At 40.1% G+C, this 72,089-nt stretch overlaps 4 protein-coding genes across 5 annotated transcripts; all 4 read left to right on the top strand.

Moving 5' to 3' along the window:
• Positions 1-14,866: 14,866 nt before the first annotated feature.
• On the top strand, positions 14,867-18,240 carry LOC122046114 (eukaryotic peptide chain release factor subunit 1-3). The gene is made up of 2 exons (XM_042606649.1): positions 14,867-14,994; positions 16,562-18,240. Exon 2 carries the CDS (start codon positions 16,597-16,599, stop codon positions 17,908-17,910), a length of 1,314 nt encoding a protein of 437 aa, XP_042462583.1. The 5' UTR covers positions 14,867-14,994; positions 16,562-16,596; the 3' UTR covers positions 17,911-18,240.
• A 379-nt stretch (positions 18,241-18,619) lies between these two features.
• Positions 18,620-19,776, top strand: LOC122046127. The gene has a single exon (XM_042606670.1). The coding sequence runs from the start codon at positions 18,752-18,754 to the stop codon at positions 19,619-19,621; it is 870 nt and encodes a 289-aa protein (XP_042462604.1). The 5' UTR covers positions 18,620-18,751; the 3' UTR covers positions 19,622-19,776.
• Positions 19,777-22,651: 2,875 nt separating this feature from the next.
• On the top strand, positions 22,652-27,499 carry LOC122046100 (putative SWI/SNF-related matrix-associated actin-dependent regulator of chromatin subfamily A member 3-like 1). Of its 2 annotated transcripts, XM_042606632.1 has the most exons (4): positions 22,652-24,145; positions 24,601-24,907; positions 25,795-26,645; positions 27,241-27,499. In XM_042606632.1, the coding sequence occupies exons 1-3, from the start codon at positions 22,688-22,690 to the stop codon at positions 26,604-26,606; spliced, it is 2,577 nt and encodes an 858-aa protein (XP_042462566.1). In that variant the 5' UTR covers positions 22,652-22,687; the 3' UTR covers positions 26,607-26,645; positions 27,241-27,499. The 2 variants fall into 2 exon arrangements, with proteins under 2 accessions (XP_042462566.1, XP_042462565.1); XM_042606631.1 differs by lacking the exon at positions 27,241-27,499 and having other exon boundaries at positions 22,654-24,145; positions 25,795-26,814.
• Positions 27,500-50,722: 23,223 nt separating this feature from the next.
• Positions 50,723-53,793, top strand: LOC122046113 (probable mediator of RNA polymerase II transcription subunit 26b). The gene is made up of 10 exons (XM_042606647.1): positions 50,723-50,875; positions 50,954-51,493; positions 51,653-51,721; positions 51,825-51,907; positions 52,278-52,330; positions 52,401-52,516; positions 52,629-52,656; positions 52,754-53,169; positions 53,261-53,351; positions 53,436-53,793. Exons 2-10 carry the CDS (start codon positions 51,086-51,088, stop codon positions 53,555-53,557), a joined length of 1,386 nt encoding a protein of 461 aa, XP_042462581.1. The 5' UTR covers positions 50,723-50,875; positions 50,954-51,085; the 3' UTR covers positions 53,558-53,793.
• The last annotated feature ends 18,296 nt before the right edge of the window (positions 53,794-72,089 follow it).

Below are 72,089 nucleotides of genomic sequence, written 5' to 3' on the forward strand. Positions count from 1 at the left end.
TATTATGAGCATGTTAGTCTCCCTGTGTTTAAGATATCGAATGTCCACTAATTAAGTGAGCTACTGACAACTCATTTAATTAATATCTAAGTCCAAGAGTAGTACCACTCAACCTTATCGTCATGTCGGACTAAGTCCACCTGCAGGGTTTAACATGAAAATCCTTATGAGCTCCTCTTGGGGACATTATCAACCTAGTATCTCTAGGACACAGTTTCCTTCTATAATCAACAACACACACTATAAGTGATATCATTTCCCAACTTATCGGGCTTATTGATTCATCGAACTAAATCTCACCCATTGATAAATTAAAAAAATAAATATCAAATATATATGCTTGTTATTATATTAGGATTAAGAGCACACACTTCCATAATAACTGAGGTTTTTGTTCCTTTATAAAGTCAGTATAAAAGAAACGACCTCAAATGGTCCTACTCAATACACTCTAAGTGTACTAGTGTAATTATACAGTCAAGATAAACTGATACCTAATTACACTACGACCTTCTAATGATTTGTTCCTTTCCATTTTGGTTGTGAGCTACTGTTTATAATTTATAAGGTACTGATAACATTATCTTCTGCATATGACACCACATGCTATGTTATCTACAATATAAATTAATTGAACAACTACAAACAAATGTAGATAATTTGACCAAATGTGATTCTTTATTCAAAACAAATGTTTACAAAAGCTTAGGCTTTCAGTATACATTCCAACAATTACCAATCCATGCAGTAGCTATAATATGAAGTTAGATAAAGGAGCTGGGTTTTGCAATTGCTGATGAGTTGTTTACTCATTTCCTTTTGAGTAAAAGGAACTCGGTTGATGATTGTTGCACATCTTCAGAGTGCTACAACATGCAGTTAAATAATATCCTACTTCATTGTTGATGATTGTCGCAACCTTTTAGTATTCTTTTCTTGCTCCAGATATAAAGAAATGCATGATTAACATGAAGTGCTTCAAGATTATTTCCATAATTAATCGAAATATTTATTCAGAGTGCTATGCTTTATTTGAAATATTTATTCACATGCTTTTGAATCAATTTTACATGTGGTATATTTAGATTTGCCATTACTTTATCATTATCTTGAAATTATCTTGCAGTTACCTTTACAAATACTTGAAGAAAGAAAATAGAGCTGAGTATGTCTCATTTGTGGATCCTGGTCACATACCAACATGTGGTGTGAGTGAAGAAGGCAGTAAATTATCACAACATATTGGACTCTGGGTAAGATTTTAATTATTAATCAATTCCAACTACATACTAGTCAATGTTATTTTTTTATTTGTGCAGATACCATTGGATCCTGACTATAATTAATGAAGATAAGAATATGATATATTTATTGGACTCTTTGAGTGATAGGAACCGAGATCATGCTTGGCAAACTATTGTGACCAAGTAGGTAGTAGATTATGTTGATTGTGAATATATACATTAAATTCATTATAGGTTGATAAAATAACTTTCTATTTTTTACAATGTAGTGAGGTCAAGTTATACAATGCATCAAGGGGAATTTCAAAAGGACATGGTTTTAAACAATTGACAGTATGTATTGTGACTATGTATTTAGACATCAATTAATAATTCTTGTTATTTGGATTATGACTTATTGATGACATTTTCAATTTGATTAGGGTAATCTAAAATAAAAAGGTGGTGTTGAATGTGAATATTGTGTAATGCGGTACATGAAAGAGATAGTCTTGGATGAATATCCCCAATTGGAGATGAAGGTGAATTTCTTCTTTATAAAATATCTTCTTTATGAAATATTGAAACATTTTACATTGACTCCCAAACTTCTGTTTATGTTTCAGTTTGCAACATCAAAAAATAAACAGTATTACAATCAATCTCAGTATGATGAAGTCAGAAGTGAATGGAGCGAATTCGTCTACTTCTATATAGGTGCTTAAGTGTAGGCTGTGATATAAATTTTGGATTGTATTTAGAGATTTATAGATACAAAAACTTTTGGATTATGGTTAAACATGTCTTTTATGAACACACTTTTGGATTGTATTTGATACATATTTATGATATATTTGTTCAATTTTGATTGTGAAAAATATTGTGTTGGAGTAACATATTATCATATACTCTTTTGGTCAATTAAAATTGTATAGTAGTAAAATATTGTCAATTACTTCGACGGTATAAATAAATGATGGAGTAATACAACACAAAAGACTACAATAAATTTAAATAATGGTGTAGTTAAAGAAACTATTTACTTCACTACTGAACAAATTTGGGAAGTAGTTCGTATAAATTATTTCGCTGCATTTGAATTTATTTGTTGTAGTAAAATATGCTCTATTACTTCTATACTATGATAAAGTAATACAATAATAAATACTTCGACTAAGTCAAATTATATGGAAGTAAAATAAAATATTTACTGCACCAAAATTCAAAAAATGTGAAGTTGTATATATATTTTACTTCGTCAAACAGCGTAACATATGAAGTAATATATCCTCAATTACTTCGGTATGTTTACTGGTCTTGATGAAGTAATAAAGGTTTTTTACTTCGAAAACGGTTCGATTTTGAACCTATTTTGAACCGGTGATAGACTTCGGTAACGTGTGGTGAAGTAAAAAATTTATCCTTTTACTTCACGTGCGTCTACTTCGGTAATTAACTACCTATTACTTCGGATAATATCCGAAGTCTATTACTGATTTTCACATAGTGTCCACACCTATCCCGGAATCGGCTCCTGTCAAACCTCCTATTATTCAAGTCTACTGAGGCATCACCCTCTAGATTTATGTCTGCACCTACGACTTCGTCGTTAGATCTAGTCTCTAGCGATGATCTTCCTATTGCCTTACGCAAAGGTAAACGATAGTGTACTTATCCTATCACTTCTTTTATTTCTTATAACGGCTTGCCATCTTCCTCTTGTTCTTTTATTGCTTCACTTGATTCTGTCTCTATTCCTAAGAATGTGCGTGAGACCATATCTAATCCTTGTTGGAAAGAAGCAATGATAGAGGAGATGAATGCTTTAGAAGACAATGACTCTAATACCATGTTGAAACTAATAAATCAAAGAATTATTCTCGATTATATTTCTTTTCTTCATCTATTAGTTTCAATAAGGTTTAAGATGTTGAATGTCCCTCGAGACGGTTTAGTAACTAGTGTACGAGGAGGTATTGTCAACTTAGGTCTGAGATTCGAATTTTGGGATAGTAAAGGTAAATGTCTCCCTTATACGCTAGTCACTATTCCAAGGGTTAGTAGTCATCTATAATTTACCTCCTGTGTGTTGACTTTGGAACCAGTTGATGGGGGTGCTAAGGGTGAGCGCAATCACCTTTTTCCAACTTAAACTTGGTAGCACAAGTTCCCAGGGTGTAGCATAGACAGTAAGCACATAACATCTCTGCGTATTGGTCAGGAATCAATTCTCAAGAACTGACGACTTAAAGTTTACCCCACCATGCACATAATACCTATGTACATATATATACCTCCTTTCATATCTGTGAGACAAATGCTAAGGGATTGTTAAGGCAGTGGATTTGTTTTGAACTCGGTAGCACAAATTTGAATAGAAAATTAAAGGTTCTGTAGGTCGAATTTCTACTTCTAGAGAGTTGCATTGAGATCAAAAGAGTTATGATTGAAACTAGAACAAGTAATGCAAGAAGAAATTAACGTAGATTGTGAATGTCAAACTCCAGACTTTCTTCGTTGACATGAACAGAAAATGTCACGCCCTGGAATATAGTTCTAGGTACCCCATTCGATAACAATATAATAAAAAAATCCTAAGAACCATATAAATAGAATAATCAAAAAAAATTATCAATTATATATATATATATATATATATATATATATATATATATATATATCGTATTTTTCATATATAACAAAACTATATAAGTCACATGACATATGAAACAAAACATAAATACAACGAAATAAAAGTAAAATAAACTAGGAATCAGCACGTCGAGATCTTTGAACAACTCTATATAAAATTGAGACAAACTATAATATCAAAAATATCCCTATGCCTGCAAAAGTATAGATTAAAGAATATAGATAGTGAGACAAATGACTAAGTGGGTGATGTGGGAGATCCAAAGGGGGCGTCACATGGCGTCAAGAAGTCAATATAATGGATGATGTGGTAGTCAGAGTCAAGGTCAATGCATAATAAATATAACCTCTATAATTCTAAAACCCTCTTTGACTCAGGAAAATATAGTTCTGGCACTATTTATTTATTTATTTATTTATTTATTTATTTATGTCTCATTGAATTGATGTCGCCTATATTAAATGTCTATTATTAGTCCATAAAAAAAGGGTAATTGTTAAATGTTTTTTTATTTTTTATTAGTCTATGAGTACATTAGAAAGGGGAACAATCAGAAGGAGTAAAACGGTAGTCTCCCTCATTTGATGTGATTTCATTAATTATGTAAGTATTGTAACTTCATTAAATAATAGAAGAAGAAAAAATAAGGATCCTCTATAATAGATGCAACATCATTAAATAGAGAAAGACGAAGAGTCCACCAAAAAGGTATAAAAGGATAGTGCTAAGGGAAAGGAAGGGGGGATCACCCTATGGTTCTTCTTCCTATATCAACTTTCAACTTGTCTCTTGCAACAATCTTTTCAATAGTGGTCAACCTTTCTACTAGTACACCAACGAGTCAACCTCGAGGATCTTGGAGCAGGATTAAATTGCCATCATCTGTGGGCTAGGGAGGAAAGACTTACCGAGCAATTTCTCTAGGTCAGCCACATTAGAGCTTAAGCGAGCCAGTAGAGAAGACCTTCTATCTAGATAATGGTGGTGCAATTGAAACACATACCAATCAGTATCTCTAAAGCCCATAAATATTTTAGATTCTTTTTATATTTCTCAAGCGGTGGTCGATCAGGAAGTTCTCCTCGCTAGCTGGTCAAGAAAGTAAAGAGAGTTAGAGATTTTAGATAAAAGAATTTATTTTTCCAACCTGTATATAATGGTGGGTTGTCGTCCAGGAACTTGCACCCCGCTTGAGAGATAAAGTGGAAGACTCCTAATTATACCCTTTTTGGATAAAAAAAGTAATGAAAAAATAGGGATTAGAGAAATGTCATATAGTTAGAAAATCACAGCAACTCCACACAAGATCCTAATGGCATTTGGCGCCAATTGGTACAGCGAGATGCCAAAGTATGTACAAGCGTCCCTAAAAAATTAGGGAATCGAGAAGCGGAGTCCACTTGGTATTCAGATTATATAATTAGTGGAAATATCATAACCTAGCCTAAGTTCCCCTCTCAGCTCTCCAGTTAGGGACAAATGGGTAGATTCATACCATGGAGCGAAGGTCATTCGAAAAGTCACAGATGTTTAATGAAATCTAAGCAACAAAAGTTAGAAAATCAAGAGAGGAAGGGAAGGACTTACATGGAGAATTAAAGACAAAAATAGGAAGACGGAGTGGAAAGAATCGTTGAAGTCACCGCCGAAGACTAGTGTATAGAAAAATAACAAGGGAGGAGAGAATATCCTAAAAACCTAATATCCCTTCAATTCTTCAACGATAATTGTAGGATTGAGGATACAAAGGTGGGTGGGATTAATTTTGGCTCCTCTAATTGGGCACAACTATCAAGGAACCTTGCCAAATCATTATGCTCATTTGCAAATCAAACCTCAATCTATCGTATCCCCTGATGTAATCTTAATCAAGTGCACAACACTTGTAAAGCTATTGACCCAATGAGGTTTTGACGTCACAAATCAATTACAAGTATGTCATATTTCATTAATAAGCGCCATGCCTCATAAATGCACAATCTCTCGATATGTGCTTCAATAAATACAGAAGATTTTCTCTTTCTCTCAGTGTGGTGGGGTTAATTAGGTTTTTTTGACTAAGTTAATGTCTCCAGTCAATTAGACTGACACCTCTTTCGACTGAACTAGAAGGGGAGGCTTGTGATGTGACGGTCCAAAGAGGGTGCCATGTGACATTAAGAAGTCAACATAAGGGATGATGTGGTAGTCAGAGTCAAGGTCAACGCATAGTAGATATAACCCATGTTCTAACCGATCGACTATATGCCCTCCTGATCGGGCGTTAATCAAGTCAATCAGGCATAAAGATGACAGGACAAGGTATATTCTTGGGGCGCAAGTATAACTAATCTCCTATCCTATTTTAACATTTCATTCAACTGAGTCACTGATCAGGGAAAATGTCATTATGACACTATTTATTTATTTATGTCTCAGTGAATTGATGTCATCTACATTAAATATCTATTATTAGTCCACAAGTACATGAGAAAGGGAAACAGTTTCTAGAGCAAAATGATAGTCTCCCTAATTTAATGTGGTTTCATTAATTATGTAAGTATTATAGCTTCATTAAATACATGGGAGAAGAAAAAATAAAGATCCTCTATAATAAATGTAACATCATTAAATAGGGGAAGACGAAAGGTCCACCAAAAAGTATAAAAGGATAGCGCTAAATTAAAGGAGGGGGGAATATCCTACGGTTCTTCTTCCTAAATCAATTTTCGACTTGTCTCTAGCAGCAATCTTTTCAACAGTAGTCAACTTTCTTGCTAGCATACCAACGAGTCAACCTCAAGGATCTTAGAATAGGATTAGTGGGTAATCAAGAAAGATGTACATGAATTTAATCTTATTTAAGAAATCATGGAGTAGTAACTAAAGTCAATATCACTAGAGTGCAATAATGACCCCCAGGGTGTAGCACAGACAGTGGATGCATGACAACTCTGGCATAATGACCAGGGGTCAATCCCCCAGGGTGATGACATATATGGTCGATCCCACCATACGCACAACACTTGTGTACTTGCATGAATCTCTCTCCATATCCGTGGAACCGACTCTAGGGGGTCGTTAAGATAGTAGATCTACCTTTATTAAAATGTAATAACGTCATACTTATAGACTAAAAGCCTCCTCAGAATATAATATTGTCGCATACGTCATTCCAATTTTGTCGCGAATTGGGCATCAAACAATGAAGTACCAAACCCCTCTTACGCTAATGTAGCATAGGAATGACACGGGTCGTCCGCCAACGAAAGTAACGATAGGATGGTAAACTTAGGATCGTATGTGTATTTCTATTTTTTGGGGTTTTCAATATAGAAATGAGGTTTTGGATTTTAATTCTAAATCTAAGAAATGAAAAGCAGAATAAGTAAAAAATTACTCTAATGCGGAATGAAATCTAACTAAGTGTCCACAATTAATCAACAACGCATTGTCACTCTACGCTATGGGTTAATCATCAACACGATTAAACTAAGAAATGAAATAGCAAAGCATTTAAATAAAACCTATTCTAATAAATGAAAGACAATGCAAGTAAAGAAAACTATGTCTACCCTAACTAACCATTGAAGATTTCCTACATCGCATTGTCACACTACGATACAAGATTATCTATCAATGGGCATAACATGAAGTAAACATTAACGAAACTAAGAATGTAATGAAGCCTAAAGCATGTGATGAAAGCCTAAACTAATCTATCCAAATTGCATTCAATTAAAACTAGAACTTAACGAAATTGAAAGAACAAGACAAAAAACAGGAATTAAACAAAATAAAATGCATCAAATTGAACCTAACTACTGATTGAAGCATTTCATTGAACACATTATGGGCGTGAAGCTAATTAAGCATAGTAAGTACAATTCAAACATGGAAAATCATATTCAATACAAGCATTCAATGAAATAACTTCAACACAAACAAGTAAACATGAGCAATAAGCAGAATTAAACTAACTAAACCAAACACAATCCACACTTCTTATTCGAATACCAATGACTATCTCCGCTGTCACACGGAGACCCAACTCTGAATCCCGAAAATCAGTGGACAGCAGCACACAGCTGGATTGCTACAAACTTCGACAACGGTGAAGCCAATCTTCCAACGAAGAACCCCTCTGTTGGATCTTGGCTGGAAATGAAGATGGAGGTGCTGCCAATAAGTGATCTGCCATCCCCCTGCCTCTGGAATCTGTCGCCTGAACCCCAGCCGGAAGAAACTGTCGGAAGGTGGAGGTCTCACCGAAGAAACCCTCTCCGGCGAGGTGAAGATCGTCGCTGCCAAAGGTTGCTGCTCTTCTAAGAATGCTATTGTCGCTTGCCGTTGGAATCCAGAAGAGGAAGGGTGGTTGTGGATGGCCGACCGACTACAAGGGCAGAGAAGAGACGCCGCCGGCCGGTGGTGAGGAAGAAGAAGGCGAGGTGGCCGGCTCTGGTGTCGCGTGCCCTAGCATGCTGCTGGAGGAGATGAAAACGGGAACAGAGAGGAAGAGATGTCGGGCTACTGTAGCGCCGCGTGAGGTGTAAAGGGAGGAAACTTCTCTCATGCGATCTGAGCCGTCCAATTAAATGAAGAGTTGATCTTGACCATTTGATTAAAGTGATGAAGATCTTTATCTGGGTCGTTCATTTTGATGAAGCAGATGAATGAAGATCTGCCACTAGATCTTGAGATAAACGGTCAGGATCTTTTTAAATCTGGATGGAGGGCTGGATCACTTGATCTGATTGAAGGAGCAGGATCTCTCTAGATCAGGATCAACAGTCCATATTGATTCAACTTGATTTCCTCCATTTGACCTCCAAATCAAGCCCAATTCGTTCCGGCTCGACCTTAATCCATGGCTCTTTGAATTTCCTACAAAACCAAAATAAAAACATGCGATTAAGTTCTATAATTGTAGAAAATTTACATTTAAGTCCAAAATAAATCCTACTCGCAAATCATGATACAAACACAATATTAAGTATGGGAGAAGATATAAAATGCTAAGTATAAGAGCCATAATAATACACAAAATACCCATTATTAATGGTCGATCACACCATACACTCAACGCTTGTGTACCTGCATGAACCTCCCTCCATATCCGTGCGATCGACTCTAAGGGGGTCGTTAAGATAGCAGATCTATACCTTTATTAAAGTGTAATAACGTCATACTTATAGACTAAAAGCCTCCTCAGATTATAATATTGTCGCATACGTCATCTGATGTATAAGCTAGCAGCTTTTACTGGTGGAAGATATAATAAATACTAACTAAGGACTACATCACGCCACCACACCTCGGGTGTACTGTCAAGTGCTTTGGATCGTCGACCACCACAATAATACACATGTGGTTGATCTAGTACTCTAGTATAAAACTCTGGTATAAAATTAGATTCATAGTTTTCACTTTTTAGTATTCTTTATTTACTATCTTTATTATTTCACTTAAGAATTCCATTTTATCCATTGATACGGTGCATGATAGTGGGGTCGGACAGCAGACGTGGTCGGAAGTCAAGCCCTTGGGGTGGTCAGAAGTCAAGCCCGCATGACGGTCAGAAGTCAAGCTCATGTGGCGGTCAGAAGTCAGGCCTACGTGGTGGTCAAGAGTCTAGCCTACATGGAGATCAAGAATCCGGCCTACGTGGAGATCAAAGGGTCAGGTTACAAGATGGTCCTGGTCAGGCACAAGTGGCAGTCCGAGGTTAGACCTACGCGTCGAGTAGGAACTCGGAAGCAAGGATACATGTCATGCGACACAGGATACCTGGACCAAAGCGTACATGTCGGGATGTGCAAACCAAGGATATAGGTCAAGACTTATAGCCTTGCAGCACAGAACACAGGCACCGAAACGTGCAGGTTGGGATGAGCAAGCTAATGATGCAGGTCAGGACTTCTGGCACATAACACAAGGACCAAAGTGTGCAGGTCGGGATGTGTCAGCCAATGATACAGATCAGGACTGCTGGCATAGGACACATGGACTAAGGTGTACAGGTTGGGACAAACAAGATCGGGCTAATACATACAGGTCAGGATAGACGGAATCGGGCTATAGCATACAGGTCTGAACAGACTGAATCGACCTAAGGCGTACAGGTCGGGACAGACGGAATCGGGCTAAAGTGTACGAGTCGGGATAGACGAAATCAGAGGGTGGCGTACAGGTCGGGACGCAGGATAAGCGGAGCCAAACCAAGGCATACAGGTCACGATACAAGGTAAGGCAGGTCAGGAGTTCACAAGACAGGATACTCAGAATAGGGCTGGATGTACAGATCTGGATTTGTGAAGCGGCAAATGCAAGTTAGGAAATATAGGTCTACACCCCACAGAGCAAGGCCGACAAGCATAGGGACCCAGTCCAGGGTGAACAGATCGGGGCAAACATACACTGTTGGTTGCTACTCGGAAAACCTAGAGGTTCCACTGTACAAAAATTTGTACAAAGGTCTGAACCTTTTCCTAGCTACCATGTGTTCTTTTAAATTAAATTTTGGATCGCTTGCGGAACTTAACACGTTTGATCCAAAACTTAATCTATTTGTTCTTTTAGGTTTTGACTTGGATCTCCTGCGGAACTTAACACGTTCAACCTAAGTCACCTTAAGTTATTAATTCCATTAAATATTAATTTTCATAATTGGTTCCCAGTACTGACGTGGTGAGGCACATGACCTTCTTGGATATGGGAGCAACCACCACCGACTAGACAAAACTTTTTATGGAAAGCTAATATTTAATTTCCTAAAATAACTTTAGGTTAACCGAAAAGAACAATCAAATCACAAGGAAAATAAAAACAAAAGAACACTATATCGAAAACAAATTCGAAACTCTAGAATCGTATACCTCTTGTATTTAGTATTATTTCCAAAAATAACTAGTATGATGCGGAAAGAAAAAATACTAGTTATACCTTTTTAGAAAAACCTCTTGATCTTCTACCGTATTCCTCTTCTAACCTCGGACGTTGTGTGGGCAACGATCTTCCGAGATGAGAAACCACCAAAACACCTTCTCCTTTCTTCAAATTTCGGCCAAGCACAAAGCTTCCAAAAGATGAAGATCTTTTCCACCAACCAAGCTCCAAGGGATGTAGGCTTTCTCTCCTTCTTCCTCAAGCTAGATCCGGCCACCAATTAAAACTCCATAAGCATGAAGAGGTTCGGCCACAAAGAGAAGAAGAAGAGAAGAAGGAAGGGCCGACCACACCACCAAGGAAAAGAGGAAGAAAAATAGAATAGAGTCGTTCACTTTGAAGCCTCCTCTACCCCCTCTTTTATAATCCTTGGTCTTGGCAAATAAGGAAAATTTAATAAAAATTTCCTTAATTCTTTTTCCATTGAAAAGAAAAATTATTTAATTAAAAATAATTTCCTTTTTCAAATACAATGGCCGGCCACCTCAAGCCCCAAATCAAGGAAAATTTTAATTAAAACAAGAATTAAAACTTTCTAATTTGTTTCCGGAAATTTATAAAAATTTCTCCAATAATTTAATCCCTTCATGATTGGTTTATAAAAAGGAAATTTAATAAATTAAAATATTTCTTTTAAACATGTGGATAAAAAGAAAGTTATCTCTAAAAATTAAAATATCTTTTAATCTACAAATAAGGAAAGATATCAAGTCTTTTCTTAATCTTTTGTAGAAACTAATAAAAGAGAATTATTAATTTTTAAACTTTCTTTTAAATCATGAACATGGTTAAAAAGGAAAGTTTTCTTAAAATTTAAAATCCTCGTTTAATCAACAAATAAGGAAAGATTTCAAATTTTAAACTCTCTTTTAAACATGTAGATGATTTACAAATAAGGAAAGTTTTTACCAAAAATTAAAACCATCCTTTTAAACTACAAATAAGGAAAGAGATTAATCTCTTCTCTTAATCTTTTGTAGAAAGCTATAAAAGGAAATTTTTAATTTTTAAACTCTCTTTTAAAATCATGATATCCACATAAGAAATAATTTTAATAAAAATCCTTTTTAATATTCTAGTGGACGACCACCTACATGACTCATCCACTTGATCTTGGCCGGCCCTAGCTTGCGTTCCAAGCTAGCTTGGCCGGCCCCATTGGATGGGTAAAAAGGTGGGTATGTGGTGGATATAAATCTCTATATACTAGAGGCTACGATAGGGACCGAGAGGAGGAATTGATTTTTGTCTCCCGATGAAATTAAGCATACCGTGTTCGCCCCGAACACACAACTTAATTTCATCAATAATAATTCATTCTACTAAAGAACTATTATTGAACTACCGCACCAATCCCAAATTACATTTTGGGCTCCTTCTTATTATGAGTGTGTTAGTCTCCCTGTGTTTAAGATAACAAATGTCCACTAATTAAGTAAGTTACTGACAACTCACTTAATTAATATCTAGCTCAAATAGTAGTACCACTCAACTTCATCATCATGTCGGACTAAGTCCACCTGCAGGGTTTAACATGACAATCCTTATGAGCTCCTCTTGGGGACATTCTCAACCTAGATTACTAGGACACAGTTTCCTTCTATAATCAACAACACACACTATAAGTGATATCATTTCCCAACTTATCGGGCTTATTGATTCATCGAACTAAATCTCACCCATTGATAAATTAAAGAAATAAATATCAAATATATGTGCTTGTTATTATATTAGGATTAAGAGCACACACTTCCATAATAACTGAGGTCTTTGTTCCTTCATAAAGTCAGTATAAAAGGAACGACCTCAAATGGTCCTACTCAATACACTCTAAGTGTACTAGTGTAATTATATAGTTAAGATAAACTAATACCTAATTACACTACGACTTTCCAATGGTTTGTTCATTTCCATCTTGGTCGTGAGCTACTGTTTATAATTTATAAGGAACCAATAACATGATCTTCTGTGTGTGACACCACACACCATGTTATTTACAATATAAATTAATTGAGCAACTACATTTATCATAAATGTAGATATTTGACCAATGTGATTCTTATTTCTAGATAAATATTTATACCAAAAGCTAGGCTTTTAGTATACACTCTAACATACACTACACGACAAACAAGCTAGGGAATCGTAACAATCTGTCAGGGAATAATCATTGTCTGTCAGAGAATATGCTAATGGTCTGGTGCTCACCACCCGCTGATTCCTTCCTAGACCTATAGGAGGGCACCACGTGTCATTCACTGCCAGACAAAGTCTGACATCCGACATTTCCTGATATCCGTCAGACTCCAGAAGTACCCCTTGCAGTATAAAAAGGGAAGTTTTGTCCCTTACGCAAGTACGCTCACTCGTCATTTCATTCTCGTCTTTTACTTTTCGTCCTTTTCACTATGCTTCTGGGGAAAAAGTACCTAACTTGAGCGTCGGAAGGCCTGACTCGGAGACTTTTTTCTTGGTTCTTGATCTCTAACGTGAGGCGGCTTGTCTGAGTGTGTGTAGGGCCTTCACGTCATCATTTGCATCATCGCCCCTCGTCATCTACGCGTGTAAGCCCTTCCGGCAGGTGCCAGATCGACCCGGCTTCGTAATGACTTTCCGTCAACACCAACGACAGCGCGACCTGCCTCCATCCGACTCAGCTTCCGGACGGGATCATCCATTTATCATAATTGTTCTCTTTTCATATTATGATTAATTAAGTTAACCTTTTCACATGAAGTCAGTTAATTTAACATCATAGGGTTTACAAATATAAAGACTACAAATATCAACATTATGAAATATCAAAGAGAATAGAAGATCAAACAACATTAAAGAGCTAGGTTAGAACATTCATTTCATTTTTAAAGCACTATTTTTCATCTTCATCCCCATACGAAACCCACATATGGATATGAAAATAACATTAATTATTTACTCTTCAATAATTTTATTATTTTAAACCCTCATTATACTATTTTAAATATCATTTAAATATCTTTTTAAAAGAGTTATATAAGAGTATATAGATTATCAATTATTTTATTTATTCATGCACAAAGTAATATTTACAAAGTTAAAGAATCGAAGTTAACCATTTTCTATACAGATTTTTTTTTTTTATGTCAACAGATAATATAATAATAACTCAAATACTCAAATGATAATAAAATTTATGACATACAATCTAAGCATTCCTATGACCTTTCCAATCCAGATAGTTTCCTAACTACACATCACTTAAAAAACAACCCAAAATACACCTTACGACTTCCTTTAAAGCTTACCCCTTTTGCTGGAAAAATCAAAAATGGGACAAAGCACGAAAAGGGGTTGATGTTGGCTCAATCTTGTGCTGTAAATGGGGAAGAGAACTGCTGTTGATGTTTTGTTGGAACCCAAGAGCAAACGAAAGGAATGATAAGAAAAATGCTGAAACCATGAAAGAAAAGGAAGGAAACCCCGGCAGAGGCTCCGGCGGCTGTGATTTGCTGGAAAACAACAAAAGAAGGGGAAAAAGGTTGCTACCCTTGTTGCCGGAAGAGGACAGCAGTAGTGGCAGCAACAACAGCTGCTGCGTTTCTCTTGGGTGTTGGTGAAGAGAAAGGAGGAGAAGAAGGGCTCGTGCTTGTGAAGAAGAGGGGGTTGCTGCAATTTTTTTTTCCTGCCGTTGGAGAGGAGAAGAAAAGAGAAGAATGGGGAAGAAGAAGAAAGAAAAAGCAAAGAGAGAGGTGAGGTGGGGGAATGGGCGTGAGCATGAAGAAATTGCCGTGGCAGTAGTTTTTTTCTCTCGTACTTAACAGAAAAGATGAGATTTTGTCGTAGAATTGAGGATGCAGCAAAGAAGACAAGGAAGAAACACTTGAGGCCGCCACCTTTTCAGGGCCCTTCGCCGGGAATCGATCCTTTGTCAAAAACTCTTCCAGCCTACGAAGAAGTCGGATTCCGCGACGGTGATGCAATTGCAGGAGTTGACGTCGCCGGCGACATGCTTGAGCTGATTCAGGCGGAGGAGAGAATCCAGGAATGGAATTACCTTTTCCAAAATGTTCCGATCTTTTTCGTCGGGATGAAAAGTCCAATTCAATGAACGATAAGGGTATAAGTGTAAAAGTCGGACCTTTTTCTCGCCTTCGACCCAAAAGGAAACCCTTTTTGATAGCAGCGTTCCTTGTGCCGCCGCAGCGCCGCTCAAAGGTGATTCCTGCTCCGCCACTCATTCCTCCGTCTAAGATTTCTCTTTATTTGACATAAACTTCGATGATTCCTTCTCCTCATGCGACGCTGTGAAACTCATGTTTTTTGATCGTAAAATGGATTGTTCTTATCTCCCGGAGTGCTGTGTGTCAGATCTGTTACGCTTTGAAGTTCTTTGTCGAATACATGGTTCAATCTTTGAAGCTGGATTATGCTCCTTAACAAATTCGATAGAGATCTCATCCGCCAAAGTTTTGCCTTTTAGCTCCTTTTACTATATGTTCTTCAATTGCTGGATAAGATCCATGTAGCTGCCCCCTTTAACAGTTCGAATATGGCTAATTGTTGTTATAATATTCTTCGATTCACTTCGATAACAAGTAAAATGATGTTTCTTTGCAAAAAAGTATACAGTTTCTGTTCATTGTAATGGAAGGAAATGACTTAGCTTTTTCACATTTACTGGCATGATGTGCTTGCTATATTGCAACTTTATGTAGTATCTTTCTGGAGACCATCATCAAGCGGTGTTTGTACCGACTGATGTTTTGTTGGATGTCCTCTTATCGTCTAACTATATAATCAACTGATCGTTGCTGAACATCATCAAGTGGTGTTCATACCGACTGATGTTTTCTTGGATGTCTTCTTATCACACCAAATCTTCAATTCTAGTTGATTCAACTTGTCTAACTATATAATCAACTGATCGTTGGAGAACATGGTTGCACCCTTTGTTATCTACCATAGCTACATATAGTAGTGTTTCTTCAATTTTATTTCTACAATTCCTCATGTGCATCTTTGCATTCTCATTCTTATCACAGTAATTTTTCTTTCGGCATGTTCATAATTGTGCAAAATTCTAATTCAAAAAGTTTGTTATAAAACTTGCTTTTAGCGTAAGAGAGACAACAATTGTGCAAGATTCCAAGAGTTTCTACAGTTTCACTATCCATTTTTTATTCTATGAATGGTATTATCATCAATACGGATACTGAAACTCCAATTGTGTTTGGAATAATTTGATTTAATTTTTTATTGTGAGTCAACATGAAGCATAACATAGCCGGATATAACAAGATTTTACACATTACTTGATTTATCAATGATGAAGTTGTCGAAACATTAGGAAGGTCTTTGCTTTAAAGTTGTCGGTTGGCAGGCGTCTTTATGTTAGTCATTGCTAGCATAAGTTGTGCTGTGTGTGTTTGGTTGAAAGATAATGTTGGAAAACTAGAAAATGAGATGAATTATAGAGATGCTGCCTTGTGAAAAAGTTTTGGTACTATGTTTTTTATCCAAGCAGTAATTCCACTTTTGCCTTTCTTGCTCACTAGCTGATTTGAATGAAATTCCTCAAGAAATATGATTCTTTAGATCTGAGTCTCCTTCCTAGCAAACTCGAAAGTGTTTATCATATTTGACTTCATATTTAGTACCATACGACTTGCTGTCATGTTTTCTAAACTCAGATTTCGAACCAAAGCAGCTTATTTATCGTGCTCTGAATTAGTTCCATAAGTAATTTTTACTAGTTTCTCATTGCATTTTGGTTCTTACACAGGTGATCAGTGTGTAGATTCTTGAAATTTAGTAGACATGGCAGATGATCAGGAAACCGATAAGAACATTCAGATCTGGAAGATCAAGAAACTAATCAAGGCATTGGAATCTGCCAGAGGTAACGGCACAAGCATGATCTCTCTCATAATGCCTCCACGTGATCAAATTGCTCGAGTCACCAAGATGCTGGCTGATGAATATGGTACTGCTTCAAATATTAAAAGTAGAGTCAATCGACAGTCCGTGCTGGCGGCCATTACATCGGCTCAGCAGAGGCTGAAATTGTACAGCAAGGTTCCTCCCAAGGGTCTGGTTTTGTATACCGGTACCATTGTCACCGATGACGGAAAGGAAAAGAAGGTGACGATTGATTTTGAGCCTTTTAAACCCATTAACGTCTCGCTCTACCTTTGTGATAACAAGTTCCATACCGAAGCTTTGAATGAACTCCTGGAATCAGATGACAAATTTGGTTTCATAGTTATGGATGGTAATGGAACTCTGTTCGGTACCTTGAGTGGAAATACACGAGAGGTGCTTCACAAATTCACTGTTGACCTTCCGAAAAAGCATGGCCGCGGAGGGCAATCAGCACTTCGGTTTGCTAGGCTCCGTATGGAAAAGCGTCACAACTATGTGCGAAAAACAGCAGAACTCGCCACCCAGTTCTTCATAAACCCAGCTACGAGTCAGCCAAATGTGGCTGGACTGATCTTGGCCGGTTCAGCTGACTTCAAAACCGAGTTAAGCCAATCAGACATGTTCGATCAACGTCTTCAAGTTAAAATCCTCAATGTAGTCGATGTTTCTTATGGAGGAGAAAACGGTTTCAACCAGGCCATTGAGTTGTCAGCAGAGATTCTGTCGAATGTTAAATTCATACAGGAAAAGAAGTTGATAGGGAAGTATTTCGAAGAAATAAGTCAGGACACTGGGAAATATGTTTTCGGTGTGGACGACACTTTAAAGGCTCTTGAAATGGGAGCTGTGGAGACCTTGATCGTGTGGGAAAATTTGGATATCAATCGATACTCGCTAAAGAACAGTGCTACCGGCGAAATTATAATAAAGCACTTGAACAAGGATCAAGAAGCCGACCAAAGCAACTTCCGCGACCTGGCTAGCAACGCGGAACTAGAGGTCCAGGAGAAAATGTCGCTTCTAGAGTGGTTCGCCAACGAATACAAGCGTTTCGGTTGCACATTGGAGTTCGTCACCAACAAATCGCAAGAGGGCTCGCAGTTCTGCAGGGGCTTCGGTGGCATAGGTGGCATCCTGCGCTATCAGCTGGACATGAGGTCCCTCGACGAGTTGTCGGATGACGGAGAGGTGTATGAGGACTCCGACTAGCAATCAACAATACCAAGCTGGAGCTGGCCAAGGAAAAGAGAGACCTCGTCCAAATCCTATGAAGCTCATGGTGCATACACGCAAACACTGCTTGTGCATTTCTCGATTGGTAGACCGGTGGTGGTTCAAGTTCAGAGAGAGTGGAATTTCGGAGCGGGAAGCTTAATTCTGGTGTAGCTAAAATCAAACTTGTCTTGATTTTTAGGACTCCCCGCAGTTTTTATCTGTAACTCTGTTTCGGTTTCGATACAAAGTTTGTATCTGCTGCGTCTGCTTGAACTATTTCGATGATGGTTGTAATTTAATCATAATAGAAGCTGTTTTTGGTTACCATCTCTAGTCATGGTATTGTTTGATCCTCCTAAGCAATGAGACATTACGGGTTCATCAGCTTTCACGGATATAATCGAGTTGGTACTTAGATGGTACATTGCTACCTCATGGGTTCATCGGTTCTTTAGTTGATTGAGCCGAGTTGATCTTTATGGATCAAGTTTAGGCATTCTTTGAGTATTTGACGTAGCAAGTGAATAATCTTTATTTTATTTTAGTTTTCATAACTTGTTTTCTCTCTCGTTTTTTAATTATAATTAGAAAAAATTAACTAACAATTTGTATTCTGATTAATTTATTTCTATTATAATTAATTTTTTTCCGAAAAAAGGTTTAGTTAATATAACGAAGTCGCCGCATTCAAACCCTCGTTCCTTCCTTGATTCGTAATCCTCCGTGAAGCTGCCTGCCTACTTTCGCCGTCCTTCGCCCTATAAATACTCCGCCGAGAAGCCTCGTCGGAAACGCTTTCGTCAAGTTAGGGCTTCGTAATTCCGTCGATCGGTCGATGGGCGATCGGAGCAGCGGCGAAGGATGGCCCGCCGACGCGTGGCGGCCGCCTCGCCCCCACCGGCGGTCGGCCGACGGGCACCCGGTCCCGCTCTGGGAGAGGCGGTTCTGTAGCGAGGCGTGCGGCATCCCGTGGGAGCGGCTGTGCGCGATCCAGCGGTGGATAACCGGCGACACGCAGGAGCGCGTGATGCGGTGGGACGACTCCGCCGCGGCGGAGGCCCTCCGTGACTCCAAGGCCAGGTACTGCGCCCGCTACCACGGGCGCCCCTGCGGCATCCCCCTCCCTGACCCGGACATGTACATCGACGAGGTCGACCACGACGCCATCGTCGATCCGGAGCTGATCGCCGACCTGGAGAAGCCGCCACCGCAGTACAGCGAACCGGATGACGCCGCCGCTCCATTGACTACGGGCGATAGGGTTCTTCTTGAAGACATCCGGCCGACCGGGTGGGACGAGGTGCCCGAGCCTAATCCCTTGAACTGCGGTAGAGTTGTCGACGCATGGGATCACTCGACCGGGTGGAACGAAGTGCCCGAGCCAAATCGTTTGAACCGTGATGGATCTGCCGATGCGTGGAATCAAGGTGATCCCTGGAGTAGTGGTGGCGGAAGGTCCGATTTTGTTGCTGAAGACAACAGGAGAAATGCTCAATGGGGAACCTGGGAAAACAAGAACAGGATTTCTGATCATGGTAGACGAAATGGAAGAAAAAGGGATGGAGGGGGTCGCTGGGGGCCAAGACACATCAGACCCAAATACCAAACCAGCCATTACCAATCGAACAATGAGCCTTGGGGAAATTGCAGAGGAGGTGGAAGGAATTGGACAGGAAAGCAACGGTATCAGGAGCACTATCCATGAAACATATGTTCTTGATTATAGGTGATACAGTGCTGCTGTTTTTGTTTGAAACAGTAGATACATTGGCAGAGTTTTTTTTTTTTTCTTTCACTGTTGTAATGTCTTGCTTTCTTAGTCTTGTTTGAGTCCAATAATAGGCTAATACTCTTATGGAACTTCCAAGTACAATGGTAACTAATGGTGCTTCATTAATAATATGTTTGCACATCAAAGAACTAGCGAGCTGAGGTTAAGAATCTTTGTTTAAATTATTTTTCAAATGCACATTCCCTTCCTCTAACCATGAAATGGTTTGATCTGGATTTAATATATCACTGCTACTTATTTCTTAGTCAATGATTTAGTGGAGGTGGAAGGAAATGAACCGGGAAGCAACAATATCAAGAGCACTATCCATGAAACATATGTTCTTGCTTATAGGTGATATAGTGCCATTGTTTTTGTTTAAAATAGTAGATATGTTGGTAAGAGTGTCTTTTTTTTCTTTCATTGTTGTAGTGTCTTGCTTTCTTAGTCTTGTTTAAGTCCAATTATAGGCTGATACTTTTATGGAACTTCCAAGTACAATGGTAACTAATGGTGCTTCATTAGTAATATGTTTGCACATCAGAGACTTAGTGATCTGAGGTTTAGAATCTTGTTTAAACTATTTTTCAAATGCACATCCTTCCTCTAACTATGAAATGGTTTGATCTGGTTAATATATCACTCCTATTTATTTCTTTGACAATGATTCAGAGGAGGTGGAAGGAATTAGACAGGAAGCAACTGTGAGCACTATCCATGAAATATATGTTCTTGCTTAAAGGTGATACAGTGCTGGTGTTTTTGTTTAAAATAGTAAATAAGTTGATAGAGTTTTTTTCACTGTTGGAGTTTCTTGCTTTCTTAGTCTTGTTTAAGTCCAATTATAGGCTAATATTTTTTTGGAATTTCCTAGTACAATGGCCATTGGTGGTGCTTCATTAGCAATATGTTTGTACATCAGTGAACTAGTGAGCTGAGGTTTAGAATCTTGTTTGAACTATTTTTCAAATGCACACCCCTTCCTCTAACCATGAAATGGCTTGATCTGGATTTAATATATCACTCCTGCTTATTTCTTAGACAATGATTCAGAGGAGGTGGAAGGAATTGGACAGGAAGCAACGGTGAGCACTATCCATGAAACATATGTTCTTGCTTATAGGTGATACAGTGCTGTTGTTCTCGGAAACAACCTCTTGCAAAAAAAAAAAAAAAACAAGATAAGACTGCGTACAATAGATCTTTCACCGAGACCCTGCATTAGTAGGAGCTTCGTGCACCGGATTGCCCTTTAATAGTAGATAAGTTGATAGAGTTTTTTTTCTCACTGTTGTAGGGTCTTGCTTTCTTAGTCTTGTTTAAGTCCAATAATAGGCTAATAGTCTTATGGAACTTCAAGTACAATGGTAACGAGTGGTGCTTCATTAATAATATGTTTGCACATCAGAGAACTAGTGAGCTGAGGTTAAGAATCTTTGTTTGAACTATTTTTCAAATGCACATTCCTTTCCTCTAACCATGAAATAGTTTGATCTTGATTTAATATATCACTCCTGTTTATTTCTTAGACAATGATTCAGAGGAGGTGGAAGCAATGGTGAACACTATGCATGAAACATATGTTCTTGCTTAAAGCTGATAATACAGTGCTTTTGTTTTTGTTTAAAATAGTAGATACGTTGATATTTTTTTTTTTCCCTTCTTTCAGTGTCTTGCTTCTTAGTCTTGTTTAAGTCTGGTTATAGGTTAATACTGTTAGGGAACTTCCAAGTACAATGGTAACAGATGGTGCTTCATTAATAATATGTTTGCACATCAGAGAACTAGTGAGCTGATGTTTAGGATCTTGTTTAATCCATTTTTCAAATGCACATCCCTTTAACCATGAAATAGTTTGATCTGCATTTAATATACCACTCCTCCTTATTTCTTAGACAATGATTCAATAGATGACTGCCAATTGATGATTGAGAACCATGTACCCAAGTGCTCTGCTTATCTTAAAAAGCAAAAAACAGAATTTATGCATTGCGATTACCTCTGTTGATATTTCCTGGAGGAACGGTTTGCTCTTTTTGGTTTATCTAGTCTTCAATTTATGCATTTAATATTCCCTGTACCTCAAATTATCCAGATTGGAAAAGTAGTGATTCAATCATCCTTTTTCATGTTCAGGATAATTTTAGCTATAGAGAAATGCATCAGCATCTGCATGACTAGATATATATGTGATTTGCATCTAAGTTAGTGTCGCTAACAATTGCTTTCGATTTCATCGACTCTCTACTCTATGTCGTCGCTATTTCATTTTCCCTTTTAGCTTCTTTTCCTTGTGGCAATGATTTTTTTTCCTATCCCTTGGAGCAACTAGACTGCAACTCACATAGATGTCTGGAACCCTGTGACTATCCTTGATGGCACTGTGCAGTATCAGCTTCATCTTGCTCTGAAGTCTGAAATTTGAAACCCCATAGCACTGCTATCTTTGGCGGTCTTGCAATGGGTCCTTCTACATGCCTATGACATAATAGCAACAACGACGACACAACGAAGATGTTTCGGAGAGAGAAAAAAAGACTATCAACTTGTGTATCTATTGTTAACCGATACAAAGACTATATTAATGGCATGCTATGGAATAACTTGACCATTAACCAACTTAGTTTTGTAAATTTTGTTACTTTTCTCAGTTCTCATATCCATTGAGGAAGAACCAGTGTTGCAAGTGTGTTTCTAATATGCATCATTACAAATTTATTCAGTATTATTGTGATTTATTATATTATTGTTAATGTGTAGTCTCTGCTTAATCATGCCATTTTTTTTTTGTTATTACATGTTTCTGATTCTCATGCAGGCTGAAAAATAAAATAAAATAAAAATGTAAATAAATTTTGAGGATAAAATTGTTATACGTATTTTCTCAGGGGTGAAGTAGATATTTTGATCGAGCGCACCGCTGTGGCGCTCGCACGTGCTTTGCACGGCTTTGTGCGGCTTTTAAAACTCTCTCGAAACCCCCGCTGACTCTCCCGGCCGATGGCCTCCATGGACGAGCTCGAGCCCCCGAGCGGCACCTCCGATTTAGAGTCGCAAGAGCTTCTCTCCGATGCGGTTCTCGTCGGCTTCGTCCTCGCTGACATCGTCGGCCTCCGCCACTACTCCGGCGTCATCAGAGGCCGGGAGATGGTCGGCCTCGTCCGCGAGCCCCTCAACCCTTACGATCCTAATGCTATCAAGGTCCTCAACACTCGCACTGTCCAGGTTGGCCACATCCGGCGTGGCTCCGCCGCCGCCCTCGCGCCGCTCATCGACTCGCACCTCGTCACCGTAGAGGCCATTGTGCCAAAACCCCCTTCCAAGAATCGGAATCCCTACCGCCTCCCCTGCCAAATCCACCTCTTTGCCCGCCCCGACGCGATTCCGATTGTCCGCGCCGCCGTCTCCGAGGGAGGGCTTGAGCTCATCGAGTACGGCGACCATCAGTTCGGTCTTTCGGAGGCCGTCATCATACAGGAAGAGAGTTCTAAGAAGTCCAAGTCAGGGAAGGGCAGCAAGAGCGTCGACGAGATCTTTGCCCTAGTTAGAAAGGTCGATGAGGGGAAATTTGCTCCTTTGGAGCCTCCTAAAGACATTATTTTGTCAGAGCTGTTCGAGCACCAGAAAGAAGGGTTAGGGTGGTTGGTTGGGAGGGAGAATTCGTCTGACCTGCCTCCATTTTGGGAAGCACGGAATGGAACTTTTGTGAATGTGTTGACGAATCACGAGACCTCAGAGAGGCCAGAGACGCTGAAAGGTGGGATCTTCGCCGACGATATGGGTTTAGGAAAGACTCTTACTCTACTTTCTTTGATTGCCATCGACAAGTGTGGTGGCTTTCCCAGTTCCTCCTCATCAAGTCTTCAGGAAGAACATGAAAGGCTAAGATCTTCGAGTAGTAGAAAGTCTGGGAAGAAAACTACTGCTCCACGGAAAAGACGCAAACTTGATGGTGGAAGTGTCACACAGACTGAAGATGCCTTGCGACCTAAAACGACATTGGTTGTTTGTCCTCCTTCTGTTTTCACATCATGGATAACTCAATTGGAAGAACACACCATGCCTGGGAGCTTGAAAGTGTATTTGTATCATGGAGATCGCACACAGGATCCCGCGGTGCTTTTGCAACATGACATTGTTATGACAACCTATGCCACTTTGTCTGCTGAGTTCAATGATTCTAACTCTCCTATGAAGGAAATTGAGTGGTACAGAGTTATTCTTGATGAAGCTCACTTGATTAAAAATTCTGCGGCTAAGCAAACAAAGGCAGTCATTGCTCTGAAATCTGAGAGAAGGTGGGCAGTGACAGGGACACCTATTCAGAATAGTTCTTTTGATTTGTTTTCGCTTATGGCTTTCTTGAAATTTCAACCATTTGCAATCAAGAGCTACTGGCAGAACTTGATTGAACGCCCACTTTATCAAAGGAAAAAGAGCGGGATAGCTCGCCTACAGGTAACTGATTTCTGATTTCAGCAAATTCTGTATGTGTGTTTTTCTCTATTCACGATTAAATAGCACAGAGAAGAACCTTAGTTCGTTCTAACCGACTTCCAAAACGTGACTAGCTAAAGCATTGGAACCTCAGTTCATCATGATGCCACAATCATATATACTGATGAAAAAAGAAGCATGACTTGAGATTGATTTATTTTGTAGGATGTGGGGGAAAATTCCTGCTCAAAATAGATGCATTCTATAATAGGAAATTGACGAAAATTGTATGACTAGCATACATGGTTTTTGTATCTCATAGCTGCTTTCAAAGTAACCTTAAATTAATTTAGGACAGTTTACCTAGCTTTTTTGTCCATTTTTAAAACCATATGATAATTGTATCTCAGAAAATTAGACTGGATTAACTAAGTTGCTGTTTCAGTTATCAAGCTTTTTCTCTCTGAGTCTGCCAGGCCTTGATAGGAACAATATCCTTGCGGAGGACAAAATATGCAGAAGATGGAAGTGGTGGTGTGGTTGGGCTTCCACGCAAAACTATTGTAACCTGTTATGTAAACCTATCTGCCGAGGAACTAGAATTTTATGACCATATTGAATCTGAAGCTCAAAACACTCTCAGAGAGTACCTTGATACAGACACTTTACTGCGTAATTATTCGACTGTGCTTCATATATTACTAAGACTAAGGCAGATTTGCAACGACATGGAGTTGTGTCCTTCAGACATCCAATCTTTCCTTCCACCCAGTGCCCTTGAAGGTAACGTGTGATCTTTAATCGCAAGTTTGATATTGCTTTCATATTTGAAAATTGCATTAATAGAAAACATGACTGAAAATCACTTTTGTTTAGGTCCTATTTGAAGTGTATTGAGGCTGCAAAGTGTTTTTATGGACAAGACCTAGTTTCTTGATAGGCCTTTGTCTAAAATTATATATGGTTTTCCTAATTTGTGTCAAAAATTGTGTTCTTAAAATAAATTAGCAGACATTAAAATTTGTTAACTGTATTATATCATGACTCTTTGACGAGCAATGACCATGTTTGTTTAACTACGATAACAAACAAACATAGCACATCAGTTAACTTTGGCACTCAAAGATTTTATAGTGATTCATTGTATTAACAGTTTCCATAAATTAGTAAGAAAGTTTCATTCTTAGTTATGCAATTAGATTTACGACCTATTTATTGTTTTTTTTATTTATTGTTTTTTTTTTAACGGATTGAAGCCACAAACTTGAGAACAGGAGAACGCTTTAAAATTTGAGGGAGATTGTAATTTAATATTTGTTTACCATTGTTTGTGAATTTCACTGGTTGGAAGCAAACAAAGTTGTCTTACCTTGCTGTATTTCTTTTTTTTTTTTACTTGTAAAGTTTCCATTCATCTATTTGTTCCCTTTATATATTGGTCTCATTTTAGTCAAGTTTTGACAAATCATCGCAGGTTCATTAATGAACATCATAGATTGAAACATCAACAAGCAAAAAAGCTATTTGTATTTGTGAACTTAGACATTGATAATAAACTAGTTTCCTTATTCTACTGGCTTCAATATCTTCTCTTTCAGTTTTTCCATGTGACCATTTCTCCATTTTTTTTTTTATCATATCTAACTCAAGAGATGTTAATTCTCTTGCAGATGTTTCTCAGAACCCAGAGTTGCTTAAGAAATTAGCATCCTTGGTTGATGAAGGAGATGATTTCGATTGTCCAGTTTGCCTTTCTCCACCTCAGAGGATTGTCATTACTTGTTGTGCTCACATATTTTGTCAAGCCTGCATACTGAAAACCCTAAAACAGGTCAATGCCTGTTGTCCCATCTGTCGTCATTCCTTATCGAAAACTGACCTTTTTGTGGCGCCGCAAACAAAATCCTTCAATGACGACATGTCAAAAGCTCACTCAAGAAATAGGCCATTATCTTCAAAAGTCACTACCTTGTTGAAACTTCTATTAGCAGACAAGGAGCAGAATCCCTCGACAAAATCTGTCATCTTCTCACAGTTCAGGAAGATGCTTATTTTGCTTCAAGAGCCACTTAAGGAAGCCGGTTTTGTGGTTTTGCAATTGGATGGTTCGATGAGCACAAAAAAGAGGACTGAGGTGATAAAGAAATTCACAGCATCTGGTCCTGGAACACCAATGATTCTACTCGCCAGTCTAAAGGCTGCAGGTGCTGGAATAAACCTCGCAGCGGCATCCCGAGTCTACCTTTTCGAGCCATGGTGGAATCCTGCAGTCGAGGAGCAAGCGATGGACAGAGTGCATAGAATTGGGCAACGTGAAGAAGTGAAGGTCGTGAGGATGATAGTGAAGGACAGCATCGAGGAGAGGATTCTGATGTTGCAGGAAAAGAAGAAGAGCTTAGCGAGTGGTGCTTTTGGGAAGAAATCAACAAATGATCAACAGCGAATGCGCATTGAAGATTTACGCATTATGATGCACATCTAAGTGAACATCTCATCATTTCAGACGGCTACTTTTGAGAAGGTAAAACTCTTAGCGTCCACATGAAATTTTGCTATCTTTCCTTGAATTGGTATGAAAGTGATATATAACGTGACTCTTTAAGGTGTGAATCATCAAACTTGTAGGTTTTCTTTCACTGTTTCCTTTAAGGATTTATAGTGATGAAATTTTGGATAGTATTTAATAAGTACCCTCGATCTGTTTCACTTAATAGAATTGATAATGAATAGGATAGTTATTTTAAGAAAATGAGCAGACTAATAACCATGTAAAAATTGTTACTTCTTGCTCATTTTCAGACCAAACTCACGAACAATTATTTGCTAAAAACTTTATCCTGCATGGGCAGACTAATAATATTCTCGTTGTTGCTAACCTTGCTCGAGCAAACTTGATCCTGCTAAAACTCTTTTATTTGCTACAATCTCTTTTTTTTTCTTGGTAATCAACAATTATATTCTACTGTTTTGGCCTTTTTCTTTCAAAATCCCTTCATTGTTTGTCTTTCCTTCCCTCTTCGTTGATCAATTGACTCTTCAAATCTCTCATACATGGTATTTTTCAGTGTTTTATTTGTTGATGTATTTATTATTTTCTTTACTTTTATATTTGGTAGAGGAAGACATGAATGGCTCTTGGAACCACAGAAAGTGTAATCAGAAGGCACAATTATATTTTATCAGAAATTAATTGACTAATTTGAGTCAAGTTGAGGCAAATAAATAATCAGGGAAGTAGTAGCTACCAAAAAATCAATGCTTTGCTTCATCATTTTAATTCACCACACATGTCAACGTATTTCATTTTTATTTCTAGTAAACTTTATTATATATCTAGTTTAATCATACTCTTCACCATTAATTAGTGTTTTTGATAATCCTCTTTAAAATGTGTAAAAAATTTATTATGATGTTTGTTTATTTATAGCCGTGACTGGCTTCACTGCTTTGATGCAATGAGTAAATCGTTCAATTAAGATTGATATTAATTGAAGCATTTTAAATGATCTGGATTTGAAGTGATGTTTAGAGATTAATAATGGCTGTTATAGTAGCAATAGGTGATTCCGTCAATCATGTGATTAGCTTATAGCCGACTGTCAAATGATTAAGGAGAGAAAGAAGCTTTTTTTGAGAGTATATGTCTGTCGAGCATTGATCTATGCTCCAGTCAATTGAGTATTCTATGGAGATTAGGGGTGTAAATAAATCAAATCGATTCTAGTTGAATAATATGAAAATATTGATATTTGAATTTGAGTTTGAAAAATATATATAAAGTATTTGAAGCTCAACTTGAAACACAAAAATATAAATAATTTGGGAGCTCGATTTAAATTGGTTGAGCATATTCATTATAATTTCAAATGATTTAAATTTGAATTTAATTTAAATTATTTTAATCTTAATTTAAATATATCCAAGTTAAAATTATGTAAAATAATTAGAATTTAATTCTACTCGAATAATTAAATAAAATATTGTAGGTTTAAATTCGATTTGAAAACTTATTGAATATGTTTTAGTGCGGTACGAATTTGATAATTTTAAAAATAAATCTAATATTTTTTTGACCCGTGAAAAGTTTGTGAATCGGGTCGATTTGTTTGCACTCTAGTGTGGACGTGGATTATTTTCATATTCATTGGAGTGACGAACGTGTTAGAGCTTTCCTAACCATTAGAGTTCCATAGTTGACTTGGTAAATAGTAAGTACTTTTTATTTTAATAAAAGTTGACTTTGTGGTTGTTAAGTAGAGATTATATGTGTGCCTCTATAAGTTTAATTGATATTTAATGCATTCTTTATTTTATTTTTATTTTAAAAATCTTGACCTTATATTTTTATTTTTACACTAAATAAGTAATTAATTCATAATCATTTTTCTCTCAAAATGTCATTTTCTTTTTATTTCATTTAAATTTTATATCTTTCTCTCTACTTATTAAATTTAAGGGTAAATTATCCTAAACTCATAAACCCAACTTTCTTTTCAATCTATGTCAGAAAAAATTTAACAAATTTTTCTTTGTTTTGACCTCTAATGAGCTGATTTATCTAATTATTTTCCTCTTTTATGTATAAAAAATCTAAAATAAAATATAATTTCTTTTACATTTAGTACATTTAAACTAAAATTTAGTATATCAAGTGAGCACGATTTTTTTTCATATGATCAATTTAAATGATACTGAATTTAAGAGGAATTATATCATTATTTTTATATCAGAATTTCTCATTATTTTTTATCCTGATCGAAAATTGATAAGATGAATGTTGGGGATGTGACGCTTTCAGTGACCTCCTGTGGACTTCGTTCTGGCCTTGCAACATAAGCAGTGTCAGTACCGAGCCAGGGAAGGGTTTCCCGGCGATGACCCTTCGACACTCAAGTCAGTATCCAGTGAAGAAGCAAAGAGACGGGGCAACTAGAAACTGTAGCGCAACAGTAAATATCACATATAATGCATACCTCCGTTGATGCTTGGATCCTTTTTATATAGAGCTCTTGTAGCGCGCGTGCACGCTTCCCAAGGTGGGTACACATCTCAAAGCTTTTCCTGAAAAGATTTGTCAGTAAAGTGTCCCTAACACAGTACCTTAACGGGCTGAGCATATTTCTGAAGTGACAGTGGAAGCTTCTGCCGTACGATCTTCTGTTTGATTATGTCGCTTGTAAGTGGCACTAGCTCCCAAAAGGATGTCGAAAGATATCCTGCTGTGTCTGTTGCTTGGCCGAGCGGAATAGCCGCTCGGCCGGAACTCCACTGTCCATGTGCTGTATGCTGTCAGAGCGAGCGGGATAGCCACTCAGCCGGAAATCCACTATCCATGTGTTGTTTGCTGTTGGGCTGAGCGGGATAGTCGCTCGGGCGGAAATTCACTGTCCATGTGTTATTTGCTGTCGGGCCGAGCGGGATAGCCGCTCGACCGGTAGTCCACTGCCTGTGTATTGTCTGCTGTTGGGCCAAGCGAGATGGGCACTCGACCGAAAATCCTCCGTCCTCGTAATCTATCGCTGGCCGAGCGGGATATCTGCTCGGCCAGAAGCTCACTGTCCGTGTGCTCGGTTGATGTTGAGTATGCTGCTTGGCCGAGCGGGGTAACCGCTCGGCTTGACTTCTGCACATCGTTCTCCCTTGAGCGTTGGGTGTTTGAATGCTCCATGTCGGAGTTGACGACGATGGGTCGGATCCTTTCTCCCGATTGGGGAATGCTTCGCCCAACCGGCCGATGTCCTATACATGTTGACCACCCTGACTTTGACCTCCATCGTGGTAGAAGGGTTGGGTCTCTCATTATTACCGCATCATAAGCCTCCCCCTTAAGTCTAGTCGAAGGAGGTTGTAGTCCGATTGACTGGATAATTGTGTGAGCTGATTCTCTTCCGATCAACCTTCGTCACTGTGTGGCCTCTGATCGGGATAGGACTGATCCTTGCCGATTAGCCTGTTGAAGGTTTGCATTTGTAAAAATTCTCCTTGGGTTATCTCGGGCGAGCACGAGACATGCTGACGTCACCCAGATTTCTTGAAAATCGTGCAAATCTCAGCTCATTAAGGCTGAACACATTCCCACGCCTGCATTAATTGTCGGCCTGTGGTGAGGCGCCACATGTCACGCCCCATGCCGTCGTACGCCTGACGTGACAGGCGTGATGTGACGTTTGACGATTTGAATTCAACGGTGAGATCTTGGCCTGGGTTTCCACGACCTAGATCGGACGGCTCCGGTCGACCGAGCCCGATCCTTATAAGCCCGCTGCGCCGTTTCATTTGCACACTTTGTGTTCAAGTTTCGGCAATCGTCTCTGTGCTCCTGTGTGATCCTCTTCGGCGATCCTCCGCACCTCTTCTCCGGCAACCCCCTCTCCCGTAAGCTTCCTCCCAATCACCCTCGTCTTCGCGCCTTTTGGCCTTTTTCTGTTCCGGTAGCATTCCGACCCCCTCTTTCGTCTTTCGATTGTCTTTCTTCCCCTCGATCATTTTTTCTGCGTCTGTTTTTGCGATGGCAAGCTCTTCGCAACCGTCTGCCCTTGTCTCTGGACTCTAGTACACAGCTATGGAGTCTAGGTTTGATGAAGGTGACGCTGAGAGCCTGAGAGACGTTTTTGAAATTCCTTCTGATCATCAGATCATTCTGCCTTCTTTGTCCGACTGGCCCAATTCTCCGTCGACCGGCTGTATCTGTTTCTTCCGAGATCAATTTATCGCCGGTCTATGGTTTCCCTTTCATCCCTTCATTCCAGCGGTTTGTAAATGTTTTCATATTCCCCTTGCTCAACTTGTTCTGAACTCCTTCTGACTGTTGTGCGACGTCATTGTTTTGTTTCGTCTGCACGACATCCCTTTGACCCCCGGATCTTTTACTATTTTTATTACCCTAAACTGCCCGATCCGAGGACTTTCCTCTTCCAGTCTCGAGTCGATCTACTTTTCTTCGACAAGATGCCGACTTCCAACAAGCACTGGAAAGCATATTTTTTTCTTCATGCGCCTGGCCGCTAAGAGTATTTGTTTCTTCATGCGCCTTCCCGAGCGGTCAGACTTCCCGACTAGCTGGCAGCTCGAAGTAGCGCCTCAGCCTCCCATGAAAAGCTATAAGAACCGATCAGACTACTTGAACGCAGCCTCCATGCTAGTCGGTCAGAAATACGACATCCATAAGCTGTTGCTGGAAGACGTCTTGTATATCTTCGGCCTGAGTCCGATCTGCACCCGCCGACCAGCCTAGGTATGAAGCTTCTTTAATTCCTTCTTTGATGCTAATTGATTTTTCCTTCTCTTTTGCAGCCGAAGTCATGATGTGAGCACGTATGACCGGCAAAGCGAAATTCAAGGACGCCGCGATCAATGTGGTGGCTATTGAAGAACTGGCGAGCCGCGGCTTGCAGCCGGTCGGCTCCCATGAAGATCCGCTCGGCAGGAGCGAGGAGACACTCGTTGTGGTGGGCGAAGGGACGACCAGCCGGACTCCCAGTGTTAGGGCGGCTGAGGGTTCGCAACAGCCTCCAGAGCGGCTGAAGTCCGTCCAAGTGGAGGGAGTGCCCGACTCGACATTCTCAGGAGAGCCGATGATCCGTCAAAAATGGCGCGGCGCGAAGCCTTCGTCGCGTTCCGCTCCCTCGGGGGTTAGGACTGCCGAGCGGGTCGAGACTTCAACCCTTATTCCAGAGACTGCAGCCGCTACATCATCCGACCGGACACCTTCAGTAGTTGAGTTGCCGCAGGGGACTATCGCCGCGCCTCCGGTGGCCTTCATGCCGCCACCTTCGAAGCCCTCGAAGGTTAAGAAGTCCGACATTCGTCTGGCATCCGCCTCCCGACCGTCCGACCGGGCGTCTTCGGTGCAACCGGCCCGCAACGGCCAGCGGCATATCACGGCGATCCTCCACCTGCCCACCGAAGAGTACAGCGAGCCAAGCGCCGGCTCTCGAGGCCCCGAGCATCAGATTATCATATAAGGACCGCTCGCCAAGATCTAGGAGGACGCCCGAGCCCGCACAGCGATGATGCCTCCGGGCGCTCTCGGGAACAGTCACACCAAGATGCACACTGAGGTAAGTGCTCCCTTTGTATTTTCTTATCTTACCTCTGATCGATGCTGACTTCTTCTTGCTTGTCCGCAGTACTGGGTGGAGAGCCTGCCCATGTGCCAAAGACTCGTCTTTTTGGAGGAAGAAGTAAAGCAGTTGAAGGCGTTGAGCGACCAATCCTCCGTCGCTCAGGAAAAGACACACGCTGAGATGGCTAGGCTTCAAGCCGCTCTGGAAAAGAGCGACAAATTGCTTGAGGCCGAACGGGCCAAGAGCGCTGGGCAGGACACAATGCTGGAGCGACTCAATAAACAAGTCACTACTTTTGATAATAAGATCGAGTTGGCGAACGCGTGGAAGGACCGGACCATCGCCGACCTCGATGAGAAGAATAAAGAGGTCCGAGCTCTCGCCCAGAAACTGAAGGAGGCCGAAGACTTTTTGGTGACCGAGCGGAACAACCACTCAGTTGAAGAAACGGCCATTCGCGGCCAAATTGCCTCCAAGGATACTGCGCTAGCCACCACCAAGGATGAGCTGGAGGGCTCCTGAGCGGCCCTGAGGATTTATCAGGATGCCGAGGCGAGTAGGTTTGATGTTATGAAACAAGCCTACATCTGCTCGGACGCATTCTGCTACAAAATCACCGATCCGACTCTTCGACTATTTGACTTGGCGATCGACGGGACGATCAACCAGCTCCAAGAAGGAGGCCATTTACCAGCAGCTCTAACCAGCAAAGTCATCAGCCGGGACAAGCTCACCGCCTCTCTATCGGACGACACCTTAGACTATTTTGAGTGACGCTAAGAGTTCCTATAATTATGAAGTTTTGTAAAATTTTTGAAGTTTAAATGTATGCTCGCCCGTTCAGACGAGCTTTACCTCCTTGCATGTTTTTTGACTTTTGATTATTTGCAAAAGCTCTTAGCCTCGCTCATAATTATGCCATCAGCCGACCGACCCCTCTAGTATTTGGAGACCATGATTCCGCGATCTCCCGCTCGTCCTTGGAGTAGTTTAAAGAATAGCGCCGAACGGTCTCTACATTCTGAAGACAATAGCCCAGGCTCACGGTTGACTGTTCATCGACGCTTGCCTGCTCACTGAGCCTTCGAAGGCTGCTCGATCCCGATCGAGAGAGACAAGGAATCAGATAAGCTGGTCCGAGATAAGTGGACAACGCTCGACCCCAAACGAGGGAGATATGAAATCCGATAAGCTGGTCCGAGACCAGTGAAGACCACTCGACCCTGAACGGAGGAGATAAGAGAATTTCTAACATTGAGCCCGTGACTTAAATACAATTCAAACCCGGCCGATCGACACGGGAGTCTCTGACTCAAGGGTTTATAGTCTTCACTCGACTGTTGATAAAGACTCGGGTTTTAGGTCGTCGCTCGACTGCTGATGAAGAATATGCGAAGACTCGAAGTTAAGGTCACCGCTCGACCGTTGGTGGAGACAAGAGTTTAACGTCGCCGCTCGACGATTTGATGGAGACTCGCATTTAACGTCGACGCTCGACGATCGATGGAGACAAGGTTTTAACGTCGTCGCTTAACGGTTTGATGTAAACTCACGTTTAACGTCGCCGCTCGAATGTTTGATGTAGACCCGCGTTTAACGTCGCCGCTCGATGGTTTGATGTAGATCCGCGTTTAACGTTGCCGCTCGACGATTTGATGGAGACTCGATGTATACCCGGGTTTAAGGTCGTTGTTCGACTGTTGAGGGAGATGCATTTTTTAGAAGCCTTTGCTTTCTATTCATATGTTGCCCTACGTTCGGAAGGCATATAAAAAATACAAAGAGGTACAATATTCACTCGCGCACGTCTCATCCAGCCCTGTATGTTTGAAGATGATTCGCACTCCATGGCCTCTCGAGTTGCCTCCTCTCTTCATCCTCGAGATAGTAGGCGCCCGAACGGAGCTTCTGCATGACCTTGAACAGTCCTACCCACCGGGTCTCGAGCTTGGCGACGTCGTCGACCGGTTTCACTTTCTTCCAAACGAGGTCGCAGACCTGGAAGGATCTCGGGATCACTCGCCGATTGTAGTTCTGTCTTATTCGTTGCCGGTACGCCGTTAGTCGAACTGCGACTTTTGCTCGCGCTTCGTCCACCAAGTCGAGCTCCATCAGCCTCCGTTCGATGTTCCCTTCGCCGTAGAGCTGCACCCGATCGAATTTCACTCCGACCTCCATGGGGACAACTGCTTCGTTGCCATACATCAATTGAAATGGGGTTACGCCGGTCGCCTCCTTCGGAGTAGTATGGAGAGCCCACATTACACTGGAGAACTCGTCGACCCAGCTGCCTTCCATGTGGTCGAGCCGAGCGCGTAAGAGTTTGAGGATCTCCCGACTGATGACTTCGGCTTGCCCGTTGCCCTGAGGGTAGGCTACTAAGGTGAAGGCTTGTTGGATGTCATAGCCTTCACACGATTCTCTGAGTCTCCGAATGGTGAACTGCCTTCCGTTGTTGGATACGAGTCGGCGTGGGATGCCGAACCGGCAAATGATGTTCTGCCACACGAATTTGATGACCATCTGCTCAGTGATTCTCGCCAGTGGCTTGACTTCTACCCACTTTGAGAAGTAATCCACCGCAACGAGCAGAAACTTTCGATAACCGGTCGCCATGGGGAAAGACTCGACGATGTCCATGCCTCATTGGTCGAAGGGACATGCTACCGTGGAAGTTTTCATTTCCTCGGTCGATCGGTGCGGCATGTGTTGGGACCGAAAATGTAGCTAGAGGGGGGGTGAATAGCTCGTCGCGTGCTCGTGATCGGCGTTGCTTGTTTCTTCAAAGATATGCAGCGGAAATACAAGAAACAACTACAACAACGCTAACAAATGAATTTTACTTGGTATCCATCTCATAAGAGGTGACTAGTCCAAGGATCCACGCGCACACACACACACCTCCACTAATAAACACTCATTTTCGGTAACTACCGAAGGCGGAGAAGCCCTACAAGACTCTCAATACAGAAATAAAGGAAAGGGAACAAAAGTATAAGCAAAGCTTACAAGGAATACAAGAAACCCTAACCCTAGCTTTCTTCTTCTTGCTTTTGATCCGCCTCTTGACTTGGAAGAGCCTCCAAGAACCTTCAAGAACTAGCGATCTGGAGCTTAGAGAGAGCTGTGGAGTTGCTGTCGAGGATCTGGAGTGAACAGTGCAAAAACTACCGAAGAAGACGCACGCCAACGGCCTTTATCTGCGCCAACGGTCGGATCCCGATCGATTGGATTGCTCCCAATCGATCGGGGAGGCTTTGGATCGATCAACCGATCGATCCGGAGCGCCTTTGTGCTCTCTGGAATAGTCTGGATCGATCGGCTGATCGTGATCGATCTAGCCTTTATCGCGTAAAAATGCACCACCCCAATCGATCCACTGATCGATTGGGGTCTCTGGATCGATCGACCGATCGATCCAGAGGCGTTTGGTGCGCTCTGTGACTTGCCCACTCGAGGCTTGTCGCGGGGACCTTCTCAATTGATCGGCCGATCGATTGGGCATCATCCAATCGATCGGCTGATCGATCCAGACATTGGCTTTTGCCCAAAACCAAGTCCCAAGCCCCCAAACCAACATCCGGTCAATCCATGACCTGTTGGTTCATAAGACCTAGCATCCGGTCACCCTTGACCAGCTAGGACTCTCTCACCAAGTGTCTGGTCAATCCCTTTGACCCACTTGTACTTTTCTTTCTCGTGCCAAGTATCCGGTCAATCCCTTTAACCTACTTGAACTTTCACCAGATGTCTGGTCAACCTTGACCCATCTGGATTTCCCCCGTGCCTGGCTTCACTCACCAGGACTTCCCTTCTGCCTAGCTTCACTCACTAGGACTTCTCTTCTGTCTGACTTCACTCACCAGGTCTTTCAATTAGCTTCACTCACTAGGATTTTCACCTGGCTTCACTCACCAGGATTTTCTTCTGCCTGACTTCACTCACCAGAACTTTCACCTAGCTTCACTCACTAGGATTTTCCTTTTGCCTAGCTTCACTCACTAGGTTTTTCACCTGGCTTCACTCACCAGGATTTTCCTTCTGCCTAACATCCCAGTTAGGACTTCCCTTCTGCAATCAACTTGATCAGACCTTGATCAGAGGGGAATTGCACCAAACAATCTCCCCAAATGAACAGTTGCACCTGCACTTGTCCATATCATCGAAGTCTTGTATTGTCAAACATCGAAACTCAAACCAAGACTCAAGCTTGGTCAAACAGGTCATCCTTGACCTGAGGGATATTGCACCAACAATCTCTCCCTTTTTGATGTTTGACAATACCTCATTTAAGTTAGGCTAATTTCCATAGCCTCAACTTCCTTCATACCACTAGGTAATGAAGGCGTAAGTTAAACCCTACATTCTCCCACTAAGAAGGCAAACTCCCTCTTAGATAATGAAGGCTTAACTTAAACCCTACATTCTCCCCCTATTGGCACACATCAACAAATTCACTTGTTGAAAATTTTCCCCTTTGTGACTCTCCCCCTGAAGAGTTGCTCATCTTTGTTCACAACGAGTGAAGTTGTGATCAACACGATAATGAATGTCTCATACCCTTCATTTATCCTTAACCTTACATTCTCCCCTAATGTAGATAAATGCCCAACCATGTGCATTTACAACTTAAACAATGAAGATATCCACTCTCCATTGTAATCCAATGCTCAACCTTAAGCATTTTTACTAAAGAAGGTTAACCACCTTCCAAGGTGTATGAAAAATAGTTTTCATGTCTTTAAAAAGTAACTCCCCCTAAAGACATGATCGTGACTTCTGTCATTGCACCAACAATGACTTGGAATCCCTAAATCTTTAGGAAACCCAATTTAGAAGTTTTGAGGTTCAAAAAATCAATAATGAAATCAACCCTCAACCTAACTTCTACCTGGTCTCCCTTAATCAATCCATCCTTGTTTTCAACCCTGAAAATATCATTTTTATGTATACAAATGTATTTTGAGGGGTTAGGAAAGGTTTCCTAGACTAAACAAGGGTCAAACCACTGAAAATCAGCTTTCCCAGCTGAAATCAGGTTCCCCAATCGATTGAAGTTTGGTCCTAATCGATTACACTGCCTTGAATCGATCCACTGATCGATTCAACCAGTTTGGATCGATCGACTGATCGATCCAGCGAACTTCTGCTCGCGAGAATGACCTTCTCAATCGATCGGCTGATCGATTGAGGCACTCCAATCGATCCACTGATCGATTGAAGTTCTGAAATTGTTGAAATTTCATTTCAGTCAATTTCAGAAACCCCTAGAAAATTTTATAAAATTCCAAAAATCGTGAAAATTGTTGTAGACATTATTTATGACATATACTATCATGAAAAAATAGTTTTATAAGAAAATACTTCATATTTTCAAAGATTGACACAAACTTGAAAACTTGTAAAAGCTTTAGTGTTTTCTTCTAGTTTGTGCCTAACTATTCAATGGTGATTACTATCAAAAGATAGCCTTCACCAAAGTTTTCCAAAAGCATTTTAAAATGATTTTCAAAATCAATATCACACCATGTTCCTTGGGCTTAATGCACATGACTTGTACATTAGCTTTCTCAATGATGGGAAAACACATAACTATGTGTTTTGATGAACTTAAAACTCAAAAGAATGCACTAAATCAACATATTGAGTTTTGTTCATCATCCTAACATCTCACTTGTATCTAATGTGCACTAAAACACATACAAGTCATCTTATGTATCTTTGTGAGATGTAAAATTTAGTTTTGCCCTAATCTAGGGATCATGCATATCTATCTAGGCATTTTGTGGATATTGAACATCCACCTAGGTTGTCACTTGTTGATACTACCTATTGATAAATGCCATTTGCCCTTAATTTTAAGGAAATAAATATAATGCATGATAATGTTATGGCATACATCAAAAAGAAATAATTTTCAAAAGAAAATTTCCTATAACTACATGATATATGTATGTCATGACATGGTATTTTTGTGTTTTTCATCATAAGGTATGAATACAAAAGTAAACATGATGTCATGACATATGATGGCAAGCAAAGCATGACTAGTTAGCATAGATAAAATACCTAGATTACCTATCTAAGTATCCTTAAACCTTAGCTAACCTAAGAATTTAAACCTAGATTGCCCCTTATATTTCAAGAGAATGTCAAAACCTAAATTGACATTTCTATTTCTCTTGATTAATTTATGCCAATTAAAATTAAGCACATTCCTCAAATGTTGGCATATCTATTATTCCAAGAGAGTAATCATTTGATATTGAGGCCTGGATTGCCTTTAATTCCTTAAGAACATACTAAAATCTCAACTTGGTATTTCTTATCACTTGATTTCTTGTGCCAATTAAATTCAACTCAAATTTCTCATATTTTGGCACATTTTACTCTTTGAAAGAGTAAATCATAAATCAATTTCATTTTCAAAAGTTAATAATAACCTTGAAAATGCTCCTTGAGTGTCAACTTTTTCATGATTAGGTTAACTACCCTTCCACTTAGAGTTGACACTCTCTAACCCATCTATGGGGTAGAGAAGATGCTTCTAGGAACCCAAAACATATTGGTGTTCCTTGGATGCTCTAGGTACTCACTAAGGATAACATCCTTAGATACCCTCCTAGTGACCTTGTTAGGCTTCTTAGAAACCTTGATCACACTTTCTAGGTCAACCCTAGGGATTACTTCCCTTGTGACCTTCTTAGTGACTTTCTTAGACTTCTTAGAAGTCTTAGTCACATTTGTTGCAAAAATTCTCTTAAGGATGACCTCCCTAATATTTTTGGCTTGCCCACTAGGCCTAAGGTTGGTTCCATAGCTATATGGAACCCTATGGTAAGAAATTACATCCTTCTTGGTTTTAGGTTTGTATCCCAAACCCTTATGACCATTAGATGACTTTGATACTTCTAGACCTAGGTTTTGACTCTTGGACCCTTGTGCCATATTTGTGATTTTTCTAAGAGTCCTCTCTAATTTGTCAAGTCTTGACCTCAAGACTTGATTTTCCTTCCATAATTCTTCAACCTTAGGTTTTTCACTAGAACCTTGATTTTTCTTCTTCTTAGGCAAATACCTAGAATCCTTAGGGTTCTTGTCTAAATTCCTATCTACTTTTCTAAACCTAGGTTGAGAGGTTTTTGCATGAAAGACTACATGATTTTCTTTAATAACATCATGCTTCCTGTTTTTATGGTAAATAGCATTAAAGTGATACAAATTAGGACTAACATGCTTTTTACCATGATTTAACGGTGTAGGCTCAATAAATGTTACCTTCTTTTTTACCTTGGAGGCTCCCCCTTGAGTTGAGCTTCCTCCTTGAGCCTTGACCGCCTTCTTCCCCTTGGGACATTGACTCCGGTAATGTCTCTTTTGATTGCACAAAAAGCACACAATGTGCTCCTTGTTCCTTTTTGTTTCGGGAGCGGTCTCCTTGGACTTCTCCTTGCCCTTTTGTGTCACTTGGCCCTTCTTCTGGGCCAATTTAGGGCATTTACTTTTGTAATGCCCATGTTCCCTACATTCAAAGCATATGATATAATTTTTATTTTTAAATGAACTATTTATACCTTCTTGTGTAGGGGTGACACTTGCTCCTCCATTTGACTTGGAAGTAGAGGCTTCATTTTGATCCAAAGATGATACTCCTCCATTTGATTTGTTTTGACTTGTGGAGGTGGAAGCTACTTCATCCTCTTCTTCTCGCTTTGACCCGGATGTAGAAACTTCTTCTTGCTCTGTGGTCAATGATCTACACTCCCCCTTAATCCTAGAGGTGGATGCTTCATCATCTTGTACATGGAACAAGGAGTATGCTCTCTCCTTGTTCCCTTCATTGCATTCCCTTGAAGATGAAGCTTCTTCTTGGACTTCTTCTTCGGAAGTTGAGCATTTCTCAACTTGGGAGTCCTCCTCTTGGTCTTGCTCCAAAGGGTCGTCCTCTTTGGATTCCTCTTGATTCGGTACAGTGGAGGGTTCTTCATGGAGCTTAGCCAACTTGCTCCAAAGCTCTTTGGCATCTTCATATTGTCCAATTTTGCAAAGAATTGTGCTAGACAATAAATTAACCAATAATTTGGTTACATTGTCATTTGCTTCGCACCTTTGGACTTGCTCCGGGCTCTATTTGCTCCTCTTGAGAACTTTGCCATTTGAATTCGTTGGAGCTTCGAAGCCTTCCATAAGAGCAAACCATTGCTCTATCTCCAAAATTAAGAAGTTTTCGATCCTTGATTTCCAAAGATCGAAGCTTGTAGATGTGTACGGTGGAGCCATCCTTGTGTCAAATCCAAGTCCATCTTGGAATTGCATCTTGAAGTTGAACTTCTTGAATTCTTTGACTTTGATAATTTTGCTCCAACTTCTTCACCCTCTAGCTCTTCTTGTTATGTTTGCCCCTTCTGGCGATGATTCTGGCGAAGAGCGACCTTGCTCTGATACCACTTGTTGGGACCGAAAATGTAGCTAGAGGGGGGAGGGGGGTGAATAGCTCGTCGCGTGCTCGTGGTCGGCGTTGCTTGTTTCTTCAAAGATATGCAGCGGAAATACAAGAAACAACTACAACAATGCTAACAAATGGATTTTACTTGGTATCCACCTCACAAGAGGTGACTAGTCCAAGGATCCACGCACACACACACACCTCCACTAATAAACACTCCTTTTCGGTAACTACCGAAAGCGGAGAAGCCCTACAAGACTCTCAATACAGAAAGAAAGGAAAGGGAACAAAAGTATAAGCAAATCTTACAAGGAATACAAGAAACCCTAACCCTAGCTTTCTTCTTCTTGCTTTTGATCCGCCTCTTGACTTGGAAGAGTCTCCAAGAACCTTCAAGAACTGGCGATCTGGAGCTTAGAGAGAGCTGTGGAGTTGCTGTCGAGGATCTGGAGTGAACAGTGTAAAAACTGCCGAAGAAGACGCACGCCAACGGCCTTTATCTGCGCCAACGGTCGGATCACGATCGATTGGATTGCTCCCAATCGATCGGGGAGGCTTTGGATCGATCAACCGATCGATCCAAAGCGCTTCTGTGCTCTCTAGAATAGCCTGGATCGATCGGCTGATCGATCCAGCCTTTATCGCGTAAAAACACGCCACCCCAATCGATCCACTGATCGATTGGGGTCTCTGGATCGATCAACCGATCGATCCAGAGGAGTTATGTGCGCTCTGCGACTTGCCCACTCGAGGCTTGTTGCGGGGACCTTCCCAATCGATCGGTCGATCGATTGGGCATCTTCCAATCGATCGACTGATCGATCCAGACATTGGTTTTTGCCCAAAACCAAATCCCAAGCCCCCAAACCAACATCCGGTCAATCCATGACCTGTTGGTTCATAAGACCTAGAATCCGGTCACCCTTGACCAGCTAGGACTCTCTCACCAAGTATCTGGTCAATCCCATTGACCCACTTGTACTTTTCTTCCTCGTGCCAAGTATCCGGTCAATTCCTTTGACCTACTTGGACTTTCACCAGATGTCTGCTCAACCTTGACCCATCTGAATTTCCCCCGTACCTGGCTTCACTCACCAGGACTTTCCTTCTGCTTAGCTTCACTCACTATGACTTTTCTTCTGTCTGGCTTCACTCACCAGGTCTTTCACCTAGCTTCACTCACTAGAATTTTCACCTGACTTCACTTACCAGGATTTTCTTCTGCCTGGCTTCACTCACCAGGACTTTCACCTAGCTTCACTCACTAGGATTTTCCTTCTGCCTAGCTTCACTCACTAGGTCTTTCACCTGGCTTCACTCACTAGGATTTTTCTTCTGCCTAACATCCCAGTTAGGACTTCCCTTTTGCAATCAACTTGATCAGACCCTGTTCAGAGGGGAATTGCACCAAACAATCTCCCCAAATGAACAGCTGCACCTACACTTGTCCATATCATCGAAGTATTGTATTGTCAAACATCGAAACTCAAACCAAGACTCAAGCTTGGTCAACCAGGTCATCCTTGACCTGAGGGATATTGCACCAACAGCATGTTGTGATACTTCTGGCAAGACAAGCAGGTGGCCACCGTCCGAGTGACATGTTCTTGGAGGGTCGGCCAAAAATGTCCGGCCAGGAGTATCCTATAGGCTAATGCACGGCTGCCCGGATGACCTCCGCAGGAGCCTTTGTGCACCTCCTTCAAAATGTAGTCGATGTCTTCCGATCCGACGCACTTGAGCAGGGGTCTGGAGAAGGCTCTCTTGTAAAGTTAGTCGTTGATCAAGGTGAACCGCCAGCCCTCTTCTTCAATAAGCGGGCTTCCTCCGGATCGGCGGGTGTGGCTCTTGACTGCAAGAACTCTGTCAAGGCTATCCTCTAGTCGTTCGGGAAGGTTATTCCCTCCATTCGGTCGATGTGCACCACAAGTAAGACTTGCTCGATCGGCTGACCTATGACAATCGACATCAACGAACTGGCTAGCTTCGCTAACTCATCTGTCGTCTGGTTCTCCGTTCGGGGGATCTTCTGTATAACGACCTTCCGGAAGTTGGTCTTCGGCTTCTCGAAAGCCTCTGTATAGAGCCTTAGCCAAGCGTTGCTTTTCTCGAATGTCCTGGATAGCTGCTGGGCGGCGAGCTGGGAGTTCGAGTGGATGAGGACTTTAACCGCTTCCACGTGCTGAGTTGCATGTAGGCTGACTATCAGCGCCTCATACTCTGCTTCGTTATTAGTGGCTCGGTAGTCCAGCCGAACGGACAGCTGCATCCGATCTTCCTGTGGTGAGATAAGCAATATGTCGATCTCGTTGCTCTGCCGAGTGGACGAGCCGTCCATATATATCTTCCATGTTGTTGTCGGCTCATCACTCTGGACTTTTATGACGAAATCTGCCAAGGCTTGAGCTTTGATCGCCTCTCGAGGTTGATATTGAATGTAGAACTCACTTAGCTCGGCCGTCCATTTGATTAGCCTTCCCGATTCCTCTGGGTTGAGAAGGACTCATCCCAGGGCACTGTTAGTCAGTACGATGATAGTGTGCGCTAGGAAGTACGGACGAAACCTCCGAGTGACTAGGATCAAAGCGTATGCTAGTTTTTCAAGACCAGTGTAGCGAGATTCAACATCTTTCAATATATGACTCAGAAAATATACAGACTGTTGATCCTGACCGTTCTGCCTAACCAAAGCCGATCCAATGGCCTGTTCGTTGGATAACAAATAAATTCACAATGACTCTCTCACAACCGGCTTGGCTAATACAGGCAGTAAGTTCAGATATTCCTTCAGCTCCTCCAACGTCCGATCGCACTCGGTGTCTCATTGGAATTTCGTGGCTCGACGAAGCACCTTGAAGAACGACAAGCTCCGATCGGAAGACTTGGATATGAACTTGGATAGCGCTGTGATCCGACCGGTCAGCCTTTGAACTTCCTTCAAGTTCCGAGGTGGCGGCATATCTTGCAAAGTTTTGACCTTGCTTGGGTTGACTTCAATGCCCTGTTCGATGACGATGTAGCCCAGGAAGCGGTCACTCTTCGCGTCGAACAAACACTTGCTTGGGTTCAGTTTTATTCCGTATGTCCTTAGCGTCCGGCAAGTCTCGTTGATATCTGCGCATAGGTCAGCAGCTTGAAGGGATTTAATCAGTATGTCGTCGACGTATACCTCCATATTACAGTCGATCTGTCGTCAGAACACCTTGTTCATCAGCCTCTGGTAGGTGACTCCGACGTTCTTCAGTCTGAATGGTATGATATTGTAGCAATATGTTCTTTCGGTCGTAATGAAGCTGACATTCTCCTGGTCCTCGCGGGCAAGCTGCACTTGGTGATATCTTTGATACACGTTGAGCATGCAAATCAGCTCGTAGCCCCCCGTCGAGTCCACCATTTGATCTATCCTGGGTAGCGGATAGAAGTCCTTTGGGTATGCCTTGTTTAAGTCGCGGAAGTCGATGCAGACCCACCATTTATTGCCCGGCTTGGAGACTAGCACAACATTGACTAGCCAGCTCGGGAATTGGACTTCTCGGATGTGACCGGCCTCCAGCAGTTTTTCTATCTTCGCCCGGATGTTCACGTTCTGCTCTGCACTGAAATCCCTTTTCCTTTGCTTCACCGGTTGAGCGTCCGGTTGGACATGAAGCTCGTGCTGAGCCACGCTCGGGGAAATGCCGGGAAGCTCATAAGTCGACTAGGCGAATACGTCTTGATTTTGTTTAAGGAAGGCAACCAGTTCTACCTTCTTCTCCTCCTCAAGGTCGGCAGCGATGAAAGTTGTTGCCTTCGCTCGGTTGGGGTGGATCTGGACCTCCTCCTCTTCCTCATCTACCAAGGTAGGGGGTTTTTTAGTGATCGAGTTTACCTCTAGTTGCGGGGCCTTTCGAGTGGCTTTTGCCTTGGTCTTTATCATCTCCACATAGCAGCATCGAGTGGCCAGTTGGTCGCCTCTGACCTCGCCCACCTGGTCGTCCACTAGGAACTTTATCTTCTGGCAGTAAGTTGACACCACCGTCACGAACTCATTGAGTGTCGGTCGGCCCAAGATGACGTTGTAGGCCGACGGTGCATCCACCACTATAAAATTGGTGGTCCGGGTCCTCCTCAACGGCTCTTCCCCAGCGAGATGACCAACCTTGCTTGGCCAATCGGCAAAACTTCATTGCTTGTGAATCCGTAAAGCGGGGTCTCCATGGGCAGCATCTCGCTTCGATTGATTTGCAGCTAATTGAACGTCTTCTTAAAAATGATGTTTATCGAACTCCCCGTGTCGACGAAGGTCCGGTGAATGGTGTAGTTGATGATCACCGTTTGGATGATCAGATCATCATCATGAGAGATCTCTACTCCCTCCAGGTCTCCAGGGCCGAAGCAGATCTGGGAGCCTTCGACCTTCTCGTTGCTGCATCCTACGACGTGGATCTCCAACCACCGAGCGTATTACTTCCTGATTCGGTTGGAGTTGTTGCTAGTCGACCCTTCGACAATCATGCCTATCTCTCCTCGGGAAGCGTTGATCCTATTTTCTTCTTCCCGAGCGGATGACCTGTTTCGCTCGGCTGGGACTTGAGAGGGATTGGCATCCTCCCTTCGCTGATATTGGTGATGGTGCTCGGCCTCCCTTCTTTCTTCCTCTTGCCACTCGATCGATCGATGCCTTTGTCGTCGATCGGGAGAAGGAGATCGACGACGATATCCTCGTGGAGCCGGTCGGCTGACGATCGATGTCAGACCGCAACAATCGTGGGTGTTGTGGATCGCCGATTGGTGGAATGAACAAAACATAAGTATCCATACCTTGCCCTTCGACGCCTTCGGCCGACCGGACGCCACGTGTTATATGGCATGTGCCCTGGTCTCCTGGTGCGGCCGTACTCCTTCAGCCCTCGACCCTTTGGGTGGCTGATGGCTGTTTGACGGTCGGCGCTCGGTCAGCGAATGCTTGGTCGACGCCTCCTTTCTTCTGGCCGCTTGGGCTTCTTCTACGTTGATGTATTCGTTGACTTTCTTGAGCATGTGGTTGAAGTCTCTGGCGGCTTCCTGATGAGTGATTGGAAAAAATCTCCCTCAGCGAGCCCCTGTGTGAAGGCATTCATCATGATCTCGGACGAGATCGAGGGGATGTCCATGATCACTTGATTGAAGCGCTGAATGTATACTCGGAGCGCTTCCTTGGGCCCTTGCTTCAGGGTGAAGAGGCTGACACTCGTATTCTGGTAGCATCGGCTGCTGGCGAAATGGTGTTGGAAAGTGGCTCGGAAGTCCTTGAAGCTCCGTATCGAACCGTCCGACAGTCTTCTAAATCAGGGTTGCGCCGATCCGGAGAGTCGTGAGGAAGACACGACACTTCACTTCACTCCGTCCGTGTATTGGTGTAGCGTGGCTTCGTTATCGAACCGATCCAAATGATCATCTGGGTCGGTTGATCCGTTGTATGTCCTGATCGCCAACGGGGTGTAATGTCGAGGCAGAGGGTCTTGCAAAATCTCTTCTGAGAACTACTTGTTAATCCATTCGGGAGAAATGTTGCCTCGGGATGCTTTGTCTTTCCGTGCATCCCAAACGGGTGCATCGTATGAAGATGATCCCCTCTTCTGATGCACTTGGGCTATCTTCAAGGGTGTCTAGAACATAGCTCGATGGAAGGGATCGGCGCGGGCGGTGGTTCCCCTTGTGTGCCGGTTGGCCTTCGGTTTTGTCCTCATATGGAGAGTTGCTCCACTCAGTCTTCTTGCCTCGCTCGCCTGTCGGCCGTTTATGTCGCAGGCTGCGGCGCCAGCCGATCAGCTAGCGTTTGTTGTTGTTGCTGCTTAATCATTTTCGCTGCTCGGGCTTGCACGAGTATCTCCCGCTCCTCCTGAGTGAGCGTCACGGTGGTGATTCGTCCAACGTCTTCCATCCTCTCGGCTCGGATGCAGGTGATGCTCCCACAGACGACGCCAAATATGATCCTGTCCGAAAGTTGATAAGATGGATGCTGGGGATGTGACACTTTCGCTGACCTCCTATGGATTTCGCTCCAGTCCTGCAACACAAGCAGCGTCAGTGCCGAGTCAGGGAAGGGGTTCCGGCGATGGCCCTCCGATGCTCAAGTCAGTTTCCGGCGAAGAAGCAAAGAGACGGAGCAACTAGAAACTGTAGCGCAACAGTAAATATCGCATACCTCCGCTGATGCTTGGACCCCCTTTATATAGAGCTCCTGTAGCGCGCGAGCACGCTTCCCAAGGTAGGCACGCACCTCAAAGCTTCCCCTGAAAAGGCTTGTCAGCAAAGTGTCCCTGACATAGTACTTTACTGGGCTGAGCATATTTCTGAAGTGACAGTAGAAGCTTACGCCGTACGATCTTTTGTTTGACTATACCATCTGTCAGCTGCACTAGCTCCCAAAAGGATGTCGAAAGATATCTTACTGTGTCTGTTACTTGGCCGAGCGAAATAATCGCTCAGCTGGAACTCCACTGTTCATGTGCTGTCTGCTGTCGGACCGAGCGGGATAGTCGCTCGGCCGGAAATCCACTATCCATGTGCTATCTGCGGTTGGGCCGACTGGGATAGCCACTCGGCCGGAAATCCACTGTCCATGTTGAAGGCACTGAAATTCCGTTCTGTTTAAATTTCCTTGTACAAAAATTATACAAGTGCAGAACTTTTCCTAGCAACCCCTATGTTCAATTAGACATGTGTTTGATCAATCAAGTAAGTTCTTAACGGATCACAGCACACCTTGATCGAAGTACAAGATCACTGGCCTCTTGTGTTTGTATTCAAAATCGATACAAAGAAAACTAAACTAATTACGCAGCGGAATTTAAAAACTAGTTGTACCTTTCTTCGTAGCTAAAGACCTCTTAATCTTCTGTCGTATTCCTCTCCTCTTCTTGGACGTCGTGTGGGTGACGATCTACGAAGACAAAACCACCCTCCTCTTTTTGGTTTCCAAATCGCCGGTTACAAAAGGAGGCTATAGGATGGGGCACCTTCTAATCTTCTTCCTCTTCTTCAAGTCGCTGGCTATCAATGGATTGCTAGGAAGGGGCGCCGACCCTAGCTAGGAGAGGAAGGGGGTGTCGACCCTAAGCAAGGAGAGGAGGGGGCGACCCTTGGTGGAGGTGGCGCCGACCCTAGGTGGAGGATAAGGTGGCACCGGCCACAAGGGGAGAAGAGAATTGTGAAATTAGAAAATTAAGTTTTAGAGGTCACCACCTACTCCTTTTTATAGGCTTGCCATTGGTTACAAAGAAAAAAAAATAACAGAATTCTGTTATTTTTTTTTCTTTGTAACCAATGGCAAGCCTATAAAAAGGAGTAGGTGGTTTAGAAAAAAATCTTTCTTTTTATAATGGAGAAAATCAAATCAAGTTAAACCAAGTTAAGTTAAACCAAACCAAGTTAAACCAAATCAAGTTAAACCAAGTTAAGTTAGACCAAACCAAGTTATGGATGGGTGAATGCAAGACTTTATATAAAGACTACAACAGAGATTTAGAAGAAGAATTGGTTTAGGCCTCCTGATGGACTTGGGCTTCCTGTGTTCGGCCCGAACACACAACCCAAGTCCATCAATAATAACTCATACCACTAAAGGATTATTATTGAACTACCGCACCAATTTGCTATTACAATATGAGCTCCTTCTTATCATGAGTGTGTTAATCTCCCTGTGTTTAAGATATCGTATGTCCGTTAATTAAATGAGTTGCTGACAACTAAATTAATTAACATCTGATTCCAAGAGTAGTACCACTCAACTTTATTATCATGCCGGACTAAGTCCACTTGCAGGGTTTACATGATAATCCTTATGAGCTCCTCAAGGGGACATCATCAGCCTAAATAATTAGAACACAAATTCCTTCTATAATCAACAACACACCATATAAATAGTACTATCTCTCAACTCATCGGGTCTATTGATTTAACGAATAAATTTCACACATTGATAAGTTAAAGAAATAAATACTAAGTATACGTGCTTGTTATTATATAGGGATTAAGAGGACGCACATCTATAATAACAAAGGTTCTGTTCTTTTATGTAGTCAGTATAAATCGAACAACATCAAATGGTCATGCTCAATACACACACATAGTGTACTAGCGTAATTCTATAGTCAAGACAAACTATACTAAATTACACTATAACCGTTCCAATGGTTTGTCCCAATCCATCTTGGTTATGAGCTACTATTTATAATTTATAAGGAACCGATAATATGATCTTCTGTGTGACACCACACACCATGTTATCTACAATATAAACTAAATGGACAACTGCATTAACATATATATAAATATAAAATGTAAATATTTGACTAAAGTGATTCTCATTTCAAAATATTTCAAAATAGATGTTCATACAAAAGTTAGGCTTATAGTATACATCCCAACACATGTGCTGTCTGCTGTTGGGCTGAGCGGGATAGTCGCTCGGTCGGTAGTCCACTGCTCGTGTATTGTCTGCTGTTGAGCCGAGCGGGATGGTCGCTCGGTTGGAAATCCTCCATCCTCGTGATTTGTCGCTGGGCCGAGTGGGATATCAGCTCGGCCGGAAGCTCACTGTCTGCGTGCTCGGCTGATGTTGAGTATGCTGCTTGCTCAGCTTCTGCACGTCGTTCTCTTTTGAGCGTTGAGTGTTTGAATGCTCCGTGTCGGAGTTGACGACGACGGATCGGATCCTTTCTCTCAGTCGGGGAATGCTTCGCTCGACCGGTCGATACCTTATATGCGTTGACCGCTCTGACTTTGACCTCCACCGTGGTAGTAGGATATGGTTCCTCATTATTACCGTATCAATTTTTTAAAAGTATAAAAAATTTAAAATGAAATAATTTTTCATAAATTTAATATTATTTAACCTTAAGTATATCAATCGATTGATTAAGTAAGAAAGCGACATTTAATTTGATAAAAAATATATTATATTTAAGTTTAAATATGCTGTACTTTGAAAAAATTATATTTTATTTTTAAATGTTTATATTTTAAAAAATAATGATAATTAGATAAATCGATCTATATTAGAGAGTTGAAATAAAAAAATTATATGCCGCAAGTGGGATGAAATTTTTCTAAGGACTGAAAAGGAAGTTATTAGAAATTTTAGGATAATTTACGATATATTTAACATGGTTTGAATAAACTTGTAACAACCAAACTGAAGGTTAGGTGATTGCCTTAGGTAGTGTCTCTGTCGACCTAGTCCAAACTAGTGTAATATGTCAAATATTTTTCAATATTTTTATTTTCTTATCAAATTACTTCTTTCTTAAATTAAAGTATCAACATAGAGGATGTTTTCTATTGATAAAATATTTTTTAAAAATATTAAATTTCGTGAACATTATTATTATTTTGCAAGGTATATAATAATAATAATAGTAATAATAATAATAATAATAATTTTTTATAAAAAACATAAATTATATTCCAAAATTGCTATCCTTTAATTGTCCGACGAATAACTACATTTATTAGTTCAAATATATGGTAAGTTTTTACTATATCTCACGTTAGAAAGTTCATTATTTTGTAATATTAAACAGATAGTTTTTGTAACTTTATATAATAATATCATTTTTCCATTAAATTATTTTATAATATAAATAAAAATATCAGTGACTGAAAATTGGAAAGAGTAAAATGCTAAGAATTTTAAAATTATAAATATTCTATAGATCTGTTCCACTAACACCACATCTCGGCCGTCCATTTAACCGAGTCAACGACGGCGACCCTTCGCCGTTGCCTCGTCACTTCGTCTTCCCGTCTACACTTGTTATTTTACTGGAAATGATTAATCCTCACGAATCCAATCCGTCGACGAGTCCGATCGAAATCTACGATCGCGATCCTGGGCGATGCGAGTATTCGTAACCGTCTTGCGTATATAGATCGATCAAAAACACGGTTTTTGTTATTTTAATCTGCAATTTTTTTTTAAAGGAGGAAGGCAAGCAAGGATTAGGTCCTTTCCCTTCCTCCAATCCCCCTCTCGCTTTCCTCCTATTTGCGGGCGAGAAAAGGGAAATCATTATTGCGGTTTAAGGCGAGGAAGAACATTGAACCAAAAGGCATCTCTTCTGACAAATTTTCCTACTCATTTGCTTTTGAATCTTCTCTTCATTTTCTTTGGATTTTTTTTTTCTTTTTTGGAAAAAAAAAGTTCTTTTGGATGTTTGTGCGGAGCGTAGAGGAGACGGCGTTTTTGTTTTGGGGCAAAAAGTTGGAATTTTGCAGGTTTTTAAGTCGTCTGTTATCGCCAAAAAGATTTACTTGCTTCTGCTCTTGGAATGAAATTGGTTGAATTTGTTGCAGAAATCGCTCCGGTCGGCAGAGCATTCATCGATCGTGATTTGATCTTTCCTCCGGTTTGGTTCCTGTTTACGTTCATCGATCGTGATTTCTCCCTGTGTGGTTCGCTCGCTGGCGCCGGCGCCCCTTTCCTCCATGTCGGGATCGCTCGAGTACTGGCGCAAGTTCTTCCGCAGCTGCGAGGGCGATATCTTCGAGGTGGTGGAGCACGCCGTCATGGTGGCGGCGTCGGACTACCCCGACGAGTTCCGGAGCCGAAGGGATCAGTTGGCGGAGAAGCTCTTCACCGCCCTGCTGCCGCCCCGGTGCTTCGGTTGCGGAGACGCTGCCGGCGGGGAGGAAGGCGACGGCAGCGTAAAGATGGATGATGTGGGAAAACAAACCAACAACGACGACGACAACGGGCCCGAGGACCTGAACAGGATCGTCAGCAACTACAGCTACGACGAGGCAGAGGCGCTCACGGAGGAGATCGAAGAGGCCAACGAGATAGTCACGGAGGTCTCGAGGATAAAGGAGATCCTTGCCAACTATCAAGATGAGGTCTGTTCCTCTCTCTTCTCTCAGAACCTCCATTTCCTGTATGCCTTCGATGTTCCACGTATATTGTTCGATACATTGTCTAGCTAGTTATCAGAATTGTGAACAAGGCTTATCGATAATCTTTGCTACTCCATGAGTTAACTTTTCATTTTTGTGCAGTCTGATAATGTGTTATTCGAATCCTTGAGGAGGTTGCAGCTGATGGAGCTTTCTGTAGAAGTACTTATGGTGAGGAATAGAAGTATCATTCTTTTAGAGTTTTCTTGATTGTTGCTTTCTTTAGTGATGCATGGTGTGTTCTTAATCCTGAATCCATCTATTTTGGTCCTAGGCGACAGCGATTGGGAGGGCAGTAAGTGGTGTTCGAAAACACAACTCGAAGCAAGTTCGCCATCTTGCACGAACACTTATTGAGTAAGTTTCTCCTTATGTATAAGTTTATTTTGAAGCTAGAAAGAAAATGCACTAGGGTGTTTGATCTTTGATTCATCACGGAATACTCTTACATAGACACTCTGATCCAACACCTCTATTGATCATGTGTAGGACTTTTTAGAAATAGCAGAATCCGACAATAAAATCGACATTCTTGTCGTTACTCGTATTATATTTGGTTTTTGGTAGATCCCTTAATCAATATTGCTATCTGAATGTACTTATCCTAATATACCGATCGAATTAATTACTTCATTTATGCATGATGGGATATTTACTAATTTTTCTATCAACTTTGTCGGCTTATAGTACATTAATAAGCATGCCTAACCATCTTCTGTTGCCGTAGCGGTTGGAAACTTTTGGCTGATGAATGGGCAAGTGCTACAGCTAACATTCCAGGTAAATAATCGCTTACTTTCTTGCTCATAATGATTTCTTTTATTTGTCGTTACGATGTAATTATTTGCAGATAATTCTCCGGATTCGATAAATCTTCCTATGGAAGATGAGGAAGGTCTCCCTTTCCCTCCATTAGATGAGGGAGCTCTATTAGCAACCCAAACAGCTCCTATGCATCTGTCTGAGGTACAAACCAATAAATATTTTGGTTAATAGTAATTGTTTGATCGATCGATAGGATGTGGAAATGAACTAACTTGTTTCTATTTCCTGTCCTGCTGTGCTGTTGGATTTGAAGTTCTTTGATGAAATGGATGAGGATGGAAGTGTGTAACTTCGCTTTTCCCTGCTCTTTTTTTTTTATTATTATTAGTCTATGTTTCATATGTGGATGAGCAATCAATCGACTTGAAAATTCTGCAGATTTCAGAAATATGGATGTTTTCAAAGGGAAGAGGGAAAATGATCGAAACATACAAATCAAAGATCCGGAGCAGAAACAGCAGCCCCCAAAGCAAGCAACCGTCTTCAAAGATAAAGGAGAGACAAGGCGGCAAGCACAAGCAGTTACAACCGAGTTAAAGGAAGATTCAAGCAGGCAAGAACCACGACGTTTATCTATTCCTGAAGCTAAAGGAGGAGTGAAGCAGCAACAATCGGTCGTCAAACAAGTTCGAGAAACATTTACTAGCCAGGCAAAGCAAAGAATGGCTGTTTCTGGCCCTGACAGACTGTCAAAGCTGGTCCCTGAGCAAAAAGCTGGCACTGAGTCGAAACTTAAACAGATTCATGGCAATTCCACACTTCGCAGGAAGTCGTCCTCTGTTGCTCCGCAAGACGTAAGTTTAATTTTTGCTGGTCTTTTGATGCATTCAGATAGCGTTGTGTTGGGAGTGTACCAAACTAGTAAGAAATTCATCTTGATGGCAGAAAACAAAGAACTCTGAGGATGCTCAGATACGAGCAAAGCTAGAAATCGCGAAGAGGAAGCTTCAAGAAGGCTACCAGCAAGCAGAAAATGGTTTGTTTCAATACTAGCGATCTCTCGATTAACGCTACATATGATTATCAAACTGATGGACAATTGGCATTCACCTATTTGCAGCGAAAAAACAACGAACGATACAAGTAATGGAGCTGCACGATCTACCAAAGAAGGTAGTCAGTAAGCCACCATTCGCGAAATCCAGAAACCAAGTCAGGAGTTGGGCAAATGGTCGGCGCTAGTCACTAACTTACTGCCATGACTCTTCTGTGTTCGTCACAGCAAAATTATCTGCAGGTGTCGACCGACTCCAATGCTCGAGCTCAACAGACAAAAAAATGAATATTTATTTCCCTTCGATTTATATTTTGTTATGATGGAGTCTCTAAAACACTGAGATGAGAAGGTGATCCAATGGTTCATAAAGTCATTGCTAAGAAACAAAACTTGGAAAGTATACATGTCTTCAAATGCTTCAGATCATTGTTTATTGGCAGATTACAACTGTGTATAAGGGCATAAACTAATTGCCAATCAGTTGATGATTTTTCTAATATCAAAAATGCAAAAAAAAAATCTCATTTTGTTGTTGATATTTGCAAATTACTTGGTTTATCAAGCTTCAGTTTAGATCTATTTACATTGTGTTCCTTGTAGTAGTCAGTAGTATATGTGCATTGTGCTCCTTGTAGTCAGTGGTATATGAACACTGATTTTATCAAGGAAAGTAGTATATGAACAAGTACTTTATTAAGGAAACAGTTTGTTGTATCTTTTTTAATATTCTTGTTTTTTGTTTTTTGTTTTTTTTTAAACATTTTCATTTTTTTTTTAATTTTTACCTAGAGAAGTTCATTTTATAATAATATAAAATAACCTTCACCTCACAAGCCTTTTATGTGATTTAGAAGGGAGGTGTGATATTAAAGGGAGATAAATCATGATTTCGTCTAGGTCTTTATATAAGGTTAGATAATTTATGATACATTTTGCACACGTTAAAAATTGACCACATAATCTATTACAATAATATTACACGCAAGTATCAATATATATAATAAACATTTTTATTTTAAAAAAAAAATCATAAAAAGTCTACTTTGAAGACAATTAATGAAAATAAATTTAAGAAAATTGTTCATGTATTAGTTTTAAATAAATTTCTATTTAGTCAAATGATTTATTTTTTAATAAAATCCGGTTTGGATTCGAAGTTTGAACCGGATCTTAAACCGGGGTAATATTGGATACCGAACCGGTGAAGTCGGCGGACGCTATCCAGTGTGCTGGTTTCAATTATTAGGATAGATTTGACGGTTTCCGTTGAGAATTCTTATTGGTTGACCAAAAAACGCGCGTGGACTTATCATTCGCCCATTGGCTGGTCAAATCTTGTTCAGTACTTGCCTTAGCAAATCAATTTTGAATCTTTTAATATTATTATTATTATTATTTTTATTTTTATAATTGATACTAAATATTCAATTTACACGTCCTTCCAAAATTTAAAATGCACTCACAATGAACGGTCTTAACAGTCCGGCATTTTTAAATTAATTATTTATTTAAAAAAATCATCTATTAATTTACTAAAATTGCAATTCGATCCTTAAGAGGTGCAAATTAAGAAGTGCCCAACCATGAACAATTACTCGGGGCGACTGAATCAAACTAACTTGTAAAGGCTAAATTTTATCAACCTATTAATTATTTTTTTTATTTTCTAAATAAAAAATAGCAATCCAACGAGAATTTTTTTTATTAAAAGTAGCTTTAGAACTCAACTTAAAGCCAATTTACAGAGATTAAAAAAAAAATGGTGGATGGCCCCCTACTAGCCGGTTCCATGGCCATCACAATTCACAAGAAGGTAATAAAGAGCACAATAATTAAACATATGATAAAAAAAATAACAATTTCTTCTAGACCAATACAAAAGAAATAAATTATGAATAACTACTAGTCATTAGTATAAATGGTCAAAATATAGAGGAGGGCGTGCTCATACATACCGAATTTTGACCCTAAGACCTCATATGACAACATCCTATACTTTAACCACTACATCGTTCCGAGGGAACGCACAATAATCAAATATGTTATGGGGCCTTAGGCAAGTGATGAACCCTTATTCATAATTGATCTCTGTCCATTATAGATAAAATAATTATATGCTGGTCATATGCAGCACACCCAGGGACAGATTATTCGTTAAATACAAAATGTCCATCAACAATTTTTTGCAAATACTGTTGTTGCTGAGTAAATCCTATTTACCTCTCTTTTAAATAATGGAGGTAACTAGAGGACCCATCAAGATGATCATCAGCCAAAATATGAAAATTACACTAGAAAAAAAAGGCAAACAGATATGATCCTGTCCAAAAATTATGAAGAAGGCTGGTTGAGGATATGACTTTTGGGTTGACTACTTGTAGACCTCGCTCCGCTTTGCAACATAAGAAACGTCGGTGTCGAGTCAGGAAAGGGGTTCCCGACGTTGGTCCTCCGATGCTCAAGTCAGTCATCGAAAAAATGAAGGGAAGTGGAGCAACAGTAAGCATAGGCGTGAATAGTGAATAACGTGTACCTTCGCCGGTGCATGGACCTCCCCTTTACATAGTGCCCCAGTGAGCGACGTGCATGCGCCTCAAGGCACAGACAAACTTCCCTAACCGTCCTATGAAATAACATGTCAGGAAAGTATTTCTAACACTATACCTTAACAGGACATGTAAATCACTGATGCGACAGTAGAAGCTTCCGTCGTACGATTTACCTGTTGATCATGCCTCGTTATTAGTAGCATTATCTCCCAAAGAGATAAAAAGAGATATAAAGGGGATCCCACTGTTTGGTCAAGTGGGAAAGCCGCTCGGTCGAGGATCCCTGCCTCGTCGACCTCAGCCGATCTTCTCCATAATCCTTTAGCCCAGTTGATTGTTTTCGCCGGACTAGACCAGCGCTTTGGTTACCTTAGTGTTCCTCCACTTCATGATGAGCATATGATATTCTGGCCGTAGTGCTCTTGGCTGCCCAGGTGTTCTGCTCAGACAAACCACTTGTTGATCGGACACTTCATGCCTAATCAGCAACTATAATAGACCTTCGCTCGATCACCTTTGGTGAGCCCATTGGTTCTCTGGCGTTGACCGCCTTGACTTTGACCTCCACGTTGACTAATATCTCTGTACTTCACCTGCACTTGGTGGGCCCCCTTTATCACTATATCACAAGTATTCCCCTCAAGTCTAGTTGAAGGAGGTTGTAACTCCGACTGACTGGACAGGTAGTGTCTTTAGAGACCTCCTGATCAGGCATTCCCTTTTCTTGAGTCTCCGATCGGCTTATATTATCTTCATAGTCGTTGTTTGACATTATCTTACCGACCTGAGTGTGTAGCTGCCGCTTGGATCTAACTTCACAAGCTTGGATTTTGAGACGATGCTCGGCTATTATATAGTCAGAGATTTGTGCCCATCGGGGTGGTTGGCAGTGACACTTAGCGATTTTTTTCACGTCTTGTCGCTTTCTTGGATGAGCGCCTTGAAATAGTCGCTAACGCCATCTCAATTTCTAGAAGACTGTGCAAATCTCCGATCATTATGGCCAGCACACCACCCATGCCTTTTAATTACATCCCATTAATGCGTCCCCGTAGCCAGCTGCCACGTGCCCCACTCTATGTCGCCGCACGCTTGATGTGACAAGTAGATATCCGCTGATGATGTGACAGGCGCCTTTTCAAATTCCACAGCCAAATCTTGTCCTCGCTTTTCATAACCCTTGATCGGACAGCCCAGAGCGGTTGTCCCCTAGGTTTATGAACCTTTCTTCACTGTCGTATATCATCTGCACCGTATTTCCTCTCCGTCTGTTGGTTAGTCCTAGGAAAACGTACCGGTTTCACTGTACAAAATTTTTTATACAAGTGTCAAACCTTTCCTTAAATAACATATTGTGTTCTTTAGAAGTTAAATTAGGAATCACAGACGGAACTTAACATCATTGATTCCAAATTTAACTTATCTATTCTTAATGATTTAGATTTGAATCGCAAACGGAACTTAACACTATTGATTCAAATATACCTAAGTTATTAATTCCATAAATATTAATTTCCAAAATTGACTTCCAGGACTGCATGGCGAGGCACATGGCCTTCTTGGATATGGGAGCAACCACCACCGCCAAGGCAAAGCCTTTTAAAGAAAGCTAATATTTAATTTCCTTAAATAACTCTAGGTTAACAAAAAAGAACAATCGAAACACAAATTCGAAAAAGAAGAAAACACAAACTCAAAAAATAAATTCGAAAAACTAGATCTAATTGCCTCTTGTATTTAGAATTCTCACAAAGAAAATAACTAGTATGATGCGGAAGAAAACTACTAGTTATACATTCTCTTTGTAAGCTAATGACCTCGAGATCTTCTGCCGTATTCCTCGCCTCGCCTTGGACGTCGTGTGGGTGACGATCCTCCAAGATGAACACCACCCAAAAGCTTCCTCCTCTTCTTCTAAAATCCGGCCACCACCACCACCAAGGAGAAGAGAGAAAAAGGGAAAAGAGAAGGGAGAGAGGGGCCGACCACTTGAGATCTCCAAGCAAAAGAATAAGAGTTGTGTCTCATGAAGCCCCCTCATCCCTTCTTTTATATTACTTGCCCAATGCAAATAAGGAAATTTTTTTTACAAAAAATAAAATCATCCAAGAGTTTTTTCCTTTTCCCTTTTAATTTTTCCTTTTCTTTCCTCTTGATTGAATCAATCATCAATTTTGATTGATGATGATTTTATTTATTTTAATTATGGCCGACCCCTTGCTTAGGCACTAAGCAAGGTGGCCGGCCACCTCATCAAGAGAAAAGGAAATATATTTTTAAAAATTTTACAAGAAGAAATCCTCTTATAAAATTTACAAGCTCTCTTTCCTAAAGTAGAAGTTAAAAAAAGAAAGTTCTAAATTAAAATCATGTTTTAAAATTTAAAACTTCTTTTATAAAATTTCCTTTTTTAACATGATGATAGAAAATTTTAATTTTAAAACTTATCTTCCTTTTTTTTCTTAAACTATGAGGATGGTTAAAAAAGAAAAGTTTTAAAACTTTTAAAACTCTCTATTAAAACATGTGGCCAAATTCAAATAAGGAAAGTTTTTAAAATTAAAATATCTCTTTTAAAACTTATAGTTTTCTACAAAGAGAAAATTTTAAAAATTCAAAAATAACCCTCCTTGTTTGAATATTGTGGCCGACCCCTTTATGCTTGGTCACCAAGCAAAGGGTCGGCCCCTATAGGAGAGGATGTGGCCGGCCCTTGCTTGGTCACCAAGCATTGGACCGGCCCACTTCTTGGACACCAAGAATAGCCTTACATTTGGATGGACTTGAGGCTATAATGAGGCTACGACAGGGACCTAGAGGAGTAATTGGTTTTGGCCTTCCGATGAGCTTGAGTATCCCGTGTTCGCCCCGAACACACAACTCAAGTTCATCGATAATAACTCATTCCACTAGAGAGTTATTATCGCACTACCGCACCAATCCCAAATTACATTATGAGCTCCTTCTTATCATGAGTGTGTTAGTCTCCCTGTGTTTAAGATTACGAACGTCCACTAATTAAGTAAGTTACTGACAACTCACTTAATTAATATATAGCTCCAAGAGTAGTACCATTCAACTTCATTGTCATGTCAGACTAAGTCCACCTGCAGGGTTTAACATGACAATCCTTATGAGCTCCTCTTGGGGGCATTCTCAACCTAGATAACTAGGACATAGATTCCTTCTATAATCAACAACACACACTATAAGTAATATTATTTTCCAACTTATCGGACATATTGATTTATCGAGCTAAACCTCACCCTTTGATAAGTCAAAGAAATAAACATTAAATATATGTGTTTGTTATTATATTAGGATTAAGAGCACACACTTCCATAATAACTGAGGTCTAATTCTTTTATAAAGTCAGTAAAAAAAGAACTTACCTAAAATGATCCTACTCAAAACACTTGGAGTGTATCAGTGTAATTTATTAGTTAAGATAAACTAATACTTAATTACATTACGACTACTTCAACGGTTTGTTCCTTTCCATCTTAGTCGTGAGCAACTGTTTATAATTTATAAAGAACCGACAACATGATCTTCTGTGTGTGACACCACACACCATGTTGTCTAATATATAAATTAATTGAACAAATTACATTTAACAAATAAATGTAGATATTGACCACTGTGATTCTTTATTTCTAAATAAATGTTTATACAAAAGCTAGGCTTTTAGTATACACTCTAACACCGTCGTGCAAGCTCTTCGTCGCCCTCCTTCTTCATCACCTTTCATCGTCGGTATTTCGCAGTAAGCTCTTTCTTCTCCTCTCCATTTGCTCCTTGTTTGACTGTCAACCTCCAATTTCTGTTTCTTGCTATTTTCCATGGTCGCCACTTCTCATCCTCCACCACCAATCGTTGAACTATAGTATACATCCATCGAGTCCGACTTTAACGACGACAAGATAATGCAAATGCGAATGTCCTACCACATTTATGATGACAAACAGATAATTATTCCAACTGCACATGCCCGACCACATATGCCGTCGAATGGCTGCCTTACTTCTTTTAAGGATTAGTTTTTAACCGGTCTGCATTTCCCGATCCACCCTTTTTTTCTCAGCTATCTGTAGATACTTCCACATTTCCTTACCTCAGTTAGTGTCGAACTCCTTCGGGCTCCTATGTGGGGTAGTAGTCTTATTCCGCCTATATGGTATTCCGCTCGTCCCTCGTGTCTTCCATTATTTCTATTACCCCAAACTTTTTGGGGCAGGGACCTTTTTGCTACAGGCCCGAGTGGGCTCTTTGTTCTTTGAGAAGATGTCTACTTCTAACAAACACTAGAATGAACATTACTTTTATGTTCGCCTTCCCAAGCGGTCATCCTTCCCGACCGACTGGCAGATGGAGCTTATGAGGCTTCCCGCTCTGCGCAAGTATCGCTGGGAGCCGACTTATCTAGAGGTTGCCGCTCACCTTGCCAGTCAGAAATATCATATACACAAGATGCTACACGAAGGCGTTCTATACATTTTTGGACTAAGTCCCTATCGCTCAAAGTTGTCTGGCTCGTTAGGTAAACTATTTCTTCCTCTATCGCTTTAAAATCTAACTGATTTTACTTTCATTTTTGCAACCAAAGTCATATTGAAGTCCCTGATGAGCGGTAAGAGCAAACTTCCCGCAGCTGAGATCAACTCTCGCGGTGCCGTCGAACTGGAAGGTCGCGCCAACGGGATCTTTTGGGCTAAGTGATCTGCCACTCGGGGGACTTCCGCAGGAGCCTTGATGAACCTCTTGTAAGATATATTCAACGCCCTCTGATCTGACACACTTGAGCAACGGCCTTGAGAAAACTCTTTTATATAACTTATCCCCGATCAAGGTGAACCGCCTGGCTCTCATTTTTAATAAGCGGGTTTCCTGCTAATCGGCTGATGTGATGCCTGATCAGAGGAACTCTATCAGTGGTATCCTCTAATTTCTCGTGAAGGTTATTCCATCCATTCTATTGATGTGTGCCACAATGAGACCTGTTCGACCGACTGATCTATTACAATCGGTGATAACGAATTGGCTAACTTAGCCAGCTCGTCAGTGGTTTGGTTGTCCGATTGGGGGATCTTTTGGATAACCACTTCTTGAAAATCGACCTTCAACTTTTCGAAAACTTTGGCGTATAGCTTGAGCTGGGAGTTACTTATCTCGAAGGTGCCTAATAGTTACTGCGACGCCAATTAAAATTTGAGTGGATGAGGACTCTTGTGGCTCCTACATGCCGAGCTACCTACAAGCCGACTATTAGGGCCTCATATTCGGCTTCATTGTTTGTAGCTCAATAATTCAGTCGTACAGACAATTGCATCCTATCTTCCCTAGGCGATATCAAGAGGATGCTGATCCCACTTTCTTGCCGGGTGGATGAACCATCTATATAGATCTTTCAAGTCGCATCTGGCTCAACATTCTGGGCCTCGGTAACAAAATTAGCTAAGACATGTGCTTTGATCGCCGTTTGTAATTGATATTATATGTCAAACTCGCTCAACTCGGTGGTCCATTTGATCAATCATCCAGATGCATCTGGGTTAAGGATGACTCTTCCCAGTGCACTGTTGGTCATCACCACGATCGGATGTGATAGAAAATATGGCCAGAGTCTCCGAGCGATGAGTACTAGCGCGTATGCCAATTTTTCGAGACTAGTGTAGTGAAATTCTGCTTCTTTTAATATATGACTTAGAAAATATACAGGCTGTTGCTCAGTGCGATTTTACCGCACCAACGCTGAGCCAACCACATGCTCTGTGGATGACAAATAAATCTAGAGCGGCTCATCGGCGTTGGGTTTCAATAATACAGGTAAGGAAGTAAGGTACTCCTTGAGCTCCTCCAGTGCTTTGTCGCACTCCACGCCCCACTGGAACTTCACTATATGGCGCAGTATCTTGATAAACTGGTGACTCTGGTCGGACGATCTGGAGATGAATCTTGATAGTGCGGTGATCCGTCGGGTCAGCCGTTGAGCCTCCTTCAAGTTATGGATGGGGGCATTTGTTGGTTGGTCCTAGGAAGATCGTACCGGTTCCACTGTACAAAAATTTGTACAAGTGTCGAACCTTTCCTAACAACCTATTGTGTTCTTTAAAAATTAAATTCAGAATCGCAAACGGAACTTAACATTATTTATTCCAAATTTAACTTATCTGTTCTTAATGGTTTAGACTTGAATCGCAAACGGAACTTAACATTATTGATCCAAATCCACCCATGTTATAAATTCAATTAAATATCAATTTCGGAAATTGGCTCCCAAGTCAAACATGGCGAGGCACATGACCTTCTTGTGTATTGAAACATCCACCACTACCTCGACAAAGCCTCTTAACGAAATTCAATATTTAATTTCCTAAAATAACATTAGGTTTAACTAAAAAGAACAATTGAATCACAAGATCGAAAAAATAAAATAAAATAAACACAACTTCGAATATCTAATCCGAAAATCTAGAATCATATGCCTCTTGTGTTTGGAATTCATACAAAGAAAAACTAGCATGATGCGGAAAATAATTACTAGTTATACCTTTCTTTGTATGTAACAAACCTCTTGATCTTCTACTGTATTCCTCTTTTTATCTCGGACGTTGTGTGGGCAACGATCTACCAAGATGAGAACCACCCAAGCCCTTCTTTCTTCTTCACCAAGTTTCGGCCACCAAGACTCCTCCAAGGATGTAGAGGTTCGGCCACCACCACAAAACTCCAAGGGATGCAAGAAACAAAGTCTTCTTTCTCTCCTTCTTCTCCTAGCTAGAATCGGCCACCAACAAGAGCTCCAAGAGAGGGATGAAACCAGCCACTAAGGAAGAAAAGAAGAGGAGAAGAAGAAGCTCTAGGGCCGGCCACCACCAAGGAAGAGAGGGAGGAAAATAGAATAGAGTTGTCAGCCATGAAGGCACCCCTACCCCCTCTTTTATAATCCTTGGTCTTGGCAAATAAGAAAAATTTAAATAAAAACTTCCTTATTACTTTGTCATGAAAAAGAAAATTTAATTAATTAAAACCAATTTCTTTTTCTTAACTCAAGTGGTCGGCCACCTCATAGCTCCTAAGCAAGGAAAGTTTTAACACAAAATTAAAACTTCCTAATTTGTTTTCGAAAATTTTAAAATAAAAATTTCTCTAATAATTTTTCCTTTCATGGTTGGTTATAAAAGGAATTTTATAAATTAAAATTTCTCTATTAAAACATGTTGATGATTTCCAAAAAGGAAAGTTATTTTTAAAATTAAAATCTCCTTACAATCTACAAATAAGGAAAGATATCAAATATTTTCTTAATCTTTTGTAGAAACTTATAAAAGGAAATATTTAATTTTAAACTCTCTTTTTAAATCATGAACATGGTTACAAAAAAGGAAAGTTTTATCAAAATTAAAATCTTTCTTTCAATCTACAAATAAGGAAAGATATCAAATCTTTTCTCAATCTTTTGTAGAAAGCTATAAAAGGAAAGATTTAAATTTTAAACTCTCTTTTAAAACCATGGAATCCACATAAGAAAAATTTTAAAAATAAAATTCTTTTAATTTTATTGTGGTCGGCCACCTAAGCTTGGTCTCAAGCTAGGGTCGGCCACCACTTGGTTCATCCAAGGATTAACTTGGCCGACCCCTTGCTTGGGCTCCAAGCAAGGCTTGGCCGGCCACCTTAGGATGAGTATAAAGGTGGGTATAGGTGGATATAATACTTTATAAATAAGAGACTACGATAGGGACCGAGAGGAGAAATTGATTTTGGTCTTCCGATGAAATTAAACTTCTCATGTTCTCCCCGAACACCCAACTTAATTTCATCAATAATAATTCATACCACTAAAGAATTATTATTGAATTACCGCACCAATCCCAAATTACATTTTGAGCTCCTTCTTATTATGAGTGTGTTAGTCTCCCTGTGTTTAAGATGTCGGATGCCCACTAATTAATTGAGTTACTGACAACTCATTTTAATTAATATCTCAGTCCAAGAGTAGTACCACTCAACCTTATCGTCATGTCGGACTAAGTCCACCTGCAGGGTTTAACATGACAATCCTTATGAGCTTCTCTTGGGAACATTATCAACCTAAATTACTAGGATACAGTTTCTTTCTATAATCAACAACACACACTATAAGTAATATCATTTTCCAACTTATCGGGCCTATTGATTTATCGAGCTAAATCTCACTCTTTGATAAATCAAAGAAATAAATACTAAATATATGTGCTTGTTATTATATTAGGATTAAGAGCACACACTTCCATAATAACTAAGGTCTTGTTCTTTTATTAAGTCAACATAAAAAGAACTTACCTTAAATGGTCCTGCTCAATACACTCGGAGTGTACTAGTGTAATTTTTTTGGTTAAGATAAACTAAAACCAAATTACACTATGATTATTCTAATGGTTTGTTCCTTTCCATTTTAGTCGTGAGTTACTGTTTATAATTTATAAAGAACCGATAACATGATCTTCTATGTGTGACACCACTCACCATGTTATATACAACATAAATTAATTGAACAACTACACTTAGCATATAATTGTAGACATTTGACCAATGTGATTCTTATTTCTAAATAAATATTTATACAAAAAGCTAGGCTTTTAGTATACACTCTAACAATTGTTAGGGTCGATTTGTAGCTTGAGGGGGGTGAATAGCTCATCACACTCGTTGTCTTGCTTCGTGATGATGATTTGCAGCGGAATGAAATACGAAACACACTTACAACGCTAACACGAAGGATTTACTTGGTATCTACCTCAAGATGAGGTGACTAATCCAAGGATCCACACACACAAGCACTCTCCACTAAGAAATAAATACTCCTTCTCGGTAACTACCGAAGGTGGAGAAACCTTGTACAATACTCATACAACATACAACACAATGTAAGAAGAAAAATACAAGTACACAAAGGAAAAACCTCTTCTTGCTTGACCTTGTTGTAGTTGATCGTCTCTTGAACCTTGAAAGTGCAGTAACACTTGTCCCCAAGAGCTTCCAAGAACTGATGGTGAGTGTCGGAGAAGATCGTGTGAGCTGGAGAAGAAAGGTTGCCGCATTTGAACGCTTCATCGCCTTTATATTTGCACTTCTAGGGCTTCTAATTGATTGGGGCTCCTCCTAATCAATTGTCACTTCAGATCCCAGCGATCTCGGTTGTCCAAAATCTGCATCCTACGCAACGGTCGTATCCCAATTGATTGGAGAGGCTTGAATCGATCAACTGATCGATTCAGAGCACCTCTGTGCTCTTTGCTGGAAAAGTCTGAATCGATCGATTCAGCTTTCTCATGTCACACGCGATTTCCAGCCTCCAATCGATCGGTTGATCGATTGACCACCCTTGACTTGCTTAACTCAAGCTCAAGGGTCCTCAAATCCAACATCTGGTCACCCGTGACCTGCTAGAACTCCTCGTACCTAGCATCCGATCAACATTGACATGCTGGGACTTCTTTACCAAGTGTCCGGTCAATCATTTGACCCACTTGGACTTTTCTCCTTGTGCCAAGTGTTCAATCAACCTTGACCCACTTGGACTTGCCATCTTATGCCAAGTGTCCGGTCCTCCAAGTGTCGGTTGCTACTCGAAAAACCTATCGGTTCCACTGTACAAAAATTTTGTACAAAGGTCTGAACCTTTTCCTATCTACCATGTGTTCTTTTAAATTAAACTTGGATCGCCTGCGGAACTTAACACGTTTGATCCTAAGTTTAATTTATTTGTTCTTTTAGGTTTAGACTTGGATCTCCTGCGGAACTTAACACGTTCGATCCAAATCACCTAGGTCACAAAGTTGATTAAATATTAATTTCCAAATTTGGCTTCCAGGACTGCATGGCGAGGCACATGGCCTTCTTGGATATGGGAGTAACCACCACCGCCTAGACAAAGCCTCTTAAGGAAAGTTAATATTTAATTTCCTTAAATAACTCTAGGTTAACCAAAAAGAATAATCGAAGCACAAGTTCGAAAACAAATAAAAGAACACAACATCGAAAACTAATTCGAAACCTAGAATCACATGCCTCTTGTATTTGGTATATTTTACAAAGAAATAAAACTAGTATGATGCGGAAAACAATTACTAGTTATACCTTTTTTGTGAACTTTTAATGACCTCTTGATCTTCTACCGTATTCCTCTTCTAACCTCGGACATTGTGTGGGTAATGATCTTCCGAGATGAGAACCACCAAGGCACCTTCTTCTTCCTTCCTTCAAGTTTTGGCCAAGCAAAAACTTCCAAAGGATGAAGAACTTTTTCCACCAACCAAGCTCCAAGGGATGCAAGAAACAAGCCTCCTTTCTCTTCTTTTCTCCAAGCTAGATCCGGCCACTTCTATGTCTCCAAAAGGTGATGAAGTCTTGGCCACAAGAAGGAGAAGAGAGAAGGGGAAGGGGAACCTCTAGGGGTCGGCCACACCTAGGAATAAAATAGAGGAAGAAAAAGAATAGAGTCGTTCGTCATGAAGGCACCTCTACCCCCTCTTTTATAATCCTTGGTCTTGGCAAATAAGGAAATTTAAATAAAAATTTCCTTAATTCCTTTGCCATGAAAAAGAAAAAATATTTTAATTAAAACAATTTTCTTTTTTCAATTACAATGGTCGGCCACCTCTTTCCCCACAACAAGGAGAGTTTTAATTAAAATAAGAATTAAAACTTCCTAATTTGTTTCCGGAAATTTATAAAAATTTCTCCAATAATTTTTATCCCTTCATGATTGGTTAATAAAAAGGAAATTTTATAAATTAAAATCTTTCTCTTAAACATGTGGATAATTTTCAAAAAGGAAAGTTATCTCTAAAAATTAAAATCTCCTTTTAATCTACAAATAAAGAAAGATATCAAATCTTTTCTTAATCTTTTGTAGAAACTAATAAAAGAGAATTTTTAATTTTTAAATTTTCTTATAAATCATGAACATGATTAAAAGGAAAGTTTTTACCAAAATTAAAATCAACCTTTTAATCTACAAATAAGGAAAGAGATTTAGCTCTTCTCTTAATCTTTTGTAGAATCTTATAAAATGAAAGATTTAAAATTTTAAACTCTCTTTTAAATCATGTTATCCACATAAGAAAAATTTTTAAAATTAAAATTCCTTTTTATTTGAATAGGGCCGACCACCTAAGCTTGAGTTCAAGCTAGGGCCGGCCACATGAATTCACCCATGAACCAAGCCATGGCCGGCCCTAGCTTGGTCTCCAAGCTAGCTTGGCCGGCCCCTATAGAATGGGTAAGAAGGTGGGTATAGGTGGGTATAATACTCTATAATTAAGAGGCTACGATAGGGACCGAGAAGAGGAATTGGTTTTGGTCTCCCGATAAAATTAAGCATCCCGTGTTCGCCTCGAACACACAAATTAATTTTATCAATAATAATTCATTCCACTAGAGAACTATTATTGAACTACCGCACCAATCCCAAATTACATTTTTGGGCTCCTTCTTATTATGAGTGTGTTAATCTCCCTGTGTTTAAGATGTCGAATGCCCACTAATTAAGTGAGTTACTGACAACTCATTTAATTAATATCTTAGTCCAAGAGTAGTACCACTCAACCTTATCGTCATGTTGGACTAAGTCCACCTGCAGGGTTTAACATGACAATCCTTATGAGCTCCTCTTGGGGACATTATCAACCTAGATCACTAGGACACAGTTTCCTTCTATAATCAACAACACACACTATAAGTGATATCATTTCCCAACTTATCGGGCTTATTGGTTTATCGAACTAAATCTCACCCATTGATAAATTAAAGAAATAAATATCAAATATATGTGTTTGTTATTATATTAGGATTAAGAGCACACACTTTCATAATAACTGAGGTCTTTGTTCCTTTATAAAGTCAGTATAAAAGAAACGACCTCTAATGGTCCTACTCAATACACTGTAAGTGTACTAGTGTAATTATATAGTTAAGACAAACTAATATCTAATTACACTATGACCTTCCAATGGTTTATTCCTTTCCATCTTGATCGTGAGCTACTGTTTATAATTTATAAGGTACTGATAACATGATCCTCTGTGTGTGACACCACACACCATGTTATTTACAATATAAATTAATTGAACAACTACATTTATCATAAATGTAGACATTTGACTAATATGATTCTTATTTCTAGATAAATGTTTATACCAAAAGCTAGACTTTTAGTATACATCCTAATAATCTCCCACTTATACTAAAAGACTAAGCTACTATATCTGCTGCCATACATCTGATTCCCAATCCTTCAACATGCCCATCAAAAGTTCTTGCCTTAAGGGCCTTAGTGAAAAGATCTATAGGTCATCATCTGATGCAATCTAGGCAGCAACAACTTCTCCTCGTTTATACGATTTCTCATATTGGGTGGTACTTGCGCTCTTTTGTGTTTACTTGCCTTATAGACTCATAGTTTCTTCGAGTTTGCTACTGCACCACTATTATTACAATAAATTGTAATAATCTTTGGACAAACCAGAAATCATATCTAAGTCTATCTTGAGGTTATTGAGTCATTCAGCTTTTATGGCTACCTTAGAGGCTTGCCATATACTCAGCTTCTATGGTGGAGTCTAGAAAAATACCTATGCTTATCACTCTTCCATAGTTATGACTTTACCTCCTAAAGTAAGCACAAAACCCCGAGGTTGACTTACTATTGTCCCTATCCGATTGGAAGTCAAAATCCGTGCAACCCATAGGGACCAAATTAACTGCCTTGTAAGCTAGCATATAATCTCTAGTGCCTCTAAGGTACTTCAATATATGCTTTACTGCAGTCCAATGTTCTTGTCCAGGGTTATTTTGATATCTTCTAACTATGCCCTTGGAAAAATAGATTTCTGATCTCGTGCATAGCATACATTAGGCTTCCAACAGCCGAAGCATAAAGAACTACCTTCATTTCCTCTATCTCCTTTGATGTCTACAGAGACATCTCTTTAGATAAAGTTACTCCATGCTAAAAAGGTAAGAAACCGTTTTTTGGAGTTTTGCATGCTTAAAACGAGCAAGGATTTTTTCGATATATGAAGCTCGGGATAAGTAAAATATTCTTTTCTTCCGATCCCTTATTACTTTGATCCCGAGAATATATACATTCTCCCAAGTCCTTCATATCGAATTGTTTGGACAACCATACCCCTACTTCCGACAATACTTTGATATTGTTTCCAACTATCAAAAATGTTATATATGTATAGTACAAGAAATACCACCACGTTTCCATCACACTTCTTATATACACAAGACTCATCCGGCTTTCAAATAAATCCATAGGCCTGGATTACTTTATTAAACCGGATGTTCCAAGACCTTGAAGCTTTGCCTCAGTCCATAGACTGATTGAGCTTGCACACAAGATGCTCTTTGCCCTTTGCAATGAACCCTTCTGGTTGCTTTATATGGATGCTTTCTTTAAAACTTCCATTAAGGAATGTTGTCTTGACATCCACTTGCCAAATAGATAAAAGAATCTGGATAGACTTAAGCATGGCTACCAGTGAAAAAGTTTTCTTTTTCATCAAGCCTTGCTTTGAAAGTTTCCACCTTCCTGTCTATCCATCTTTTCCTATTGTAGACCTATTTTCACCCAACGGCTTTTACACCATCTGGTGGTTCTACAAACTTGCAGATTTGATTAGAATACATATATTCTAATTCTGTATTCATTGCTCTTTGCCAAGATACTGCATCTTTATCTTGGAATGCTTCATCATATGTCCGGGATCAGGCTCATGTTCATTTGGAATCAAGTCTAAAGATTTTTCCAAAACATGAATCTTTTAGGTTGTTTGACAATCCTCCCACTACGATGATGCACTGTCTATAATTGTGTATCAATTGTGATGCGTGTTGCAGTTTCTTATGATATTTCATCTTGTACAGTTGGTACTAGATTAGACGTGTCTTTTATTAAGAAGAAATTTACTTATGGGCTTGTGGTTCATTATATAGTCCTCTTCTAAAAATCAGTCATTGATGCTAACAATGACCTTCTGATTTTTAAGACTATAAACCTACTTTCGTTTCTCTAGGATAACCCACAAACAAGTGAATTCCTATCCAACTTATCATTGTCTCTCTTCAGCATATGTGCTGGACTACCCGAATTCGAATATGCTTCAAAATAGGCTTACGCCTATTCAGCAATTTTATATGAGTAGAGAGTTCTGACTTTGGAAGGTACTATGTTCACTTTCTTTTTCAGAGTATATCCTTAAAATGAACTTGGTAATTTTCTGAATAACTCATCATCGATCTAATTATTTCCATAAGAGTCATATACCTTCTTTCTACTACACCATTCTGTTGGGGTGTACCAGGTGCAGTTAGTTGGGATTGAATCCCTACTTTTGATAAGTAACTCCTAAATTGTCCCAAGAGGTACTTACCACTACGATCTTACCATAGTGACATGATACTTTTACTTTAACGTTTCTCCGCATCAGCCTTGTACTCTTTGAACTAATCAAAGCACTTAGTCTTGCGGCACATTAAGTAAATGTATTTGTATCTTGAATAGTTGTCTATAAAATAGATGAAATATTCGATACTACCTCTTGTCTGGATAGTCATAGGATCACACAAATCAGAATGAACCAATTCCAACATATCTTTGGCTCCATACCCCTTAGACTTAAAAGCTTCTTGGTTATTTTTCCTTCCAAGTAAGACTCGCAGGTTGGAAAGATTTCCACTACTAATGAACCCATAAGTTCATCAGCTACCAATGAATCCTACTCAAGTTAATATAACCTAGCCTTAGATGCCAAAGATATAATTGGTTCATTTCTGAAGGTTGCTTTCTCTTAAATTTAGAAGATGTGTTACTAATTTCCATTTGTTGCATCGTGGGAGTTATTGGATTTATAAATTGCCAACCAACGTACCAGAACAGATAACTTCCTTCTTTTCCTTAATAACAACTTTGTTATTAAAAGAGGCAGAATATCAAGTTCTTTGAATAGTTTAGAAACTGAAAACTAGTTCTTTCTAAACTTGGTACGTAAAGACAATTACTTAAAATCCATATTTTATTCTTATCAAAGGATAAACATCTCCCACTGCAACAGTTGTCACTTTTACAACAGTGTCCATGTGGACGGTGTTTTTATTTTCAATTAGTTGTCGGGTTTCTGGAACCCTGCAATGAATTGCGGGCATGATTAATGGTATCTGTATCTATACTCCAGGTTCTGGTAGATAACACCACTAAACATATTTCAACTAATGAATTAAATACACCTATATTGTTCTTAGTTCTAAGAAGACAGTCTACCTTAATGTCCAAGTCCTATTACAATTGGGACTACTAAGTCTTTTCTATAGTATAACAATTAGGGAATTGACAAACATTTTAAATCCTAAGAATCACAAAAATATTTGGTCAAGATCAATTCCTTAAAATCCCCATGAATTTTGTATGTCACGATAGTGTGGAGGTATACAAAATTAAAGAGGAGATTTTATCCATTAATTTTATTATCTCGTCAACTTTACTTTATGACGAATAAAATTAATAGTTGATCTGTCTTTGATCAAATATTTGGTCAAAACTTTTGAATTTAAAATAACATTGATTCCTCAAACAATATTATTTAAATTCACCAACACACCTCAAACACCGTGAATTTTGCATGACACGATAGTGTGGACGTATATAAAATTTAAACATTTGTAAGAGGAGGGTTTTACCCATTAATTTTCTTGTCAATAAATCTTTATGACAAAATAAAATTACCTCAAATACCGTGAAGTTTGTATGCCACGATAGTGTGGACGTATACAAAATCATACATTTGTAAGAGGAGTTTTTAATTTTATTATCTTGTCAACCTATTTATTTGACAAATTAATAGTTGATTTTCTTCGGTCACACAAATAATAGCAGTGACTCTGATGGGGAGGATACTATTAGACGTGTCTAAGTGTATACCATTACTTGACACTAAGTCCATTAATAAGATTGTGCCCCTTCCGATGGGGAAGATCACACGCTCTTAATTAACTTTCTATAGTCATCCAAAATGAAAGTTTAATCTAGTGATCTGCAAACAAGCTCATCCGATATGGAGGAAGACACTCAGAGCCAACGCGCAAGCTTGTTACATCACTTATAAACCAGTAATGGAGA

The sequence above is a fragment of the Zingiber officinale genome, chromosome 2B (assembly GCF_018446385.1).
Source record: "Zingiber officinale cultivar Zhangliang chromosome 2B, Zo_v1.1, whole genome shotgun sequence".
In the NCBI taxonomy this organism is placed as follows: domain Eukaryota; kingdom Viridiplantae; phylum Streptophyta; class Magnoliopsida; order Zingiberales; family Zingiberaceae; genus Zingiber; species Zingiber officinale.

What these genes read in the sequence shown, in the direction of transcription:
- LOC122046114 (XM_042606649.1), top strand. Translation starts at nt 16,597, where the DNA reads ATGGCAGATGATCAGGAAACCGATAAGAACATTCAGATCTGGAAGATC.
- LOC122046127 (XM_042606670.1), top strand. Translation starts at nt 18,752, where the DNA reads ATGGGCGATCGGAGCAGCGGCGAAGGATGGCCCGCCGACGCGTGGCGG.
- LOC122046100 (XM_042606632.1), top strand. Translation starts at nt 22,688, where the DNA reads ATGGCCTCCATGGACGAGCTCGAGCCCCCGAGCGGCACCTCCGATTTA. An exon ending in GCGGGATAGCTCGCCTACAG is followed by an intron (nt 24,146 to 24,600) that starts GTAACTGATTTC and finishes TGAGTCTGCCAG; the next exon opens with GCCTTGATAGGAACAATATC. An exon ending in TCCACCCAGTGCCCTTGAAG is followed by an intron (nt 24,908 to 25,794) that starts GTAACGTGTGAT and finishes ATTCTCTTGCAG; the next exon opens with ATGTTTCTCAGAACCCAGAG.
- LOC122046113 (XM_042606647.1), top strand. Translation starts at nt 51,086, where the DNA reads ATGTCGGGATCGCTCGAGTACTGGCGCAAGTTCTTCCGCAGCTGCGAG. An exon ending in CTTGCACGAACACTTATTGA is followed by an intron (nt 51,908 to 52,277) that starts GTAAGTTTCTCC and finishes CTGTTGCCGTAG; the next exon opens with CGGTTGGAAACTTTTGGCTG. An exon ending in CTCCTATGCATCTGTCTGAG is followed by an intron (nt 52,517 to 52,628) that starts GTACAAACCAAT and finishes TTGGATTTGAAG; the next exon opens with TTCTTTGATGAAATGGATGA.